The sequence below is a fragment of the Macrosteles quadrilineatus genome, unplaced genomic scaffold (genome assembly GCF_028750875.1).
Source record: "Macrosteles quadrilineatus isolate MER2022 unplaced genomic scaffold, UCM_ALF_1.0 Scaffold_3__2_contigs__length_128488019, whole genome shotgun sequence".
Taxonomy (NCBI): domain Eukaryota; kingdom Metazoa; phylum Arthropoda; class Insecta; order Hemiptera; family Cicadellidae; genus Macrosteles; species Macrosteles quadrilineatus.
In genome coordinates, this window is record NW_026542596.1 from 1,624,137 (window position 1) to 1,696,225 (window position 72,089).

At 33.1% G+C, this 72,089-nt stretch overlaps 5 protein-coding genes across 6 annotated transcripts; 1 reads left to right on the plus strand and 4 right to left on the minus strand.

Annotated features, from left to right (window-relative positions):
- Nucleotides 1–8,208: 8,208 nt before the first annotated feature.
- Nucleotides 8,209–15,058, minus strand: LOC128988739 (inactive pancreatic lipase-related protein 1-like). Its single transcript, XM_054410337.1, has 7 exons — nt 14,888–15,058; nt 13,756–13,867; nt 12,122–12,258; nt 11,049–11,288; nt 10,153–10,320; nt 9,248–9,413; nt 8,209–8,421 (listed from the first exon to the last, which is right to left on the minus strand). Exons 1-7 carry the CDS (start codon nt 14,931–14,933, stop codon nt 8,262–8,264), a joined length of 1,029 nt encoding a protein of 342 aa, XP_054266312.1. The 5' UTR covers nt 14,934–15,058; the 3' UTR covers nt 8,209–8,261.
- A 2,821-nt stretch (nt 15,059–17,879) lies between these two features.
- LOC128988738 (phospholipase A1-like) lies at nt 17,880–23,869 on the minus strand. The gene is made up of 7 exons (XM_054410336.1): nt 23,646–23,869; nt 22,453–22,600; nt 21,367–21,500; nt 20,565–20,831; nt 19,441–19,608; nt 18,735–18,900; nt 17,880–18,093 (listed from the first exon to the last, which is right to left on the minus strand). The coding sequence occupies exons 1-7, from the start codon at nt 23,689–23,691 to the stop codon at nt 17,928–17,930; spliced, it is 1,095 nt and encodes a 364-aa protein (XP_054266311.1). The 5' UTR covers nt 23,692–23,869; the 3' UTR covers nt 17,880–17,927.
- Nucleotides 23,870–36,485: 12,616 nt separating this feature from the next.
- On the minus strand, nt 36,486–39,074 carry LOC128988746 (uncharacterized). The gene is made up of 2 exons (XM_054410351.1): nt 38,612–39,074; nt 36,486–36,628 (listed from the first exon to the last, which is right to left on the minus strand). The coding sequence occupies exon 1, from the start codon at nt 39,057–39,059 to the stop codon at nt 38,640–38,642; it is 420 nt and encodes a 139-aa protein (XP_054266326.1). The 5' UTR covers nt 39,060–39,074; the 3' UTR covers nt 36,486–36,628; nt 38,612–38,639.
- An 8,604-nt stretch (nt 39,075–47,678) lies between these two features.
- Nucleotides 47,679–52,455, plus strand: LOC128988745 (uncharacterized). 2 transcript variants are annotated; one of them, XM_054410349.1, is made up of 4 exons: nt 47,679–47,839; nt 49,540–49,605; nt 50,143–50,244; nt 52,257–52,455. In XM_054410349.1, exons 1-4 carry the CDS (start codon nt 47,746–47,748, stop codon nt 52,427–52,429), a joined length of 435 nt encoding a protein of 144 aa, XP_054266324.1. In that variant the 5' UTR covers nt 47,679–47,745; the 3' UTR covers nt 52,430–52,455. The 2 variants fall into 2 exon arrangements, with proteins under 2 accessions (XP_054266324.1, XP_054266325.1); XM_054410350.1 differs by having other exon boundaries at nt 47,679–47,833; nt 52,257–52,446.
- Nucleotides 52,456–60,944: 8,489 nt separating this feature from the next.
- Nucleotides 60,945–67,457, minus strand: LOC128988742 (uncharacterized). Its single transcript, XM_054410341.1, has 5 exons — nt 67,350–67,457; nt 66,380–66,451; nt 65,654–65,764; nt 64,217–64,422; nt 60,945–61,099 (listed from the first exon to the last, which is right to left on the minus strand). The coding sequence occupies exons 1-5, from the start codon at nt 67,453–67,455 to the stop codon at nt 61,013–61,015; spliced, it is 582 nt and encodes a 193-aa protein (XP_054266316.1). The 5' UTR covers nt 67,456–67,457; the 3' UTR covers nt 60,945–61,012.
- Nucleotides 67,458–72,089: the final 4,632 nt, after the last annotated feature.

The window sequence follows — 72,089 nt, forward strand, 5'->3', positions numbered from 1 at the left end:
CAAACCTTGTAATCATCACGTTCTACCTGAATTACTACGTTGAATTTTATAGTGTTCAATTCTAGTATTTAAGCATTCTAATGTACTAGAAGTTTGAGGCCCGATTTTGGTTCGTGGGGCTGTTAATATCTCCAGATCTCGTAGTTGAAAAGTATGGTAGGTCCTACTTTGTTTTCAACATTTACAAAAAAATGAAACCCTTTAGTTTCCCTTAAGTAGTAGTCACCAACACTTCTTTCAATTGTTAAATAGTCATTTAAAAGTTAATGTATACGATACTTAAAATAAACAATCTCCATTAACGTATTGTATTTGCACGAAACCCCTTTTCAGTCAAATAAAATCATGAGTAACTATATAAACTAAACATTTTCTTAGAACTTGTTAAATTTATTACCACCCAATTCCTTTTTACACTAAAATTAATCCATACACTATCTTGAATGACTTGATTACATCAGTTTATTGGTGATTGATTTAATCATGATTGTAAAAAATACAAAATCAAAATTATTGCTTACATATTTTTAAATAAAAACTACAAAACATGCATAGTTCATTCCTACATCAAAATTTTCAAAATAATATAATTCACAGACCATATAATCGGGGAGAGAAAAGTAGATATTTAGAAAAGTTTGACAATGGAGGGCCTAAGGGGAGCCAATTAAGGGAGTTCGAAACGATGAATGAAACAAGTTTGCATGGACGGAAATCAACCCGTCTGTAAACTTTCTCTCCATTCCTCCAATAGCAGCTCTTCTCTTCTCATTGTTCTTTAAACATAGTGCGAAGTTTTATAGTAAACAAGAAGTTAAAGCACAAATATAAAGCACAATACTTTAGAATGATTGTATGCACAGCAAAAAATATAAATTACCACTACCAATTTGAAATGGAAAAGTCAAAAGTAGTCAAATTCAAATAAATGCTTGTAAATATTTAAATAAGTAAATACTAGCTACAAGAAAATACGGTCCGCTATTTATTCCCGTATATCGCAACGGAAATATAACACGGGATAGATTAATGCTGTTATTTAGATCTGCGTTATAAAATAGTTACTTATTATTCATTCTAGAGTAAAACACCAGCTTGGTAAAATAAAAATAACAAATTATAGTAAACTAAAAGAATCACAAACCACTTCCCATCCGCTTTATTCGCCTTTGATTTTCACAGGTCGTAAATACATATCGTGATGTTGGCGGAGTATCTTAAAGCCTTTTTGTGATGCAAGGATTCCACGCATTTAGGTGAGTTAAAGATTTGAGTGAAGTACATTACTAGGGCCGAAAGTAGTATGTTCCGGCGTGCGCTCAACGGAAAAACTAAATTTCACGTGCGAGGCGAAGTGATAGTTATTTTTACGTGAGGACGGGAATAATGGAGTAAGAGACGGAAAATCACTTTCGGTACGAGTTTTGAACCAAACTATTCACCACGACACAAACATACATATAAACAGAATAACAGACTTAAGTAATATTTAAACTATTTTACTGTACTTCTCCGTTAGCATTTTTTTAATTATAAAAAGAAAATTGTCTATAGAAAACCTACATAACAACTTAAAAATTAGAAGTTCAAGCCTTTATGCCTTTTTTATTGTTGGTGACAACCACTCCTTCATTCATAATTTTTTTTATGTTTTGAAACATTTACATCTTTTAGTTTTATATTATACTTTATCATTGAAAATACTAAAACATACTGAAAAAAGCAATAAGATAAAACTAATATCAATATAACCTTAAACTTACTAGAGTAACATAATTCACTCACAAAATGATATAGTAATATATAATTTACTGCTCACGCTATTTTTAGTTAAGTAATAAATACTGATTTCTGTAAGATACATTTATCTTACCGAAATCAAGAATTCTGACCTTATTTACAGTTGTTTCCCTAATTTCCACGCAGTTTATAAGCTATTCAAATGTATTCTGCTTTATGGTCGTAACACTTGGAAATTCATTTACACAAAGACTGAAGATGAAGATGGGACAGTGATAAGGTAGAGTATTCATGAGCTAGTATCAAGATAAAGCACGCAACGCCGGTGATGAGGCCGCCGCATGGAACTTTGATAGCACTTTCGAGTTTCTTATTTTGTGTTTGATATTTCATTTAATTCAACCATTCACGAGTGGTACTACAGCAGACATCCCAATGAGGATTGTAGTTGTACATTGTGAAAATCTAGGCGTAAAACAGAAGGTAGTGGATGTGTTTCTGGATAGCTAAAATGTACACTTCATCTGGGTGGGTTGGAAGTGAATTGAACTCCAAACTAAATACCCCCACCGCAGCAAACCTGCAGACTAAGCAAATTTCCATTCGCCTGATTGGATTTATAATAAAATATCTCCTGAAAAATATCACATGTATTCCCTATTTAAAAAGTATTCGTTTTATAAGTACTTAGGTTGCTGCAACAGGGAGATATTCAGCATATAAGCTTACTTCAAAATGATGGGTCACAACATCACCTTCATATTTAAAATAATTTATCACATTTCAAAATGGCGGATCCAAGATGGCGGCAGAATAAAATACATCCGCCATAACCAAGTGAAAATAGGTCGACAATGAATGGTGGTGTAACTTATCTTTATCTAGCACTATTTTGAGATTATGGCCTTAGTTTGTAAATGCACAATGTTAAAATTGGTTTATAATAGCATTATAAAAAGTTCTCATAACTTTAAATTGGATAAAGATTTGTAAAAACGAATTGTGGCATTTTAATCAGCGTACAATTTTAGTTTGAAATTAGTTACAACTCTACCTTTACTTTTGAAAAAAAAACTTTTTATCCAATATGGTGGATCTAAGATGGAGGCCAAAGATTTTTACCTGGTCAAAATGAAGTAATTACTACTCTACAATGATCTGACGTGGTCCGGAGTTGATATCTTAAGAAATGTATAAAAAAGTATATAGTAGGGGGATAGCTCATTTAAATCTCACCCCGGGTCCAGGTCTTACCATGAGTAACCTACTACGGAATAGCTTATTCCTTATATGGGAAATTCGCTAAAATTAATAAAATGCATGTCTCATTTTTTCATCCAAGGACGCCTAAGATTATAACCCGAACAGTTTTAGACAATACTTGTGGCTAGGTCAAATGGGTCGTGGCATTTTCAGTTAATTTGAACCACTATATACTTCAGTTTCGTTTTTATGTAACGATTATTGTACTGATTTTGTACACGAAATGCATAGACGTTAAGACAAAAATTCAATTGAAGATTAAATACTGCAAGTTCAGTAATGTACAATATAAGAAAACGCTGATCGGAAAGCAATTTCTCCGATGTTATCGAGGATTAGCCCCTATGGACAGCGTAAGCCGGAGTATGATGGGTATAACAATCAACAATATCAGCTGATCCTGCCAACATTTCCGTCTTCCTCCCTCTCCGTTGCAGGCTGGATATCATGTAATTTACAGGAACCTTGAAGGAATCCTTGAAGACAATTATCACGGTTATTATTTATTCAAGTAACGCCTGAATAATATATTTTCGGCACTATAATAATTAATAGGAGTATTCTATCGATGGTTTAACGTAGACAGTAAAATACCCCCGCTGCAGCAAACCTGCCAACTAAGTGAATTCCCATTTGTCTGGATTGATTTTAAATTAATATATTAAATTAACATTTATTTTATAACATGGGAATTTGTAATGAAAATTTTCTTTTTAATTTTCTCCGTAACAAACGACCGTACAAAAATACTTTGATATAGGCACTAAATGTCTTTTTAAGGTCTTTAAAAGGTCTGGAGAAAAATTGATAAATTTTGTGTTTTAAGTGTAAAAATGAGAAAAATCCATTTTTACCCCATAAAATCTCCCGTTAAACCCCGTTCCCATGGTCCGATCATGCTGGTTCGTGGACTCATTCAAGTTTATCCTGCCTTACACCTTTAAACAAAATCTTATAAAAATCGGACAATAAATACTCAAGTTATCGTATTTACGGACGGGCTTACCATGAGACCTACGGTAATAGCTACATCCCTATAGGGAAATTCGCTAAAAGTCAATGAACATTTAATTACCTGAGGGTTTTATAGTATTATCAAAACGTACATTCTTAATTTCTCACTAATGCAGCTTTAGTGCTTCAAAAAAACTGTAAAGTTGTGTTTGACCAATGAACTTAAACATTGTACCTACTAGGTTTTATTTTAGTTTTCGTTTTAGTATTTGATAATCAAAGCTAAACCATCGATTGATTACCCTCACATATAGTTATAACTCGTGTGGAAACAGCTTAAAACATTTTTAGTTAAGTTTTTAATCAAGTAAATGTAGAGGTTGTTTCTTTGTTCTCCATTAATTTATCGTTAAATAACCAACTTAAACACCATTTTTGCTAAGTAAAACTAATTATTTGTAAGCAATTACTTGTTCACTAGTGGGCTACATCAAGAACAGATCCGAGCACACTGATCAATTTTTCCTGAAGTAAAAATTCTTTTTCTAACATAAGTAAACACCATGCAGGTTTTTACGATTGATAATTAAAGAATAAAAAGTCTCCTTGAAGTGTCCAAAGCCAATAGTCATCCCAACTCTCTAGGGTTTCCACTATACAAAGAAGTATACCTCTAACCGTTGTTGCATCGCATATGAAGACACATAGAAGGTGTCTGAGTCTGAAGATTGTTTAATGCCACGACGTCACGGCATGTGGCGTGGCCTGTCTTGCTCCAACTTGTGAAATTAGGAATGCAAATACCTCGGAAGTCTTTGAATTATGAAACTATTAGTTGATCGTGCCATCAGATAACATCAGATTTGCATTGTTTGCTGTTACAAATCACTTTAAGTTTACTTGTTTAACGCTTTTGTCTGATTGTATCTTAGGGCACAGTTTTTTTATTTAGGTCTAGGGTGAGAAACGTAAAAAGAGAAAAAAATCAACAATATTTAAGAATTATTTAAAAGACTGATTTATGAAGTAATCACGTGTTTATGTAGAGGATCATAACTCATAACTAAGGAAAGGTTTTAAGAAGGGGTTGTAAAAAGAACATTATATTGCAATCCATCCACATAACAAAAAAGTATGATATTTACTGTAAAACATGTTGATCCAACACCTTAATCTTGGATGTAATACGATAGTCTATTTGTCACCATTGACCAGAAACGATGTTTTGTTTGTTCGAAGAATTGGTCAAATTGAGCAACAGGAGGATGTATTGAACTCTGAACACAAAAATATTTAAAAGGTTAAAAAAATGCTCATACGTAGTAGGTAGAAAGGTGCATTTCAAACGTAAATACAATGTTACATACATGAACAAAAATTATGGTAGGCTTAAATGTTGTTAGCGAATTTCCCTATAGGGAAGTAGCTATTACCGTAGGTGGCACGGTAAGACCTAGACCCGGGACCGATTTACTTTTTCATTTTGATGTCCCCAGAGGCCAAAAACACCATTCGTTCAAATTTTTATATATGTATATATATATATATTATACTTATATATATATATATATATATATATATATATATATATATACGTCCGTGAACGCGATAACTTGAGTAATTTTTGTCCGATTTTGATGAAATTTGGTTTAAAGGTGTAAAGCGGGATAAACTTGAATGAGTTCGCGAACCAGCACGATCGGACCATGGGAACGGGGCTTTATGGGGGTTTTATGGGGTAAAAATTGGTTTTTCTCACTTTTGACCCTCAAAACACAAAATTTACCGATTTCTCTTTAGACCTTTTTAAAGAGCTTAAAAAAACAAATAATTTAGTATATAAAAGTATTTTTGTTCAATTATTAGTAACGGAGAAAATTAAAAAAATTGTAAATTTAAAATTCCCATGTTATTCTTATGGAGAATATTGTCAAATGTTGTAGTTTGCTTGTTTATGGATATATTTTGATCAAACTTGGCAAATTTATTTATTTCGTACTAAGCTATCAATATTTTACTCAAAAACACACTTTATTAGTTTCCTTGTAGCAGCAAACCTAGGTACTCGTTAAACCTAATGTTATAAAATATTTAACTGAAAATCAATTCAGACAAATGGAAATTCGCTTAGTCGGCAGGTTTGCTGCGGCGGGGGTATTTTGATTTCATTATAATATTTTTTAAGCAGCAACAAGAATATAAAGAATATAGATGTCCCTAAACACAAGCGTTTACAGCTGATCACTTTTTGCAATCGAAAAAAAAACTGGTTACTTATAAAGAAGAACTAGTTTTTCTTGATGAGGTATGCGATCTGTAGTATGTTTTGTTTAGCTCTCCCGCTCCCGCTCCGCCACCCGCCCGAGTCCCGTTTCCCGCCTCAGTTCACAATTAGCGGTTTGATTAGACCTAGCTTAGCATTCTTTACTATTTTGTTATTGGAAAATTTTTTTAAGAAGTTTTGAATTTTTTGTGGCAAATTACATTAGGCCTAACTGTATTAACAATGTGTCTGGTAGGAAATGAAAAAAAGGATCGAAAGGACTTTGTTTCTGCTGGGAACAGTGCGGTAAACAAACACACTGCTGTGTTCTCAAATATTAATGAATTTTTAATGTTCAGCCATAAATAATTAATAGGCCTGAAAGCTAGGTTAGGCTTGACGGACCCCTGGCCGAACAGAACATCAGAATTCCAAAACAATATTTGCCATCAACCAGGAAGGTTCTTCTTTTTCAGTGGCCAGTTTATTTCGTTTACAATAAGTGATCAGTCAGGCTGTAGAAGCGTGTGTCCCTTAACTTTGGTTTATAATCCCATTGACAGTGGTTATCTATTTGTTAGTTATTCGTTTTCAACAAAATAGTTTCACGTTAAATAAAGCTAGAATATCCTGTCTTTTACACTTTACAAATAAATGTAAAAAAACGTATGAAAATAAATATTAGTTTTGATGTATAAACTGCAGAAACAATGTGTGTCTTGGTTAAAATTACAGATTTTTTGTCCTAAGACTTTAGGAACGGGCCTGGGATTGTTTTTCACATTACTTCAGGCTAGACCTAGGGGTTGCGGCAATATCACTTAAATATAATCCGTTGGTGATTTGGTGGGATTTGAACCAGGGACCACAGGGACCAAAGTCCCTCGCTCTAACCACTAGACCAGCTTGCCCCCCCCCAAATTACAATTACAATTACAGATTAGGTCTACTATATTTTTAACTAAAGTACCTAATGAACTATATATCCAACAACAAATTTCTTAAAATGCTAGGCCTACTTAAAAAATACCAATACACATACAGCACGGGAAACAATGGAATGTTTATAGTATTAAATCAATTTCACTGTATTGGTGTTCAAATAATTTGAATGAAGTAAAATACACGTTTCAACAGTAAGCGTTTGATATCCTACGTCTCTTTGACAATTGAACAGTAAACAAAGTTGAATTGCCCGGAGCATTGTGTGCCCAACACCGAGAACCTAACCGACCAAACTATTGTTGTTTCATCGACGTTTAGCATCGATTACACGCTTGCATTTGTAGGTGTGAAACAAATGAGTTGTTTAAACCGCTTGGAACAACCGACGGGCTAGTTCTGCCGAAATAGTTTGTTAATACAAACGCAGATTGTATTTAGTCTATTTACTCTTTTGATCGGTACAGTCATTTTCATAGGTAAAATTGTGATAGGATCACTTTTTTGAGAATTATTTGTACAACCATATTTCAGTATGCTTAGCGCAAAAGTAATGAATTTAATTATTCACAATTTACCAGCGTCATCGTAATTAATTTGCTTTAGGGACTGCCATTAGTGCCATTATATCGTTTTATGGCAAAAAATATTAACGTATGAACTCAAAAGTCTCTATCAGATGCATTACAATAAACTTTAGGAGAATGAAACAATTTTGAATAGTACTATAATAACATTTGAAAGTTTTCATTAGGTATGTTATATAGTGTGTGATTTTCTTTTTAGGAAATTGATTTAGTTAGATTTATATGTGATGTAAAACATCGTAGGCTCTTCTTCATATTATCATAGTAATATGACGTGTTTGAATACTATTTTAATTTGTCAAATCATTAAAAATAATTAACAGCTAGAGCTGAGCTTAATACAGTTTTATATATCATGCATAAAGTATAAAGGCAAATGTATGATAAATTATACCTCCTAAAATCTGCTTAAGTTTGTAGTGACAAAAATAAACATTTTCTAGACTAATATATTCTTGTAATACCACTTTATTTTTATTCGGCAAATGCAATATTCTCCTACAGTGTTCACATCACAACCAGTCTCTCAGAAGTGTCTTGAAGTTGTATGCGATTGAGCATTCAGCGCCTACGATGTTTTTGAACCTGTCAAAGCTGGCTTCTTCTGTGTATACATCTGCGTGGAGAAGAAATGGCGATTTGGAATTCGTGAACGCCATGAACGAACCCCTCCTTTTAAATCACAATATAATCTTTTTAATCTTTTTCAGAAAATCCCTTAATATAGGCCTACACACTAAACAAAATATGAAAAAAATATTGATAACACGCCATTTTCATAATTTTCACCTCATTTTCAGTTACGTAAAACTACTAAAATAATATTATTAGGACTACATACCTTTTTGTGGGATAACAATTAGACCTGTTATCAGAAAATTTGTAAAAATTATTCAAAGTTTCAACCCTATCAGCTGTTACAGAACTTGTTTGGCATGTACTTACTTTTATTTGAATGATATTGGTAGGCCCTAAATGAAATGACCTTATAAGTTAACATTTGTCCCTCCCCTCTCCTGAATCATAAGCTTCAAACTATCATCAAATTCTTAAAGATTGGTCAAGTAGAATCGGCGAAAAAGTAACGTTACAAAGAAAGCAATTATCGTGTTAGGTACGAGTACATAGATTGTAGTGTATCAATCAGGTTCACTGTTTTCATCGTACAAAAAAATAGTGCAAACATTTACGCAAAATAACTGTTGATAAATTATCACATCACACATTATTATAGGTTAGTAGGTAGGCCTATACTGAACATCCTTTCCCACTCATCGTATAGCTATATTCCATGTTAATACATTCAAAGAGAACACAGAATATTAAAGGGATATTTTGTATTTTATTTAATTCTATGATAAACTATAAGGGGGAAAAGTTCGGCTTGTGTTATAACGGTTTTGTAAGGAAAAATTACAAGAATATTTGACATCAGCACACTCTATCAGTGGCTTAACATTCATTATTTGACCAATTGTAAATGAAATACTGCACTCACACTCGTATGTCAGCATTTTCACCAAGTACCACCAAGTCCTCTGGTCTAGGTGTAGTGCATCCCCCTTCCTTATATTCGTCCCAGCCAGAGCAAGGGAACGCCACCAGAGGAGTTGATAAACTCTCCGCATAGAACTCTACGGCTCTGAGGTGGGAACAGCCCGTATCTGCCAAAGAAATACAAGTGATGTACAGGAACAACCTAGTCTCAGTCTAGCTTTGAGGATGTCACTTCACAGTAAGGGTGACACGTCTAACAACAATAAATAAGTGACGATAATGTTGACGCCGAAAAACACCACCATGAAATCTCAGCAACACTGAATCTTTGAAAGTGAAGTTTATAAATAATTGAAAGTAATAGGGTTGAGCCGGAAACCTTCTTCGTTATAATTACAAGCGTCTACAGCCTGACTGATCACTTATTGCAAAGGAAAAACTGGCCATTGAACAAGATGAACCTGTTGATGACTGCTGACTGTCGTCTGCTACATCATAGCATAAACAGAGAAACACACACATTACCAGACATTTTCATTAACACAATTTTTCATTACCAGACACATCATTAATAATTTACCACAAGAAATTCAGAACTTCTTTTAAAAAACATTGTACCAAGAACAAAAAGGTAAAGAAGGCTAAGCTAATCGAACAGCTAACAGCTAAGATCTAAGTGAAGAGTGAAGTGGGAGAGCGAAACAAAACAGACGACATATCGCATACGTCATCAAGGAAACTAGTTCTTGTTTTTCAATGGCCAGTTTCTTTGCGTTTGCAATAAGTTAAGTTAAGTCAATCGTGAAAATCTGTTAAGTAGAACCAAGTAGAACAGCTGAAAATGAATGTTTCGGAGAAAACACGTATTTTATTAAGTAAATGGATAGTTAGATTTCATGGTATTACCACATGCACACCCAGGTTGGAACACATTGTTGTTAAAGTAGACATCAGCATCTCCAGAGGGATTTCTCTGTCCCTTCAGTCCACAGTTGGAGTGATACACGTCTATGAAGCCAGCGTTGCCTCTCCTAGAGTGGTCGTTGTTGAACATCGGGTTGGCGACGTCAAACTCTGAAATTCAACTAACTACTTAGTACTGTGGCAATTTTTGAGCCTTAAAAATAATAAAACGTTCTAAAAAATTATTAAAAGTAAAACATTTCAATTTAATGTTTTGAATTTCGCAACAAAGACTAGGTAGAGTACTACAGTAATCACAATCTGGTTTTCAATACTTTTTTAAACTCTCAAAACTAGTACATCAGGTAGGCACAGTATGCTAATGACTCACCAATTTGCAAAAAATGTAGTTCATTTCAAATTAGCAAAAGATCGATCCTTTGTAGCTTTACTTGTAATTGAATATAAACAAATGATAAAAAATCAAAAATCTTAAATAAATACAGGTTGCTGGTAAACGTAATTAAATAAACTGTCAGCCGTCAACTGCATTCATTGCAAACAGCTGTTGCAACAATGACTTCGGTAATGCACTTGCTCTATACGTAACGCTCCACCTCTCTTTGTTTCAATAAATTACTGGCAAAGTACAGTAATAGTATTGTGTTCTGATAGGGACAAACAAATTGTTTTTCTTGTCAGAGTAAATCAAATTAGTTGCTTTGTATTAATTTTATCATAAATTTGTTTTCAAAATAGCCGAAGTTAGAATGGTTATTGTTTTATAGGTGGTAATAACTGTTCAAGTCACTACCATATTTTAAATATTACAGACAAAGCTCCACGCGGTGAGCATTCTGGGTTTCTGTGATATAACTGCAATAGTGGGCTTCACTTACTAGTAAGTCTGGGCAAGTGAGGTATATCCTGGGACGCCCAGGCTGCCACGTGGGCTCCCATGCTGTGTCCCAGGAGATGGACAGAAGGGAACTGACGAGTCCTGACGACAGCGTTGAAGAAGTCCGAAACACACTTGCCCACCGTCCGGACATTCCGGACTGCCTGGGTGTAGCAGCCTTGGCGTCCGAGAGAGCTCCAGTCCGCGGAAACTATGTTGTACTCGCCGACTGAAAATAGAGCTGAAAACACATTTAAATCAACTTTAAACTATGTCTTCTGTAATAGACGACATTGGAAGCCTTAAGATTTCACCAAAGTGAGTATTACTTTTTTAAATAGATTAGGTATAGCAATACTTTAATTTACGAATTGTAAAGCAAATTTAAATTGTAAGATGTTCCAAGCTTCGCAGGTAAAACTTATTTCTTATGACAAATAATATTAAACTTTATTTTGATTGTAGATATTGGAAAGTGATCCAATATCTACAAAGTTTAGTGGTATTTGGAGTAGTGGAAGTGGCGTGGAGTGTTGTGATAGTGGAAGTGATTGGTAGATAGTGGTATTTTTTGTGGTGTTGTAGATCTTGTACAATTATGTGTACACAAATTCAATATAAACTCGATATGTTGTAAAATTAAGAACACAGTTTGGAAACGATACTGTAGGTGATCTCACATCATATTACCCCATGGCAATGTGACATAGGCCTAACTTTGATATACTTGTTTAGCTAGGTTTGAACCCACCAGGCCTTCAAGACTTAAGTCCCGCACTATAACTTTAATTACAAGATCAGCTGCACTCCCATAAATTGACTGATCTATTATATTATCTATTATTTCATATGTGCGTGTAGTCTTTGTTTTTGTGTATTTTTTCCGTATTAAACAACGACGCAGTCTATTCCCTCACCAGAGGGTCAACGACGAAGGCCAATGAATAATGAATAATATACTAACTTAACTGATTATATTCAATTAACGAATTTTTATATTTTTGTTATAAATTAATAGAATTAAAATAAATAGGTTACATTCATGTCAATTATTCACTTGACACATAGGCCTACCAGGTCGAAGAACAGCATTTATAGCTGAGTCCTTGTCTACGGAGAACCCATGCACGATGAACTTAAGGGCTCCGTCCACCCATGGAGCCTTGTCTAGAGTGTTCAGGGTCAACTGCGTTGGAGTGTCTCTAGTCAAACTGAAATATAGCATCTCATAACATCAGTCTATAATGTGCTGGCACCAGTTACGGATTCTGAGTTTCAAATATAGTTGAATTGACTTGTAGACCAATCTTAGATGTGGTTTGTCTTTACAAGTCGATCTCTGATTCTATTAAATGCCCCTGCAATAGATAAAACGCAAACTAAGCCAATTTAAATTTTTATTGTTGGATTTTTACACAAATATCCATCCCCATTTAAATAACATTAGATTTAACGAGTACTTAGGTCTGCTTCTACGGGGAAGGTAAAAACGTGTCTTTTAAACAAATGTTAACAATATAGACATTAAATGAATAAATAAACCAAACTTGATATACAGGGTGATTGGTACTGGGATGATGCATATAAGAGGTCCCAAGTCAAATTTGCTTCCCAAAGAATTATTTTAAGTTTTTTAAAAATAATCATGTTTTTAAACTTAATACAGCGATTTTTCAATTACCTGTACATGGGTTTGAGTATAATGTCACTTATCAGACATCTATAAGACCGAATTAATATTTTCCAGCACACCGTGATCTTAGCTCAGACTGTTTGTGACCCATGATAGACACGAGAATAGCATGCAGTAAGAAACACAACACTTGGCTCGCTACGTGAATTAGTCTCGTAATGTACAACTAAATTAAGTTGTTGTTTAATAGAGCTAAACTGTTGAACAGTGTTTTTAGACTTTTGAGGATGGGCAAAATGTGTCAAATTAATTTTCATTGGTGTCGTACTAAGATTACCCACGGTCCAAAACTCATAGTATTTTACTATAGTAATTGTTGATTTAGGAATCTAAATATATAAAAGGCAAAGCCCTCACTGACTGACTGACTGACTCACTCACTCACTCATCACTAATTCTCCAACTTCCCATTTACCTAGGAGGCTGAAATTCGGTACATCGATTCTTTGGGCATTAAATAGGAAAACTAAGTAGTTTTTATTCTGATCGGGCTTTCGGGCTCCGCCCCAGTGGCTCTGGAATTTCCCATGTTAACCTTATGATTTTTCATATTTAAAAGGAATTTCTTAACAGCTGTTTCAATTAAACAAGTTGGTTCTGTTCTATGATGTTCAATAGCATTAAAGTTACAAGGATTACCAACAGGGTGCAGCACTATTATTTCTTTTTGTAATTTATGACAACAGCTAATTTGCAACCAAAAGGTGAGTGAGCGTAGCGAACGAACTTCAACCTGGAGGTGAGTTAGCGTAGCGAACGAACTTCAACCTGGAGGTGAGTTAGCGTAGCGAACGAGCTAACATGAAGGCAAGTGAGCGCAGCGGACGAGCTCCAACCTAAAGGTGAGTGAGCGTAGCGAACGAACTACATCCAGGACGTGATTGAGCCATACGAATACTTATCGGGGCAAAACCCGCGGGTACAGCTAGTATTTATATATAACTAACACTATAGTCTTAAAACTTAAAGTAAAAACGTTACAAATGAATGATTTAATGAGGATTATTAGTCTTACTTGGTGTACAGCCAGAAAGTGACGTCATTTCCTGCGCAAGTAGTGTCATCTGCTACGTCACACGTCCTGCTTATGATCTGAATCAGACGACTCAACTGGCCAATAGAGGCCCCTAATCAGAATAGACATAATAATCTTTTTATACTAGAGTATTGAAATATTTTAATCATGTTAAATGTTAATATATATATATATATATAAAATTGCTTTGCATTAGTTGATTTTAAGTTTCAAGTTCATCTTAAGAGTGATTTAGATTTAGGTGCTTGAAGAACTCTATAGAATATAAAGCATTAAGGAAGTAATGTTATTACGGCCTCGCTTTTGGATGGGGTTTGATTAAAACAGCATGCTTGCTTCACACTTAAGCACGTGTTGAGATTAGAATATAGAATATAGAATTAAGCACGTGTGCTGGTCAATTTACTCACCTCCATAAAGCTTTCAAAATGTTTATAAGAAAACATGTTTATTTAATCTACAAAGCTATTAAACATTTATATCCATTTCATTTTTAAACAGTAATGACACGGTGTTTGGTTGTAAGATACACAATAAAATAGAATTCATAAGATAATGGCTTAAATATTTCCATTGATAATTTTTTTATTATGGATGTATTTAATTTATTTTTTAACGGTATGCCTTAAGATAATTATGAATATACACCATTTAAGTAAGGGTTGGTAATCATATAATCATAGTACTAATAGTATATTTCATAACAAGAGTAGAAAGTGAGTCATTACACATTTGAGATCATGCTCCATTAATTTCGCACTTCAAATATTCAAGAATATGTATAAACCCACTTTCACTTGTGTTGGAACGTTACCTTTTGCTACACAACAAAGAATAATTATTTTCTCCATTACAAAACTCAAAGAACTTTTTAGTTTATGCCTTCAGTTAATATTTCCTCTAGTTGTTGAAAATTGAAACAGTTGATAAAACAATAACAAATATCTGAAGTTGTTGACAGTAAAAAATGTTCGGTTGTTAACAATGTTACTTTCTGTAGTAAACAATGGACAGCTTTTAAAAATATGATGTTTCGCAGGCTGTAAACACTAACGAAAACAGCTCAACACATAGTAGTGTGTGAAAAAATATTTGAATATATATTACTCACCAAACAGATTCAAGAAGAAAATTATTAAATACAATGACTTAACCATTTTGATAATACAACTAAAAGACAGTCAAAAGCTATGAGGGACGATAGTACAAACAGGACATGAAATATGGAAATTCACCCCAAGCAACTGTCCCTAACGATATAGTTATCTATAGGAAATCTAAAGGAAACATATTTGGAAAAATATGTCAACACCCACGAATTTATAATAAATTGTCATGGTTATCTTTAAGGTGTAATGTTTTTGACGAGCATACCTAATTTAATTTATGCTTAGCCATGCTATGGTGTAATAGTTCAGTGTGCTCTGGCGTATCACCTCGTATGTTAGTTCCTATACAATTTACAATTTAATGTTTACAAAAAAATAGCGTGTAAAATGAATTTTGGAAATTTAAAACACTTGTATACTATGTATGTAGCTTCTTTTGAAGGAGTGGGTTTTATTAAACTAGTCGGTATGTAGACTAAAACTTTGAATTCAAGAGGAAACAGGCTTCCTATCAACTATGCAATCGTTTCCCTAATAAAAAAAGGCGCATAAAGTAAAAGATTGGCCTCTACTAGCTTTACCAATCGAGAAAAACTCGACTCCATATCTCAGATGAGATACAGGCTCTGCCCCAAAAAGTCCGACATGCATAGCTCCAATAGTCGCAGCTCCGAAACTCATTTTCGGAACTGTGCCTTACGAAGTGCCTGGATGTATACATTCTTTCATAGTAGTTCCTCAGTGATGAGCTCTTTTAGAAATAATGACTTTTGGAGCAATGCTGCACCAAGAAAATAAAATAAAACAGTAAAATTTTGAAGCAGTGCACACACTTGTGATTTTTACACCAAGTTTATGCTTATGCGTCTCCAAAGGATAGGCATTTAAAAATTCAAAAGAAATGTTTATATTTTCACGATATCTTTCATTCTCCATTATATATACTACTATAAAAGGAGGTGGCATTCGTATGGCTGTCTGGCTGTCAGGACTAAAATACTTTGGACAATACAGCTTACATTCAACACAATAATGATCCTATCCATTCATTTCTAACGGATTACTCCCTTTACACTAATAATACATACATTAGTAGCCAACAGTATTGGCAGAAGAAGAACAAAAACTTGAATGGCTAACAGTAAAATGAGTTAGTAAACATAACAAGATAAATAACTAGAACAAATTGGAATATATACATCTTTAAACAAACTTTTAAGTAAAGCAATGTGGTAACACGAATTATATGCAGTGTGCAAAATAATGCAATTTTAAAGTAACAAACAGGATAACAATAGACCTATGATGTAATTGACTATACATTTACTCAGTAAAAAAGTCTTCAATCATGACAGAACAACAACATATCTGATAAAATACAAATGATCTCATTAAAATTTGTATATTACTTTCTAAAAGAAGTGAACAAAATTGAAAAGAAAAAGTACAATTATAAGCATAGAATATGATAGCTCTTAAAATGTTAGTGTTAAAGTGTAGAAAATAATATATTATGATAAAAAAATCTATAAAATAAGTTAGAGCCCATGAAATAACTAACTTTAAGAGCACTTCTTAAAATAATAAGTCGACCTCAGTCCACCACGCCTCCCTCCCTGATGGAGGCTGTAGCTAGAAGGCAGGAACATTCGCCGGGTTGCCAAGCACGAAGACTCGACAGCAAGACAATATGGCCATTGACCAGCTTGAAGAGTAGACCTATCCCCATTATCTTCCGCCTTCCGTTCCAAATGTGGAGGTGAAAGCCCAAACTTCACTTCCTTGAATCCCTTCAAGCTGCGCCCGTGGACGTCTAAATTTCTGTGGTAAGGGCCAAAAGCCAAAAGTACTGTTTCTGACAGTTTAATTTTTTTTTGCAATTTCTATATCATGATAAGAAAACTCACAACGTAGGTATACATTTTGCGTTGACATATCAAAGGCCACGCCGGCGAGCTTTCTAAATATGCTATAATAAGAGTAGTTTTAATGATTGATTTTAGAGCAAAACTTAGGAAAACTTATGATGTATACACGTTTTGGATTAAATTTACAAACTTGAAAGGGTTTACGTGTGTTTGGTTTAGGCCTCCGAAATAACAGAGTTATAAATACATAGATTTTTCAAAACATGGATTAATATACTTTTTATAGGTTTAAAGCCGGGTTTTCCTAGGCGCGGAATCGGTGAGCGGAGAGAGGAACGCGGAGAGCGGACTCCACTTGTCTTAGGCAATTTAATGTTACTGTTTTCCTAGAAGCAGAGCGGAATGCCATGTTAATTTCAATTCCGCTCTCCGCGTTTCTCTCTCCGCTCTCCGCTTCCGTGCCTAGGAAAACCCGGCTTAAGAGATGATTTGTACACAATTTGCTTTGCTACGCAGTTTTGTAATCAGAATGACTTCCATTAATTCTGAAGGTTTCTACTTAATAGATTGATACTACTTATATTTTTTCTATATACTTTGAATACTGGAACTACTATGAGTCTATACTTAGCATACTATTATAAAATGTTAAGTTTTTTGACCTGTGATTCATACGCTACGTGATAGGTATCATAGCATAGGTCATGTCTGTGTGCTCTGTTGATGACAACATATGTAATTGCAACTCGCACTTACGTTATGCCCTTTTACGTTTCTAGACATTTAGTGGTTAGGTTTAGATATACACCTGCTTAAATTCAACTAAAGGTAATGCTACAACACAAAGCCGTAAGTAGTTAACTTTGGTTTCTAAAATCTAAGGTAAATGTGTAAATATGGTAAGTGTTTGTAAAATTGTTTATATTATTTTTAGTTTATGTGTCAATGCAATAAGCAACTTGTGTCTTAATGAACAATAATGAGAACGACTTTTTCTCTTCTCTGCGGCCTCTCGCTGTTGCAAAGCACAGGTTCAGCAGCTAGTCGTTTATAAAATGTTTAACAAGTCACACATTAGTGAGTAAGGCGAGTGAAGTTACACAAAATTTATTACAAAGACTTTATTATGATCAACAATTACAACACAATGTTTGAGTTGGAGCTGTGTTAGATTTTATTTTCCACTCAAGTAGGCAACAATTTTATCCTCTATAACATCTGAACATTCTTCTCTGCCTATACTGTCAAATTCATTGAAGGTGCCATCATTGATATACTCCTGCTTGTCGAACAAGTACGGCGATTGTTCCTTTCCGAAAGTAATGAAGGAAACATATTTCCTAAAAAAAATATTTAAAAAATTAATATAAAAAAATTAGAACACTTTACCGTTAGTATTGAAATTCCTTAATGTACAGCGGCTTGTGTGACAGTTGAATAGTCTTCAGTTCAATCTTTGACATTCCATCGCCATGTTAGTTGTAGCCAGGTTTTTAATAAAATTTGTCTTAGTTGATGTGAGCCCCCTACAGATTGCGCTGATCTAAATTACTGATTTCTGCCAATTACACGATGGTTTTTACCAAGTCAAACTGATGGAATGACTTATTATGTGCTATAGCAACTGTTGGGACCCAGCAACTATGTCAGTACTAAAGAATAAGATACAAAATAGAGTTTTAGACACTAGCGCAATCTGTGTCTGGCTCACACAACTACATTCTTTTTTAGTAAAAAAATGGCGACAGCTGATCCATATATATGGGATGTCTTGGTTCAATCTTCTAATGTTTGTAACTTTTCAATGCTTGAAAACTGGGCTTGCTGTCGTTGGTGATGATTGCAATTTAAATAAATTACCCTAGTTCGTATTTTCGTATAGAGTCAGATGATGGTAGTATCTTAATCAAATATTGAATCTTGCAACTATCTTTAGGGTATATGTTTCATGTGTGTATCTAACAGTAAATGTAAAACTCACTCGTTTTGGTCCACCTTGTCACCCAGAAGTCTCAGGTCTTGTTCTGCATGTTTGTCACATTTGCCGTCTATCAGTTTACTCCAGGCACTACAGTAGATCCCCCACATTTCAGAGTTGATACTCTCCGCGAAGTACAACACACTCTTCATATGAGAACACGCCAGATCTATCCGTAACAAGTGGAAATGGATTATGACAAACTTAAATGGTTTAAATAATTCAACCGGCAGTTTTGAAAATGAGATTAGAGGATAACAGATGATAATTTTAATAACTATGCGTCATCTTAAAAAAAAACCTTTCTCATGGTAGTTTTTGTACTAACCGCCTCTTTTGGAGATTGTCGCTATATTTTAGTTATGTCTTAAGAATTTCACAAATTACCATATTGTAGCTAGAAATGTATTCTCAGATTTAATAGATTTTTAAACTTTGAGTCATGTGTTAGAAACTCCTAATTCCCGCATGCACTTTAAGTGATGGTGGCAAAAATTGCTTTTTTGATTTAGCAAAGGCATTAGTATTAGAATTTTTCAAGATAGTAATTAGTTTAAACGCTCTTTGTAATAATGTATCCACCCAAATACATACACGTGGCTTTAAAGAAGACTTCGTTTGACAGAATATAGAATCGATAAACTTAGAGTAAGGAATTTGCTAATTACTTAGTACAATAAATAAACTTGTTAGTAAACACAGAACTTACCACACCCACAGCCTGGCTGGAACTGGCCGTTGTTGAGATATACATCAACATCCGCCTCAGCCGCGCTCTGACCAAGTATACCAATGTTGCTGTGGTATGTATCCCTGAAGTCAGCTACTCCTTTATTTTCATCACCGGAGAAGAAGAGTGGCAGAGCAGGATCAAATCCTAAGCACATTTTCCAAACTTGATGAAGAAAGTTATCTTTATCATTTTTTATCGATTGAATAACTAAAATGCACTATTTTAGTATTGGCTATGGTATCACTAGCTGGATTCAATCTTATCTCATTGACCGACTCTGAGTCATTAAACTGGGAAATGAAACATCGGAACCCCTCATAAAACACAAACATGGAGGAGGAGGGGGGGGGGGGTCCTCAAGGTTTCCGATATTTTTTTAACTTTTGCTTGGGCTGACTGCTTCTGTTATTTGGGCTGACTTTCCTAGCTGCGTACAAAACTGTATGACACACAAGTAAACCAATAAATATACACAGAATAACAAAAAAAAACAAAAAAAACATAGAATAGGGGAATAAAAAAAAAAATATTGCAATGCTAGCTGAGCCAACAATGAAAATTATTCTATGAATGCATGTAACAAAAATACAAATGGCAAAATTTAAATCTGAAATCAGAAGTTTTCGAAGTAAGCCTACCTAATCACAAAATAAGAACGACTTTTGAAAATATGTGTTTATTTTGGGAATTGTCCCTTTTGGTGAATCTATTTACTTAAAAATAACAGTTATTCATTATAGACATTGGCGTTGATTTCTATTTAATATGGATTTCCTTAGTAGCTTTGTTGTAAGGGTGAGGTGCTGGCATATCTTTTCACTATTTAAGTAGCTTATGTGGACTTAACTTTTTCTAGAAAATAAGACAATCCACTGATAAAATAACATATCCATAAATGATCCTGAAGGGCGAAGGCAGAAAACCGTCTGCAAGGCCCAAAGCAAGATGTTCCGGAGGATAATGAGAAAGTAGGAGCCGAATGAGGAGGTGGATGTGGACTGGAGGGGCTTGATGACCAAGCCAACTACCGACCGAATACTAATATTTACTTTAGTATGTAAGTTTGGGGTCTTTATAACAAAATAAGTTTTAATACATACTTGTAAGTCTGGCAAACTGGACGCCATGTTTTCTTTGCATCTGGGAGGACGTTCTTCCAGCGACATGTCCTCCCAGGCTGTGTCCTAGTATGTGAACTATGTTTTCAAAGTTCTCCAATCCATGGCAATCTATAACCTTCTTAAGGAAGCCTGAAAGACAAGCGGCTACAGGGTTGATGCTGTAGACACCCTGTAGGTAACATCCATCCTTTACAAAATATCCCCAGTCGATGCCGATGATGTTGTACTCTCCGTAGTCCAAGTAGGCTGAAATATCATGTATATTTGTAAGTTACATCATTATTTTATTATTGAAGAGAAAATTAAATCATTGCCACGTGAGGCACTAATGGCATCATATGCGGACTAAAATGGAATAGCAAAGGGACAAAAAGGAGAATCACTCGAACTGGTTTTTTTAATAGGGTCTCAACTGATTAAATGTGGAATTACAAGTAGGATTACCTAGGACCACAAGCAGCTTCAGGTAGGATTATAAGTAAGTATAATAGGTAGCTTTAAATAGAATCATGAGTAAATTTAAGTGGGATCACAAGTTGGTAATTAAGATTTTAAATTCTGCAACAATATTAAAAGCTACATTGTGGCTCTGTAAATTTGTACACAATCTAAAAATAGTTTTTCATTTATCACCGACCCAACCTATAATGGGTAAAAAAAATTGTAATAACATTAAAAAAATAATGTTTTAAGGTATGCAATGAACTAGTGAATCTTTTTAATTTTACTTCTATTGTATTAAGCTTGTTTTTCGTAAACTGTTGATTTACACCATTCATACCGTTTATCAAGGACGTCATCATTAGGCTATTTCTGTCATTTGTGTATCCATGTACAATGATCTTCAGTTGTTTTTTTATGAACCCTGCACCTCCCAAGTCATTTTCGTCTATCTGTCTTCCATCTCTATTATCTCTGAAATTTAAATTATCATGTTGATGAATTTCCTTTTGAGACTTCGAAACTTAGCCTTAAGATCCTTGATTGTTAGTCAGCGTAAATAGTTAGTTACCTTACGGATTAATATTAGATAAAAGACAAAGCTACCACAAGCGATTTGACACACCTTCGATATTCTGAACTTTTGCTATTCGCCAAAAAACAGAAAAAGGTTTTTGTAAAATAGAATATTTTAGTGTTTTGTGATTTGTTATTATTTGCTTGTTGTATCATGACTTGACTGCTATACAGTGCATATTTTTTGACTACTACTCTCTGCAGTGCATTCTAACTTACATTCCAACGGTTGGGCGTTTGTGTATTGTTAGTTGTAATGTGTTAGTTTAGTTTTTTTCACCTGAGGACGGGATCAGATTCCAGATCCCAAAACGTTGTGTATTGTTTTTTACATTCGTGATGAAAAATGTCCGCAATAAACCTTTGAACAACATTAACTCGCCATCACCAACAATGAACTTCAAACAAAGAAGAATATTTTCAGTTTTTAATGCCGTCATAAATGTCAATCAAACTGATTTCAGAGCAGGGAACACATTTTGCATACCTGCACTTCAATTGAAAATGGGATTAAGAAACAGTAAAAAAACCACAAGTGATTTCATTGACCTGAAGCTTACGTTACAATACTAAATCTAGAGAAAATGCTTCTTGCCCTGTTACTATATCTAGATTTTATATTTCAACGCTATTCTATTAATCTATCATATCTACCCTAATCCTTACTTTATAGAAATCTAAGAAGTTATATCGTAGGTGGTGAAAAAAGACCGAGAGGAACTTTTATGCGGAGGATGGAGTTAGTAGGTGGCAGATGGTGAGGAGCGACGAATTGTGGATTTGTTAGGAGGACATCATGACACACTGACTTGGCAAAAGCCACAACGGCAGGGAAGTTGTAGTTCCTTACCTTGTGTAAAGCCAGTATGTGACCTGAGAAGGACAAACCTGATCTTGAGCTACTGGGCAGTCGTTGGTGAGTTTATTCAAAGCCTCTCTTATGTTAGCATCAATTGTTAAATCAATTTTGAACAAACCACCAAAATTTAGATTAACAGCTGTAAAAAGAGTTTTAATTGAGTACTAATGGCAACATTAATACTTATAAAACTATAGTTCGGCCGCTTAGAAAACGACCTGCGCGCTAATGCTAAACCAATGCTGGAGGAGGTCGCTTTCTAAGCGGCCGAACTATAGTAATATAACCTTAAAGCAGAAAAAAGTATATGCATCTATAACCGATGATTAATATTAAGGTAATGCATCTAAATTCTATTAAATTTTATTGGTTCTTTCTTTGTTATTGAGTTAGTATGGAGTATTTTATTTTGGTGTAACTATATAAACAACTGTGATACTAAAGGAGGAAGGTTTTCTCTTCTAGTTCTAGTTTAAGAACTTATAATTGTAGAAGGACAATTTTATTGAGTATTAAAAGTTCAACCATACAGTTAGTGGTAGTAGGTAAATTTAATTTGGAACTTTCTTCATGGAATATATTGGAAGACTTTGATAGCCACGAAATCTAGAAAATCTGAAGCCCGGTTTAAAAATTCCTATTACCAAGTGCAATGTTTCTGTACGAGAATAAATTTAAATTACAAACCAGGTATGCCCACAAATTAGAAAACATCATAAATCTAAAATACTATAACATCACGTATAGATTGTTGGTATGAAAACAAAATACTTAAACCTGCTGAATACAATATGTTGTCCCAAGAAAATTTACATGGAAACATGTTTTATGCTTTGGAAAAATAAACATACTTGCATTACATTTGGTAACAGTCTCGTAACCAAATGCTAATAGTTTCGTAGTGACAGTGAGTGTCCCACCTTTTCAATCACTCAAATAAGGCCTTACAAAAAGATTAGATCAGCATACTTGGCAAGAACTCGTTTCTTTTATAATATAATGACAACCTCATCGCTTGAAAACATCCTCTAAATTTTTATGTATAAGTTTATTCCTAAGTAAGGTATTAACTGTTATGTTAGCTTACAAAATACCAGCTAATAAATAAAAATAAAAAGATTATATCCTTAAAAGTCATAAGTAAGAATACAGCCAAGAATATTAATAGTTGGTGTCAATTTTACCTGATGAGCACCCTAATATGGCCAGTAACGCGTAAACTGTTCTCATGGTTTGGTAGTTAAGGTTTAGTAGGAAGATTCAACATTTTATACTATCTATAATAGATTATGAAACACATGCTTGTTTATACATGTGTCTACTTGTCAACAGTTACTATGCATGACATTAAACAGAGTAAACTGCTGAAAATTGTTTACTTTTCACTTATTATGAACAGTTTGGCAGCTTATTGTATTTAAATAGCACACTGTTATTGGAAGGTAACTTTAATCTGATATAATTCATCCTTTTATTTCCTTACTCATAATACAGCATAGCTGAAAGCAATTGAATGAAACTGAAAAGTTAAATAATGCACAACCTTGAGGCAGCCAATTATATAATCTATAGGCTTCGTTAGAACTGAATAAAAGAAACTTAAACATTGTGCAAATGTTTAAATGGTCATATTGTTTGTTGCAATATGTTATGAAATAGTTAGTGTGTCATTATTTGTTCAGAATATAAAAAACAAACCTATTATAGATGATTTTACTATCATTAATTCAGTTAATTGAATCAGAATTTATAGTTTTAAAATGCCATAAGAGGTATAAACACGCTATACGGCATAATTATGAGCAAGCATTATTACAATATCACATATACTTTGTACAAATATACAACTCTATACGTACCAACAAATGTAACTGAGCCTAGATGTAATAATTTTATGTTGGTAAGTACGGTAAAGTAAAAGTTAATTTTTTTCAATTTATTAGCAACTATTTTATGATCTTTAACTAATTTCAATGTCTTTTGAACTCCAATATGGAAATTAGATTTTTAGAAGTTCATATCCAACTAATAAACAATGTCAATATCATATTTGTAACTGAATAAATTTCATATTATTACTAAAAAGAATGGTATGAAAATGAAAGGAGATATAGCAGGAAAAGTATTTTGGTCCTACACATTATGTAGGTCTTACCAGTGAGAAGTCCGAAGCTCCTGGAGGAAGAAATGTTAAAATGTTACAAATGAAGGAGTTTTACCTTATTTTAACTACAGTATTCACAATGTGTTCAACTAAGGTAATTAATACTTATAGTACAACAATAAGTATGAATAGGTTTATTAAATAAGCATTTTATTTTTAGATATTATTAATAATTGGTTTTTATTATTTTCTATCAGATAAAACATTTAGCTTTATAAATTTAATCGTCAAGAGCAAAGCCGCAACTGGGTGTGTTACTCAATTATATACTTTTCATTTTCCATCCATTAATAATTATGTAAAGTTTTTAAGATACACATTATCGTATCGTTTACCGTAATTATTAAGATAATATATAATATTCAATATTATCACTTACGTTGAATACATTTCCATAAAAAGGTGGTTTTGACCAAAATATTTATTGCCAGAATAATATATAAATAAGGTACATAAAGACAAAGTTATCATGCAGGTACGGAATAACAGCTATTTAAACGTCGATTTCATTGTTACTTTCTTGTAAGGAAACGTGTTCTTTTAAGTTAGAATAAAAAAATATATTTTAGTATTCTTTATTTGTCAGGTACTATAAATAAATAATAAAATAACCACAAATAAGAAACACCAAACATAAATATTTTAAGGCAAACAGTTCAAACTTATACACAGCTTTAGTTTCCTTAGTGTATTTATTGTATGTACGATAAGAAGTAGTAAACCGTGTTTTCGACACAGCTAGTTTAAGAATGTGTAACTGTTAGTTGGAGGTTTTGGGTAGCGGTTGCTCCATTTGCCGCAATCACAGCGTCTAACGAAGGAAGGCGGAACAAACGAACAACGTGACTTAAGTTATAAGTGTAGTTGCGTGCTGCAGTAACTCCACAAGGACTGAAGTAAGGAACATGACGATGACTGTAGCTCTACAGCTGCTACTGGTGCATGGAGAAAAGTCACTTCATAGGCTCCACCCTAAAACCGCAGGCACATGAACTCGCACGACGTTCACAATCCCATAGCCTTATTCGGCAGCCAAATTTGACAGCTAGGAAAACCCAGTATGCCCAGAAATGCCAGTATCATATTTTTAGATAGTTGTAGTTACGGGTTGAGGTAGGTTTTAAAGCTACTAATGTAGGATTCAAAGCTAAATTCTGTAACTCTTATAAATTCTAAAATATTCCAACTAGGAGGTTGGCAAAAGATGGGCCCGAATTTTTAGGAACGTTGTCGAGCACTCAAATTGTTAAATTTCGGCAACACTTTAGATGTAATTGAATAACGCAGATTTTCCACTCTTAGGAAAAGATTGATTGATTAAAGACATCAAAAGTGTGAATAAAAACTGAAGCTGAAGACAAAAAACTATTATCTTTTTGGTCTGTAAAAAAGATGCCAAAAATAGAAAATTCGTTCTGCAGTTAATTAACTTTGATGACATTGTACCTCATAAAGTAATGCCTTATCACTGACAATATAATACTCTAATATTTAAGTTGGCTATTGGAAACGAAATTTCACCAAAATCGGACAAAAACTACTCATGTTATCGCGTTCACGGGCTTATACATGTATATATATATGTATATAAATCTATAGATAAGTCAGATAGATTTTATAGATAGTCTGATAGATAAATCTTATATATATATTACATATAAGAATAGTATCTTATACATATATAAACATTTGAACAAAAGGTGTTTTTGGCCTCTGGGCACTTCTAAATAAAAAAGTAAATCGGGCCCAGGCCTAGGTGTTACCGTGCCACCTACGGTAATAGCTATTTCGTTATAGGGAAATTCGCTAAAACAGTAAATTCTACGGCGACAGTTGATTCGGAAAACGATAATGGTTTGCATTTTTCTGTAAGTCAAGCAAAATATTAATTCTGTAAATCCCGGTTATTTCTAGTGTTTTATTAGCCATAAGTAAAAGAGTCCACAAACCAACACCAACCATCAACTCAACATCCACACAGGTAAGGCGAATCCAACTTTCGCACGTACCTTACATAATGCTCTTTACAAAACCATTGCCGCTCTCATGTAATAATTGGCATTTCCTCTTTAAGTTATTAGTTGACAAAAATATCAAAATATTGTAGAGAACTTGTTAAACACGTACCGGTAAATGGTGTATTTTTAGTGTTCCTGTAGACTGAATACGGCAATCGAATAGTCACGCCATTGGCACAGTTAGTATCATAATTATTGCAGGTGTTCCAGTACAAGCATATTGACTACAAAAACATGTCGTAGTGATCATGTGTAACATGATATACCTATTGAACAAAAAACGTATTCGTAAATAATACGCTTATAATTAGCTAAACGAAAATTAACATTAGTTTTTAGTACAATCATTGACTATATCATAGTCAATTGTACAATGTTTAAAAAGGGATGCTAATAATCGTGACAACTATAACATGAAAAACACAAGCCCTCGAATTGAGAGTGGGAGTGTATCGTAAACATACAAAATTATTTATGTTTGTATTATCTTCAGAAAACTCTTTCAAAATTTTGGTTATCTGAATTAAAATTGTTAAGATGAAATGTAGTTTATCAACACAGTGAAATGAGCAACCAATGCAAGTTTTCTTTGCATCATAATAAAACATTTCATATAATATAGCACTAAAAACATGATACTCAATTTAATCCTAAATAAAGTAAACATATTGAAGAATAGTAAACATAAAATGTATCCCTGAGACACTCCCTGTGCATTTACCTAAAATATAACTCTTTATTATTATCCTGTAGTGATAGAAGAACTTCTACTTCATGTGGATAAGTATATTCAATAACAATCGCAAATAAAATCGGAGTTAACTCTGTAACATAACATTAAAACAAAATTCATAACAGTTTTCCAGCCAAGCTTATCATCCTTATTAAAGCTGATCCTGTTTTTTAATGATTTCTACCAAATGTTTTCCCCTCATAGCCGCATTAGGTTGTCCATGTTTAACTTTGTCATTGATAATGTACCCTTCATGTTACTACCATAGATTATTAAAACCTTACTTTTATGTATGATGGTCTACGGTCTATATAATCATAGTTTTCTTAATATTCTTTTCACTAAAACCATTAATAACGTCTGAAAAGTCAAGTGACTTTCGCCAATTCTTAACTAAACCTAAAAAATCTAGAAATAATATTATTTTTTACTTTGATTTTGTAATAACTATATGTAGGCTATTTGAATTTTAAATCTATGATCCGCTGGAAAATACTCTTCAATAACAAAAATTAAACATAAATAGGGGGCCCGGGCCTTTTGACCAGAGTTGCACCAGCCCTTGTGGGGGTCATGCCTCAAGGGCATATAAGTCGTAAGTCCTGGCTCTAATCAGTAGACCGATCGCACCCCCACAAATAAAGGGAATGTCATATATATATATATATATATATAATTAGTTTGAATACTTAGTGTAAACATTGTATACTTTATTTAACCTAAACACGCCAATAAAATATATTACTGGATTAATATTATTGAGACAACATATTTGCCTTGCCAACCGGAGGTGACACTTAAATTTTAAATGATAGCAAATATTGGGATGATTCGCATGTTTTCGACGGCGGTATAATCCAAAGCATGATTTATAGCTCTGGTGATGATTGGTAATTAAATGCGATTAGATTCTGTGTTATCGAGTTCAAAATGTTAATAGAATTGTTGCACAAGAGCCCGATAGGAGCTGTTAAACCTTGGAACAAATGGTTAAAGTTCTTGACATTGTTTTATAGCTTGGAAACAAAGTCGACATCTTTTAAACTTTAAACTGTTTACTTAAATTCAACAACTATACAAGTTCATGGTAATGTGGACACAATCCGATTACATTGTTTACATTTTTCTTTAGCCTATTTTAATTTTAAGAATTTCTGTCAAAGTATTTAATCAGTTTTCCTAAACGAATATTAATACAAAATGTGGACGTTAACAAAAGTATTACAATGACAAGTAACAAGATGTATCCATGTAATGAAAATTAAATGATTCTATCTATAAAACTAAATTTATAGATAAAAAAATGCTTTATAACAAATATGACATTAACGTTAATTTATTCAAATTGGTTTTAAAAGCACTGACTGATATAAATAATATGGAAATGATTGTAGTTTTTGTCAAATAAAATGTATATACAAAAAAATATTTTTTTTATAGGATTAAAATATTTTAAATTTCTCTTTAAATCTCTTAATAAATGGTAGGCCTAATTTATTTTAAAAACACTAAAATCCTGAAAATAAAAACTAATTTACTAAGATTTTTCATTATAATATAACATTACAGTTATAAAAAGAAACAAAAAAACAATTGAATGTTGTTGGAAAATATTTTTTTAAGTAAGAAATAATAGATAATTTTAAATCAGATCCACTATATTTAAAACCAACCACAGATTGTTAATTTGTATGTCTAAAAGTAAAAATTAAAATTATTTACAACAATAACATAGAAAATAAATACTATACAATTACATTGACACACGAGACTGTTTCACTCTTCGTATTCACTGAATTCTTCTCATCACAAATAAAATGAATGCTTCTCAGTTTTCAACTCATTGACCACTGCACTCACACTACCCTGAAAACATAACGTTTAAATTGGTAAAATTTTGGTTTGCATAACTTTTATTTTGATTAAAAAAAAAACACAAACAAACAATATCTTAAGATATACAATGTCAAAAACAAGTCCTGGGACGGCATCGTTATTTTAACTTTTTTCAGCTGATGCAACGAAGCTTATGTTATGTACGAGCATGTGTAAATAAATGTTAATGTTAGTACCAATACCAAAAATCTACGTTTTGAATAAAATATGATAGACATTACAAGAACAATCCTAACAGGTTTTAGAATGTCATCAAGCGAGGTTTTTTAGAAGAGGGCCACCCCTATTTAAACTGTGGAAAAACCACAGTTTAGGTTAGGTTAATTTAACTTTCCTCGCAGTTTTTGTTTGTTTACTGAACAGAAATAATCACAATATTAAAAAAAATCGCCTATCCTAAACTGTGGTCTCTCCACAACTTAAATATTAGCGGCCCTCTTCTGAAAAAACCCATAAAGCAGTAAGTAAAATTAAATCTCTTAATAAACACAGTACGCAAGCCAATCTCAAAAAGGCATAATTTTAGCCAAAACAGCTGAAAGTAATTTCGAGGAGAAGTCCGTAATTTCAAACCTCTGCTACTTTAGCTAGGATGAACCTTTTGAGATCGAAGCTGTGGCACTGTGTTTTCCCAATAATGCCCTTTTATTCAGTGTACCACTCGACCTACTATACTCTAACCTTGTTATTTAATTTAATTTAAATGTAATTAAACATGTGTTCTAAAAACAAAATGTGACCTAATTTTAAAATTTAATTAAATATTTTACTCAGCTTTGTTCTTTTTAGGGTTTCTTCCGACTTATTGTGGACCTTCCACCGTATCAAGGACATATTTCTTTTAAAAAAGTAGATTTTTAAGTATAAAACCTATTTGCAAAAGTTAATTCTATTATCTAAGATTGTTGAAAAATTCATATGTTTGACCTTTTTAAGAATATTTTCCATTTTCATAATTATATTTTTTTGGAATATATTTTACATAAAAGAATACCATTTTAGCCTCTAGTCACCAAGGGGGTATGAATTTTAGTCTTAATTAATTTATATAATAATTATATCGGATTAAATAATCTTTTCGTCATACTGCAGCATATAGCCTACATCCATATTAAATACAAAATGGTTGCGGGTCTATAGTAGCATTTTACACTCTAGGGAGTAAAAATCAGCTGTTTTAAAATTCAGTTGTAAATTTTGATAGTAAACAATGTAACGAAAGTATGTATCGGTTGCTTAGTAACATATAGTTGCATTATTGTAAATAGTTTGACATATCGATACTGTATACTTACATAAACAGTACTTACACAATCGTAGTTTCTGATGAAACGATTGAATTACTTACCGACTAGCAGCTTGAAAGGTTATTGTTTTAAAAGGTTATCTTTAATGAAAATTATTTTTGTTTTGTACTATTAGTTAGTTCAAATTATGGTGCAAAGTAACGAAAAATATAGTGCATCACACGGGCAAAACGTGTCTTTTCAACACACTTCGAGGCTTCGCCTCAATCGTAAAACTTGGGCTCGGGTTGAAAGGAGTCAAACTACGCCAAAGTGATGGATTTACAATTTTTTTTTGCATTCAGGTGATGATGGGAAACTCTGCAAAATACGTTTGCCTTTAGTTAAATTTGACAAGTTTTTATTCTAAGCAGAATAAAAACACATATTTTGTAAAACCAATAACAGTTAAACAATGACAATAGTATTCAATTCGTGTTTTGTTAAATACACTCAATTTTATATTTGGCATCCTTCTTCTTAAGTGTTTTAACACAGTCAAGCTGAAAACTGTCTACGAAGTTAACTATTCACGGCATGATTTTTGGCTGATAGTTGATTGAAAGTTTTAAGAAAATATCATACACAAGTTCAAGGGAAAACAAATGTAACTAATCGAGCAAATACATTTATTGATGGAATAAATAAAAGAGATTTGAAATGTTAGCCACTCAACTTTTAAATAAAATTTAGGTGATCAACACAAACGACTCTAGCTTTGAGTAATTCTTAAAAATTTTAAAGGGTTTTATTTTTTTAAATCAAATAAGTAAAGAAACAAACGATTTTACTTTCATTTGAGATTATTACAATATTAACTAAGGCGTTGTTGATAACCAACAAAAATTCCTACAAATTTAATGCAGTCAATGAGACATAGGAATGTTAAAGTTAACCAGCGTAACTTAGAAAACTCACTAGTGTCTGTGTTTTGTGCTGAAAAGGGAATAATATCTTGCGAACAATAACACGGCCTCTACGAGATAAAGCTTAAAATAAATGGATTTAGTAACAAACAATTACAGTAAAAAAAACTCTTGGTTTAATTGTGTAAATTTGAGGTGTAAATAACATTTTTCAAAATATACTTACACATTCATTCCCACCAACTCGTTTTAAAAGCGCTTTCCAACTCAAACCCCCAGTCACTCCAACAGTTGTTCATTCCTTTTTGGAGCATGGAGAAGGCAAAACTTGTGGAATCCCCCAGTTGTGGCAGGTACCTCCTGTTAAGCAGGACCGTTTGAACCTAAGAATACTTTTTATAACTTCACTTAAACTCGGAGCGTAACGTCTTTCTCCGGGTTCTAGTTGGACAGAAGAATGTGCATTCCCTGTGGAAGGTAACGTCAATAGAGCATTGGATGAAAGATAATCTACATTTTCAGGAGATTCGTAAACAGCTTCTTTACTGGTAGATATCGGAGAACAGTTTATGAAATGACAGGAAACTATTACCAAGAACACAAGTCCAGCTAGGACCAAGGCACCCCGACACAGCGCCATAACTAGGGGAAGCTCACACTGCGCGATTCAACAGACGAATGACGGCAGAAAGGTTTCACTTACGATCTATGGACCTGATCATGGCACTAGAGTAAAACTAGCGGGTGATATAGATAAGGTTATTTCAGGGTTTCCTCGTTATTTTATCTAAGACCAGTCTTTGGACGCCTCGTGCTTATTTTTTGGCGCCAAACATCACGCGACTCAAGCGACACCACGGCGTGATCTGGTATCTAAGGAATTCAAAAAAGGTGAAGCTGAAGTTCTGGTTTATCACTTGTTTTGGAACTGTGGAAAACTACCAAAGCTGTGTTGGCTTTAATGTTACTGACGTCTCTCTAAAATAAATCAGCATTTACAATATTAAATCATACTTTCATCCAGAAACAAAAAAACATTTGAAATTCAACTTTAGATGGTTTTTTTTTACGTAAATGATTTACGTCGATCGTCAATTTTTTGTCAATCAAAGAATTTTACATTTGAAAACCATTTTATCCATTATATTTGTATTATAATATATTATTTTATTAAATTTATCCAAATACATCTTTTTACTGGCAGCCATCCTTTGAAATAGAGAATGAAGGGAATTTTTATTACATTTCCCACCACTAGTTGTAAAACTTCGTCATCCATCAAGACAGTGAGTTTTAATTTAACAAATATAGTAAGAATAGTGGAAATAACAAACACACTCCTATACATTTATACAACCTTATGAGAATCCTTTGTGTGGGGGAGATATTAAAAAAAAAATTAACAATTAATTATGGCAAGTGTTTATAAGTGCCACAAAAATGTGTTTGTAAAAAAAATATATAACACATAATATTATGTTTATTGAACAGTATTAATGGAGAATGCAAACTGATATCAATTTAAAATACAATAACTATTTTTGATGCTTTTGCAAGAGCGTGTACACGAATTTGTTATCATTAGGAACTTGTGCAATATTTTGACTTGAAGAGTTATTCTATTTCTTTTTTTACATAAGAGGTAGTATTCAAAACCTAATTTTGACGAGAAACAATTCACGAGATTAGTTTTGTAACAAAATCCTTGATTTGAAGTAAAAGCCTTTATATTAAATTGGTGACAATTTTTTGGAATTTTCTGTAAATGTTTAACTATATTTTGTTTATCTTTTATATTTTTATCTTTTTTATATACTTTTTAAAAATTTAACATTTTCTAATAGTAATTAGGCTTACGATCAAGTTGATATTGTTTTCTTAATGTGTTTTAAATTTTTCCATTGGCATGTAGGCTATCGTAATGTGGATTTATCAAGGTAGTTTCATACAATCATACATTGAATGTTGTTATGTTTAAATTTCTTACAGTAATAAAACCAGTTGCACACCTATGTAATGTTAAATCAAATCAACCTCATATTATATTTTTGTTTATATGTAAATGTTTAATTTTTAAAGATCCCTAAATGAATACTTACTTACCTTAGTACAGTAACGTGATTGACGAAAATTATCTCTCCTTGAAATAACCATTAAATAATTTTATCATATTTTGCATAGTTTGTGAAGTATATTATAAAGGGGTTTCCCTATCGTGGGATTTTTGTTGGTATTGTTATTATATTGTATGAACTGGTGAGAGCGAGGTGGTCCTGTGGAAGAGCTTGGGGCATCGGAGCTGAAGGTTCCGGGTACAAATCCCGCCAATCACTTATTGATTTTATCTACGTTATAATGCCACGACCTTCTAGATCTAGCCTGAAATAATGTGTAAATCAGTTCCCGGCTAGTACCTAGCGTAGGATTTAAAGGCGAGGCAATAAAAAGAACTCGCTTGTATAAACTTTATTTTAAGAAACATGCATTACCGATATTCAATTAGTTGCTTGGTCGTAGTTAATAATTACAAACTGTTATTTTCTATGTTTATTCAGAACAAAGATATATTATTTAAATTCTAGTTCAGAAATATTTATAATCAGCAATTAATAGTAGAGTAAATAAACTTGTAAACAATGCAAATTTTGTTCACAAATATTTTTACCAATCAGATGGTTCAAATTAGGTCGTATAGCTTGTTTGATTTTGGATGCATATTTTAATATAGAAATTATTGAACTGATCTTAAAAAATCCAGCTCTTTGAATAAATCTAAATTGTTAAACCGCCCTAGTTTCGCCTCGAGAACAATGTCAGCAACAAAAGATAATGTTTGAGGATTTTACAGTCCAACTCGATGGTAAAAGGAGTCGTGGATCTTAAAATGTTATTGACCACCAGATGTTGATTCATCTAAATGAGACTATGAACTCACCATTGCAAATGCAGAGTTGTATGATCTTATATTATCCAAATAGTTTTTTGAAAGTTTTTTGTTTATTTACATTCGATTTAGCACAGTTGCTAAGATTTTCCATGTACTAAGAATGTTGATAAGGGGCAAATCTTACCTCCTTGTGACAGCATAAGGATAATTTATTTACCTACGACCGTTTTTTAAAATAGCCATTTCAGTTCAGTTCTTAGAATTGAAAAGTTTCACTTAACAGCTGTTTTCTTTCATATCAGCATAGTTTCATTTCATATCAGCATAGTTTTTCTCATATCAACACAGGTAACGGACCAATGAGGTTCAAGTATTGAGAGAAAAGAATTAAAATTGTAATGCTTCGAACGTCAACTAATCAGCTGATCAGCTGATCAGTTGACCAATTTAATTGTTGATCTGACTTGTTCCTGTTGACTCGCGTGTTCTTAACCAAAGTTTGTGGAAGTTAAAGGAAGGTAGATTAAACTGATTTAATAATGTCAGTTAGTGAAAGTAAAGTTGACGAGATAGAAATGAGAGAACAAACTGTTTAGAATATTCTATAATATTCAATGCTGAGATCTAACTGTAAATTAACTCTTTCACTGTAATCATTCAGTTGTCCAAACAAAATGCAAAATTTTCCTAATTGTACCTGATGCAGTATTTATGGTAAGAATGCTGCTAGCAAACACGTAATTACAGGAAATCAGCTGATTATACAATAAGTCGTTGCATCACTTTCCTTTCATTAGCACTGACAATTAACGAAAACATAACCTCTCTAAGAAGTAATGAGTAGTGATTTTTAGTAATTAAAAACCAGATTGTGTGTAATAAAAAAACTGTCGTAGGTAAAGTAGTGTACGCAACTCGCGTTAATAGTCTTTATTGTGTCCCGGTTACTCTATTTTACTCGAAATTTATAGATTTGCAGTAGTGAATAATCAAATTTAACCATCCCAATTCAAAGGAGTCAGTGTTTTTTGTAGGGACCAGATCACATTTACCATCACTGTTCTTTACTTTTTTTAGTTCAATGATTATCTACATATTTTGTTTTAGTGTGCTTATTTCTTACGCCCTGTACGTTAGTGACTTTTTACCTTTTATTTATTTTAATTTTAATTTATATAAACTGGTGATTATGAGAAGGTTTTATAACGTTGTAATGAGTCAACATTGCCACTATAAACATCAAGCCACACACATCTTCACCAGAACCGAAAACGTGGCACAGTTTCTCCAGAAACTTTCCTGTGTACTCGAAGTAAATAGTTAGGGCAGAGTTCACTGATACATTGTAATTCCACGTATCTAGTGTACTCGCCATCTCGAGAAAGTAAAGTTTGATACTGCTGAATATCAAACACTGATCTTAAGTGAGATTCATCACCTAGAATTGAATGTTTGTACGTTCCCCACTAATTAACATTTTATTGTACAACTTACAACGTGGCTTTCCCTATGATCGTTCTGGTGGCCCTAGATAATAAGTTATATTGATCGGAACAACCAGTTTCCGTCCCCTTCTATGGGTATTATTTCACGTTCCATACTCAAACATAAACTCCATTACCACTTTCCTTCAGATCACTTTGCAGGGAAACTAACACATTATTCGGTTATTTAGTTGTAAAAAAGATTGTTGTATAAAAGGTTAACAAACACACCTTTCCTAAAAAAATAAAATCGTAACCAATTTTGAATGGGAAATTTCTCGTTTGTAAAAAAACTGACTTGTTAAAGTTTTAGTTCTGTTTTCCTCTTTGGCAATGTTTAGGCATGGGTTTATCCATAAACACTCAATTGTAGCTTGGTATATTTATCAACGGTACACATTTGTTGCATAAAGGCAACTGTGAACATGTCCAATAAGTTAAAATAAAGTTAATTTAGTATAGATGCCCTTTCTTAATTTCGTTACAGAAAAAACTAAATTAATCGAAACTTTCACACAGTCAGCCAAAGGTTAAACGTTATGCTATAACTCAAAGTTTTTCACCAATTTAGATTTTCAGATGTTGGCTACGCAATATTGTGAAAATAGTATTTGTGTTTTGTAGAGAAAATCTAATAGTTTAAAAACTGCCTCAACACTAGACCAATAACAAAAGGAGTAAACATTAATGTATACTGTATAAAATTATGTTTTATTACAGCTAATATATACAAATAAATTAATAATGACACTTAATGACGATAAGACACGTAATACTCGGGACGGTGTATCTTCCAAACTTGTGAAAATGGTTGATCCTTGACAGCTTTATGTCTGAAACACAGAGTACAGATAGGTAAAAACATTGTTAATATTTTACATCCTGCATTTTATACAAGTATCTCTTATATTTTTTTTATTACAAAAATTAATTGATTCCAACGATTGTGACTATTTAGAGTAAGGAAAAATTAGTTGACATATTGGACGTACTGTATAATAGTTGTTTCGAAATTGTGATTTCACATCCACATATGATTGCAGAATACGCATAATAAAATTGGCTAACAAACGGATTCTATCCATCTTGAGTTTTATCCCTCCTCAATTTAATTTTGCTCATATCTCCAATATCACCATGTACCTATGTATATGTTTGCTTTTGTTAATCAATTTTATGATTTAGAATTTATCTTCAAGCTATCAAACCAATTCATAAAATAGACAAAAGGTCTAGTTAGAGGACGACACAATGTTGTACAAAAACATTTTTTATCAGAACTTAATACCTTAAAGTTTTTACGCACTTAATCTGTGTATTATTTCTTACATATTTCACATGAAATAGGAATAGTTCTTTAGGCATATATTTTATATGACCACAGTTTAAATAATGATAGTAAACAAACAATACACCGATTAAAATAAAATAATACTCTGATATAAAATAAAATGGTGGAGTATAGTTTAGTCTTACTATAGAAATTAACGGTCTTGAGTCAGTTATATATAGGCAGTTATATATTCTTTTGGATTTTCCCTTTTATTTGTGCAAGAATCTTAAGCTGTATACGCAGTTTTATAATGACAGTTATGCGCAAAAATGAAGTTCATTAACCATAATTTACAAATTTGAATAGGCCTACAATGATTATTATTTATGTTTATAAAATAAATTAGGGTTTAACATAACAACAAAAATTAGGCTAATTATAATAAGCTGGTGTCCAGCAAAATTCATTCCGTACAACTAAATCTTTGCGAGGAGAGTCCATTAAAACAGGGCGAATAATGTTTTTAAACATAAGCAATTACAACTTAAACATAAGCAGCTAATTCCTTGATTATTAGTGTAAAAGTAATCATCTAATTAAATAATGATATATTTTCTCATTTTAATTTCATGTTAGTAAAGTTACGTTATCGAACCATGACAGGCTTATTTGTATTGAACAATTTTTTGAGTAAGCGAATTTCCCATATAGGGAATAAACTATTACCGTAGTACTCATGGTAAGACCTGGACCCAGGACCGATTTACTTTTTCGCTTTCAGGTCCCTAGAGGCTAAAAACACCATCCATTCAAATTCATATATATATATATTTACATATTTATATATTTTTTAATATAGGCCTATATATATTGTATATGTATATAGATTATATTCAAATATGATCTGATTTTGATGAAATTTGGTATAAACGTGTAAACCTACATTTATTTAAACTAGTGTTTGCGAACTAGCATGATCGGACTCTGGTAAGATGGGTTTATGGGGGGTTAATATGGGGTAAAAATAGGGGTTTCCCATTTTTTACCCTAAAAACACAAAATTTCACAATTTCTTTCCTGACCATTTTGTAGAGCTTAAAAAATAAATAATTTAGTACATTGAAGCGTTCGCCTAATGGTTACGGAGAAAATTTAAAAAAAAACTTGTCAATTTACAATTTTTATGTCATTCTTATAGAGAATAAGTCAACTGTTGAAGTTTGCTTGTTTATGAAGATATTTTGATTAAATATAAAAAATACATTAATTTCTTACTAAACTATTAACATTTCACAAAAAAGACAATATTCTACCCTCCCTGTTGCAGCAAACCTAAGTACTCGTTTAACTAATTCTATTTAATTTAAATAGGGAATAAATGTGATATTTTAGGGAGACATTTTAGTGTAAATCCAATCTGGTAAATGAAAATTCGCTTAGTCTGCAGGTTTGCTGTGGCGGGGTTATTTTTAGTATATATTGGGTCAATATACGACAAAACTCATATGGAGGCTTAAACTTATAGACTTATCAATCAACTTACCTATAACAAGGAAGAGGGAAGATCAGTATCACGATCTTCTGCATGGCGGAGGTATAGGCAGCGGTGTACCCCAGCCACCACAAGCAGAGGTAGCCTGCTGGAATGACCTCTTGAACCTGGAGATCCTGGAGACGATGTTTCTCCAGGGTCGGTAAAAGTCGTCCTCTTTATCTGGGAAAAGCTGCAAATTCTGTGCCGGGTGTTCGCTCTGTAGTCGAACACTCTTCTCTTCCGGAAGCTCCACCTTCGTCTCCTTCCTAATCACATCATCTAAGATCCTCGGCACGGTGGACAGGTGGGTGATGATCTCCCACGGGGAGCGTTCCTCCTTGATCGGCTGGGAGTGAACCTGCGCCAGGAGCACGATGACTAGAGCGATTCTCACGTACATGTTGTAGCAGAATACTGCTCCAGAGTGTCCACAGCTGGTTTTATCTCCTCCTCGCATCAGCTTGGCTCGTTGCGTCGGCGTGGCCAGCTGGACTTTGAACAGCTGACGATTACTACCAGATCATTGGCTCAGTTTTGGCGCATTGCGGCGCGCGGTTTGAGCCAGAGTGCGAGGTCACGCTTTGAACAAGTGTATCACTCTCTTGACTCATGGTACAGTCGTGGTTGCCAACTATAGAACAGATCGTAAAAACTTATCTAGGAATGTTTGGCTAGAGGTTCTCGTTGAATTTAAATTTTATTTTCAGTCACTTGATAATCCCAGTTTAAAATAGATTCCGTACTATTTTAATTTTAGCAAATTCTCCTATAGGGAAGAAGTCGTAGGTGGCACGGAAAGACCTGGACCCTGGACCGATTTACTTTTTTATTTTGATGTCCCAAGAGGTTAAAAACTCAAATTCGCCCAAATTGTTAACAAATATTTATATTAATTTGAACGGATGGTGTTTTATGCCATCTGGGGATATCAATAGGTGACACACAACCATTTTTAAGCAATAACACATAACAATAACATGTTTTAACAAATTCTACAACCCTATAACACACTGTTCACGATCTTGTTAGTCTGTGAACCCAATCTTCATGCAAAACTTCACAAAAATCGGGCCAAAATTACTTGAATTATTATGTTAACGGGAAAACACACAGTTTTATTTATTTACTAGCAGCTATACCCCCTTTCAACGGGGTCAGTATGAAAAAGAGACGATGTTGGTTCTTTGTAAATGGTTTCAAACCTATAATTTAACTTTTAAACGAAAATGAAGTGTACATTTTTGTTAACTCAGACTGTGAAAACTTAAGTTAGGCTCCTAGGATACAAAATCAATGATAGATTTTAAGGTATAATCAAATAACACGTTGAATGGTTTGTACTCTAAACGAAAAGCTATTATATCACAATAGTTCCAAACCGGTCAACAGTGTATTTTTTTAACTTATTTTTGTGAAATAATTATAATCAGGCAAATGGAAATATCTGCTTGGTCTGTAGGTTTGCTGTGGCAGGGGTATCTTATTACTATTTACATAAAAGTTTATCTAAAAAAATAATTCTCATAAAACTAAGGATAAGAGTCTGACTTGTTCTCTGTAAAATATAATTACAGCATCTCACAAATATCAGAACCAGACTCAGTATGGATATTAAATATAAACAAATGACCTAACTTAAAGAATCCTATACTAATGACATTAACACATGGTTTGTCAGTCCCATTTATAAGTAATGTTAAATTATATTTACATTCGGGAGAGTGACATAATTTTTATATGTTGATGATCCATACAATTTCTATTCTAATATTCGTGCAGTATTAAATATGTTTGAACGAGCTGTGTGGAATTGTGAATTCAAAATTCATATGACAGTTCGTTCTGCTTGTGTACATTTTTTAAACTTTGTAGGTGTGTTTTTTGTTACCATAGATACCATCACTCAATATTTACTTTTACATCTCTCACCTCCGATTTTTGAAAGCCCACGGGGCAGAGCCCTAGGTCAATATCGAAGCGGGAATAATTCTATATGTAACCTCGGAGCTGTAGCTTAATTTGTGTGCAATTTGAGCCCAGTCGGTTCAGTAGTTTTTTAGATTAGCTCATACAAACACACAGACAGACAGACACCACCTCTTCTTTATAATATTGATAGATATATTTCTACCCAAAAATATTGGAAAGCCCAATTTTCATGGCATCCATCCTGTAGAGCTTGAAAAACATGTGTGTTTGCATTGTTGTATGATTAAAGGTTACGATTAAAGTTACGGTTACACTTAAGCTCTAAATAGGTATGCAATTAGAAACGTTTCCTAGAAATTCCATCAGGGCTTTGGCCCCAGTAGTACATATCGGAAACCCATAGACACTGTGTCTCTTCAACACAAATTCCGGAAACATAAAAAATGATCTCTCTCGTCATAACAAGCAGAACGTATTGAAACAGTGTATTCGTTCAACGGAAAACATGAAAAGATATGGTCAGTTGTGCGTTCCTGACAAACAGACAAATACAAATACACAAACATACAAACAAACAAACCGACGGAGTAAAAATAAAAATTTAACTCGTTTTGGTAATCCTAATGTAGAAAACAAAACATAACCAAACACATCATTCCAAAGACTGTATTGGCAAACTCTTCTCTCAATATAATAGACAATGGTGTTAAATATTTTGGTATTTTAACTAGTACTAGTAATAACTAGTTACGAGAACATTTTGAAGATGACAATACTTTTATTGTGTAATGACCATTTACTGCAGTGCAAGTCAGATATTTTCACCAAACGCAGAAGCACGAACTTTGATACCTATCTTGTTTATGACTCTGCATTTTTACTATTTCAAATATTTCAGATAAAATGGATGTTACAAATATGATGAATGGGTATTTACTTGAAGCTCAAAGATAAATTATCAAGCGGACTTTAACACTAAGACATTTACAAATCGACATTTTCTGAGAATTTAAGATATTGATTTTAACAAAATACATCTTTTATATTTACAAGTTTTACCAGTAAATTTCAGCTTGTATAAAGGAAAAGTAAGGCGTACAGGAAAGTTATAACTGTATCCATGGCACAATCGTTTATAGACTTTCTTTTTAAATTATAGAATGGAGTAAGGTTTACTTCTTAGATTGCTAGGAAAATAAAACCAGTGTGAGTAATGCCAAAATATAATTTTTTTTATGTTATCACTAGCTGATACGAATTTTGACCCTAAGGTGATGACTTTAGTACCTAACTTATCTGATGTTTGTTAATTTTATTGCTAAACACATTTTAATTATATGTTATACGTTTACTATATTGACCTGAGAGATTCAGTTTTGATTCCTTTGAATTTCGTAATATGATTGGATCTGCCCGTCTGGTTGATTTTGTTACATGTTCGGTTATAGTTATTTCGTAGTTGCGTAAGATTTTGAATCATACACGTTTTTCAAATAGTTATCAATCTATTTTATACATCATGTAATCATAAATTATCAATGTATAAATTATGTGGAAAATTTCATATCCAGAAATGCCTATATATTTGTAATTAAAGTATTGTAATCAGTTCACACGGTATGTGTCACCAAACAACGTGATGATATTGAAATTTGTAAATCATGTACTTTCAGTATTAAAATAACTGTTTTATTCCACTTCTTGCCAACAATTAATTTTTCTTTGTACACTGACCACTAGTTCATACCAGTTTACTATCTTAGCACTTAGTTTTAATACAACCATTACACTGAATTTAAAATGAATCTAGAAATAAATATTTTAACAAAATCTTAAATATAGCATTTCTGTAATTTCGATAATGTAAACTTACTATCACTAAAAACTTCAATGAAAGAAGAGTAACAACTAATGCATTAATAAACCCCAAACTATTGCATGTTACTGTCTTGTTCATATACCATACATAAAACATACTCCCTTGTGTTATTCTATGCCGGAACCTGCTGGTAATGTCATATCTTTAAAACTTTCACTATATTATGTAATTACGAGGATTATTTTATCTTCCTATCCTAGTTGTAACTTTTTTACCATCTAGAATCAATTAAGTACGTATATGGCAGTGGCATTGAAAATGTTTCACGATTTTCCAAGAAAATCTGTTCAAACCCCCAATTTTTACCGTGTTTATGTTAACTCGTCATACTCTTGCCAGATATCAGGCAGACACTCCAAAAGTGTTAACACTAAGGCAAGAGTGTTTCATGTGTCTCTTATTCAACATTGAATCTCTTCTTTGATTTCTGGAGCCAGATCCTGTTAAAGTATCTTTCAGCCCGAAATAAAACTAAACTAAACTAAACTACAAACCATTAAAAGGGTAATATTAAAGTAATCCCGTGCAGAACAACATTTTGAGAAGTAACAACGTTATTTCCAAAAGGTTTAAAACAATCCCGTTTTAAACATTTATACATTTGTTATTCACATGTTATGTTCAATGATTTAAGATAAAACCTTCAAATGGTACAATCTGGTAATACAAAGCTTTTTGAAGCTGTCCGGGTATCTGAAGGCATGTCAGCCACAGGGTTTGGAAATCTCTAAGACTATCTGAGTGACATTCCATTTGCTCGTCATGTTCGAGCCATTGGACTTCTGTCTTTGTTGATATTTCCTCGATTCTTTTGTGTATTTTCTGAACTTACCGATATAAAATTGCAACCCCTTCAATCATGATTATCTTACCGTTTCTTTTGTATTTTTATACTAAATTTCCCGACCCTACACTTTATGGTGTAGGCTACATTAATTTTTTAGGAACCATTTTTATAACGTGTTATAAAGGATGGATAGAAATCCTTCGTTGAATGGTTTTAGAGGTGAAGAGAGGTGTTTTATCAATTTGGTGCAGCCATCGTTCTATTTTAATTATTAAGGCCACGCCTGTTATCGTCAAATGACCTTGTTTCTGCAATAGTGTTTAGATTATGTTTCACAAATAAAAACTTATTTTTCAACTAAGTTGACCCATATGAATCAAACAGGTTTATAAATAAGTATTTTGTTTATAAAATGCAAATTATGATTACAAAATTAAAATTAGCTTACGGTAACACATGCTATCGTATATTTCGTACTAGGCAAAAAATGAGGTTTTGCTGGCTCGAGATAGTTTTTTTAAGTTCGAAACTAAGTCGAGAACTTAAAACATTCCAGTGCTGTATAACCCTTTCGGCCCGTGGTACGAACACAATATTTCATCACACTATACACAATTGAGATACATACACTTAGTCAACACAACAGCAACTTTAAAAAGGCACAAGGCTACGTGAAGAAATGTTTAGAGAATTTAGTAATAATAATAATAAATGGCTGCTAAGCAGCGGTGACGATAACACAAGTATATTGCAATGTATACGGATACAGCCTGTGTTTTGAATATACATTGAATGTTTTAAGTAAATAAGCGAACAGCTGATTTTCGGTCCTAGGAATTTAAAAACAAGATCGGTCCCCAAATGAAGATGACAGCTGGCATTGACAGCAATACCTAGCTTTCAGCCACCAATTAACGTTTGTATTGAAGCCTAAACGCTACGTTTTGCTGTCCGGGGCTGATATGCCAGCTCTCTTCGTAATTTGGGGGCCAAGCAGGTTTTTACACCCCTAGGGCCAAAAATCAGCTGTTCGCCTGTTTACTTAAATTGTATATTTCGTACCTAGGGCCGAAAACCATTTCGGTACGAACGCTATTTATCACCACACTATTTTACCCTATTGCCACTATTCACCACAATAACAATGCACACTGATAGTCAAGAGAACTACAACTTTAAGGTTTTGTGAAGAAATAATTTGATGAATCAGCAAAAATAATAATAAGTAGTTGCAAGGCAGCGGTGACAATAAAACTATTTTATTGCAATGCAATGGATACTGATTGTGTATTTAATATGCATTCGTGTTTTAAGAAAGTAAGCGGGCAGCTGATTTTAGGCCCTAGGGATGTAAATACCTGCTCGGTCCCTAAATAAATGACGATGACAGCTGACATCGCCAATACGTAACTTTCAGCCAACAATTTTGACGTCTGCAAAACGGGTAAAAACATCATAGTGTGGTGAAAACACATATTAAATACACAATCAGTGCATTGCAATAGACTTGTTTGATTGAGCTTTCATGCAACCATTTTTATATTCAATATTTCTGCTGATCCCTTCACGTGACCTTTCCGTTTGAGTTGTGATGACTATTAGTGTGTATTATTGTATATGTTTTATCAATTTTGTATAACGAGGTGATAAATAGTGTTCGTACCACGGACCGAGAGGGTTTTGTAACTGAAATATACCATTAAACTGTACACAAATATGTGGTATTACAAATCAGTTCTAATTTATGCTATATACTTGAACTTATAGGTAAAATAAATAAATAACCAGACATCGTTTTATACATATTAATTGTATAACTAATTTAATTGATTTCATTATTTATTAATAAGTTTCGACAATGCTGATTCGCCCAAGTTTTAAAGCGCAATATTCTTAAACAACCCAAAAAATACTTTCCGGCTATATTATACTCAAGCTCAAATTACACAACTTTTGGACATTGACTCTTCTCTTACATGAATCAGATTAGTGATAAAGTTTACATAATGAATATACTAAAATCTTCGTACGACGTTACTTAACTTTTTGATTATCATTTTCGATCTTATAGACAAAACTATTGGATTGAACATTATTTTCAAAAGAGTATCGTCGCAAGTATTTTAGTCGTCAAAAAGTATTTTAGTGTTTTTAACAGTTAGCAAACCACGATTTCATACTTTGGTATTTGGTATCGTGGATGTTTACACTAGAACATATAGAAAATATCGTAACAGTTTCATTCTTTTGTGAATTTCTTTAGAGTCGAAGCTGAAACTGAGCTGATTTTGAAGTTTTAGTTTTAATTTGATTTCATTTACCCTTACATATTTGGTCTGTGTTAATTAGTTGGCCAGATGATATAAATAGGACTGCAATAGTATATTTCATCACTAGGGCGTAAAGTATGTGCTTTCGACCCAAGCTCAATGGAAAATTATTCGACGGGTTGAAAAAACTCTTTTTGACCTAGTGACGAATTATAATAACCAATCAAAATGAATTCCAAATTGCTTTCAATTTTGCAAATGCAAAAAAACAGGAGCTTAGTAAATGATTCAATAATGATTGAGTTCCTGTAATATATATATATATATGTCTCACATGAAGCAACAATAACCTATAACCGATTAAAACATTCGATACATACTATCGATACATCGGATAGCTTACAATCAAAGTTTAAAACAGCAAATCTTTACTTCCTAGGGACTAAATAGTTATTTGTGTAACAAGTGCGCAAAGAGATTTTGTGCTTGTTATACATTATATTTTTCCTACAGTTACTATACAACATTAATAATAGGTAATTGTATGTTTATACAGGTTAACTTTAACTATGAAGTTTCACAGATTTTGCAATGAATGCAATTAGATAATTTCCTTCTGCTCTCGCGCCTAAAACATATATTATTTTGTAAATGCTGTATCCGTTGATTTAAATAAATAGGTAAAACAATCCCTAAAAAAATTGTTTCACAAGTTAGCAAATGGAAATCAAAATTACATTTCACAAATATAAATAAAAATCAAAACCTGGCTATAGTTTTTGGTTTGTGATGATTTAGATATCACGCAACAACAGGTTTATAAGTTAATCCGTTGTATGTCTATCAATGGTCAAATTAAATGACAAATAAACACTGCACCAGCATATCAGTGTTGTCAACTTGTTTTAAAGCATACCCGTGCCTTAATACGTATCTAATAAAAGCACACAATTTTGTGCTGTTACATCCCTTTCTCAGTCATCTTAGTTAACCGTTTATTGCGATTGTGGTATCGTTCTATAGCTTATGATCTAGCGGATGCACGAATCTTAAATGTAAGATCATTGCTCTAGGACTTTGCCTCTAGCTTTGGATTTTTTTCAGAGTTTAAAAGACAGAGTAATGCTGACCAATTTTTGTTATAATGGTATGGATTTGGATTTTAATGTGAACAGCTGATTTTACAGTTGAATGTTTAAATACAGTCAGATTGTAAACGAATGACAAAACAGTTTGCATCATTGGTTTTGTCTCAGAATCTAACCCTATTTAAATGCACAATAATTTTTGCAAAACTCAATTCTTGAGTTTTATTTATGAAAATATTTTGACAAAATGTAAATGTTAAACAACTATTACTTAAGTAATGCATAAACGGAACGTGTGAAAAATAAAACAGCTGTCTGTTTAACTCCGTCGCAACTTAACACCACCAGGCGCCTCTCAGCCAATAATTGGTCATATTGTCTTTTCTATTAAGCCAATTGGTAGTCACGTGGGCCAGGAGTCGTTCTTCTGAAGCTTCCTCAGAAGATTTGGTTTGTTGAAGAGTCAAAGATGATTGCAATTATTTCAGAAAAAATTACAATTCTACGCTTAATTGCTTTATATCATATACTTAATTATAGTATATACATATTTCATGTGAACAAATTATGAGTAGGACTACATGTTTGTATTGTCGGTAAATGTCTAATTTGCCCTTAGCCTGTACGTTATCGTCAGTATTAGCTTAGATTTGATAATTTTAATTTGAAAGGGTAGCTATAAGTTTCGTGTTCCACTTTTCTATTTCGATTCTATTCATCTCCACCAATACTTGTAGTCTTTCACATGCTACGTTAATACTATGAACTAAATGCATTACTTAAACTAACCATCACGAAAGTTTTATCAGTTCTTTACCCAGTAGGAAATGAATTTGACAGTTTTCAAAGTTAATGAAACATGAAGTACAAAAAATCTAAGTGCTATCATAAAAGTATATTGCATCTTGACTTATCGCTATCTGTAATTTTTTTAATGATTGTTTTTGATCTTCAAAATTCTAAATGCGATGAATATATTTACATTCATAAACTTCACGAACACAATTGCGACTGAGAACCATTTCCTGTAAAACTGCAGCCTCGGCATCCGATTGTGACGATTGGGAAATGCGAGGTTATCTGGTTAGTCACGGATGGCAGAGAACTATTCGCTTGAAGGACTCGTTCGCGAGATTAGTTCTGTTGATGACCTCTCAGTAGGAACAGTGCGGAGTTGTTGACACATCAAGATGGTTCAAGTGGGATTATTGTTGGTGATGGTAGTTTCTGTGGTGGCTTACAGGGAAATCGAGTTTAAAAACTGCAAAACTGCTACCGGTACCGGTAAGTCCAATAGTTACAGATAAATACTGGCAAGTGAAAAAAGCAAGTCTCATGACATTTGCGAAACTTCGAAATATTATTAGGCAATGATTCAGTTTAACAAAACTATCAGTATTAATATAACTCATGTGATTCTAAGAGTATGAAAAACTTAAGCCAAAGTCTATCACGATTTTACGTAAAGCTCAAAGTCTAAGACATAATTTCTGGATTAAACTAAGGATATAAAAAGGTATAAAAAATATCACTTAGAAATAAGAAATATAATAAATAACATGCATAACTTGAAAACAATTGATCGATTAAGTGATCACTTGTATAGATATTTTTTATCGGAGTTATATTTTATTGTAGAGGGTATGACGAATATATACGATTTGCTGACTCCCTACAAAAGATAAGTGCCAATTTTACTCCCTTCCAACTTTACTTTTCAAGGCTCATCCAAACTATTAACTCTAATATGTTACTTATACTAATATTATAAATGTGAATGTTTGTGTGTTTGCTTGTATGGGGTTCAATCACGCATTACCGAATTCGATTGGGCTGACATTTGGCATGATGGAAGCTCATATCCCCGATTATCATAAAGGTTTATTCTTATTTTAAAAATCTTTTGGGGCTCCGCCCCAGTATCTCTGTGGTTTCCCATGTTATCCTTATGAGATTCATATTTAAATGAATTAAGAATTTTGTCAGCTGTTTCAACTAAACAAGTTGATTATGCCATAAACCAACACAAGTAGACTTGTCATCCCATTGTACATTTTGACGCACGTCTTTCGTGTCTAGTTCATGTACGGTGACACCGGCTCGCGCTAGTGTCGACAAAATTTTGTTTCTATTATTTTAGGGTTAATTTCTTGATTTGTGCTTTACTGTTTGGTTATATAACTAGGAGACAAATTATAGTTTATGATTAGATCGTATTATTTGGTTAAACGAGGTTTTAAATGACTGTAATAACGGGAAACAAATTGTAAACAAAACACGACCTCTACAGAAACCTTACAGAACTAACAATAAAATTGTCTTCAGCTGTTCCATAAGGATGAGAAATCTACTTTGGGGGAGTATGTTTTATCTATGGTCATACTAGCTGGCCCGACAGACGTCGTCCCGTCCTAATGTGGTTTTATGTCAATGATCGTTCATTTCCTAGATGAGCTCGTTCGGATGGCTCAATCACGTCCTGGTTGAAGTTCGTTTTTGCTACGCTCACTCACCTTTTGGTTGCAAATTAGCTGGTGTCATAAATAAAAAAAAATAATAGTACTGCACCCTGTTGGTAAACCTATTAACTTTTTAATGCTAGTGAACATCACAGAATCAAATTGTTTCGTTGAACCAGCTGTTAAGATTTTTTAATTCCATTTAAATATGAGTACTCATAAGGTTAACATGGGAAACTCCAGCACCACTGGGGCGGAGCCCTTTTGACGGATCTGCACCAAACTTCACGCAAACCATCCTTGAATAATGCTTAATAATGCCTGAAAGTTTCATTACAATCTGTCGAGCAGTTTCGGAGTCCATAAAGGACAAACAAACAAACAAACATACATTGGATTTTATATATATATAGACAGGGTATATAAAGGGTACATATATATACTAGGGTTTATATATATATTCTGTAATACCTTTTTAAAATATGATTTTAAAATGCTATGATTGCCGACATATTCTTTTCACAGGATCACTCACATGTAAGGTGAAAAATGTGAAGATAAACGGTTGCATGGAGCCTTCTACATGGGTTGGTGAGTTAATATTTTTATTTACAAAAATAGAATATTCTAAACTTTCTGTCACATATATTTGATATCTTAAATGTATATATATTCACGGGGTGTCCCGTAGGCAACCTGCCAAACTCCGGAAAATCGTCCTACGGTTCAAAATAAAGAGAACCTCAAGTACAACAATTTTTTCCAAAATGCTTTGTTATCAGATATCAGCCATTTTGTTTTTTTCACATAAACATTTTAATATTTGAATGTTTTTAAGAAAACATTATGAAACTTGGTAATTATGTTTAACTACTACACGCTAATGTTAGAAAAAAATATCTTAATCGAATACAAAATTTCAAAGTGGCGGTCATTTTAATTTTTCAAATTGAAATTGCTAAAACATTGCTAATTTTATGAACAATATTTTTAGAACACTTTTATTTAACATTTAAAACTTCCTATCGAATGACACAAAGTTCAAAATGGTCGAACAAAAATAGTATTATTTTCGAGTTTGGATTAAATAGTCTTAGTACTTATTTATTATAGATAAACTTATTTCAGACAAGGATGGCTTTGTTATCGAATATGTATCTGGAAACGTGAAGAACCCATGCGGAATCGACACTACTTCTACACTCAACTTCAGCATAACATTTGAACCAGGTAAAATCTTTAGATAAAAATCTTCAAGTGGATTTTTGTGGAGAAGGGGTGAGAGAGAAATTTCAATAAAAAAGATAGTGAACAAGTTTTCTCCACCTTAAAGAGGGGTCCTGGGCCTTATTAACGCATAGTTAGGTAGACATATAGCCTAGTGATAACACAGAATGTCTGAGTAAGGCTAGCAATTCTATGCACAATAGACATTGAAGATCACTGTTAGATACAATATTTTATCATGAATCTCCAAGACCTGGTGTCAAGTACTCTGGTTACTATACTAGACCGGTTCAACAATCAGGTTCCACTTGTACTTGGACCATCAATTCATGATGCTAGGCCCTATCCAATAAAAAGCTTACGATACGCAACCAGAAGAATGTAAGAAATCTCAATAGTGAAAAAAGGTATAATACCACCACCACAGCATACCTGCTGACTAAGTGAATTTCCATTTGAATGATTTAATTTAAATTATATCTTTTCCAATAACATTAGGTTTAACAAATAACTAGGTTTGCTGCTACAAGGAAACTAATAAAGTGTGTTTATATGTAAAGTATTAATAGCTTAGTAAAAAATAAATAAATTTGCCAAGTTTGATCAAAATATTTCCATAAACAAGCAAAATATAACATTTTACAATATTCTCCATGAGAATAACATAGGAATTTAACAATTATTTACAATTTTTTTTCTCCGTTACCAATAACCGTACAAAAACACTTTGATATGCTAAATTATTTGCTTTTAAGCTCTTTAAAAAGTTCCAGAGAGAAATTGGGAACTTTTGTGTTTTGAGGGCCAGAAATGAGAAAAACCAATGTTTACCCCATAAAACCCCCGTTCCCATGGTCAAATCCCATGGTTTGCGAACTCATTCAAGTTCATCCCGCCTTAGATTAAATTTCATCAAAATCGGTTGATTACTTAAGTTATCGCGCTCACGGACGTATATATATATATCAATTTGAACGAATGGTGTTTTTGGCCTTTGGGGACATCAAGATGAAAACGTTAATCGGTCCCGGGCCTAGGTCTTAGCGTGCCACCTACGGGAATAGCTACTTCCCTGTAGGGAAATCCGATAAAAATATTGTGTTAATATTCAGAAGGTCGGTTTAGAGACTATTTCGAAAATAACTTCTAGTTCATATTTTGTAGTATTTATAGTACAGGGTGAGGCAGTGAGAACACCCCAATATTCTTTTGTTGTCACACTATAAGTAAAGCAACAATGAAAGAACAGCTGTGCTTATGACATCAATTAAACTATGCCATTTTAGTAAATATTATGCCTGAGGCTATTAACACTGAGATTTTGATGTGGAAACCTATTTTTAAAATGGTGTTTCTTGTGCAAAAACCCAGAGATTGTTTGGACCACATTCCATCCTTGGTCAACATGACACTGTTCCAGATTGGAAAACAATGATGAACTGGGTAAAATTATTTAGGATAAATGCTTAAACCTTAAAAATAATCGGTGGGTGTCACAAAACTCTTAGAACAAATGTTGGGTGTGCAAATGTTGAAAGAGTGTGAGTCGAAGTGACTCAGTAAGTCCAAAGAGATTTGCCTGGAAGCTTTTGTTGTTGAAAGCTTTACGTTGGCTCTTTATTTATATTTTTAGTTTTTTTTTTTTTTTTTTTTTTTGGGGGGGGGGGTTATTCTAATAAGCTACTTTTCAAAGCCACCCCACAGATTTGCTTGAGCCGAAGCTAAGAATTGCACAAAAACTAAAGTGATTCCTGAAGAAATGCTGGAGGAGTATTTGATGGGGTTTTAAAGTGACTAAAAAGGAATTTCAAGTAGGAAAAAACGTCACATGCAGGACTTTGTTTTTAAGAAATGGAAAAATGACTTTGTTAAATTAAAATGACACAAGATAAGCTGTGTTTTGATGTGCTATTTATATTCTCAGGGTGAATATTATTGAGTTTGTACTGCTTATACATTTGGGTGCTTTCATTGCCCCACCCTGTACTTACTATAACTATTTTTACCCCTGAAAGGCTACAACATCGACACAGTCCGGTCCCAGTTCACCGTGCCCGACATGCAAGACTGTTGGCGTATCCAGGACGATGCCAAGTGTCCTGTTGACATCGGTCCGGAATCCGGATGCTCTCACACCAAATGTCCCCTACAGTCCGGACGGCAACAGCGGTACGAGACCTCATTGTAGTCCGGTGGCTTAGGGCTTTAATTTACGAATACCGTTACCTGGTGGATAAAAGCACCAAATTTGGCATGAAGGTACCTTAGGGTATACTAATAAATTTTAGCCTAGGAGCCCTTTTGAAATTTTAAATATTTCCACACACGGCACCAAAATTCAAAATGGCCGACAAATACGACAAAAACTACCTTTAAAACAATCCATTCTCCTGTTAACTCTAAAATATAACCTAAATCCAACCAAGACTCTACAATACAAACCGGAGACATACTAAATTATATGAAAGAAATATTATGTGTGTCTGTGTGTGAGTGGGTGGGGGTATGTGTGTGAGTATTTATGTAACGAAACCTATACTGGACATTGCGCAAAAATGGGCAAACCAATTTACTGCAAATTTGGTGTGGACTTTGTTAGTATCATATGTCAACATTTAGATGTGTTTCCTTTTATATATCTATTTTTATAATTTTATTTTGTTTATTTTTACAATTTTTATCTATTTTTTTTTTTAGATCTACAGGGTTAGGCAAAAGTATGGAACTCCCCAGTTAACTTTTTAACGCGTTGCAGTAGGAAAACCAAACTCGGCATATATTTACAAAATAAAAATTGCACTTTTTATCAAAGTTACAACTTTGCCTCAACCCCAAAAATGGGGTATTTTGGGGGCCCCTCAAATTTTCAAACTTAAAAACCTATCATGTGACCGCTCATTTTAAAGGGTTTATCAAGATAAATTGAATGGTGAAAACCAAAGGTCGATATCGCACCCCTAATCAAAATGGCAGCCATTTTAATTTAAGATGAGCAAGCAAAAGATAAAGTCTGGACACCTCCAGTTAACTTTATAACGTGTGGCAGGGGAAAAACCAAACTCGGCACATGTTTATAAAATTTAAAAAAAATCACTTTTTCATTACAGTTAGAACTTGTACCTGGCTCCCAAAATGGGGTATTTGGGGGCAGTCCCAAATTTTCAAATGTAAACACCTATCATGTGACCCCTCATTTTAAATGGTTTCTCAAGACAAATTAAATGGCGCAAACTAGAAGTCAATATCACCCCCCTAATACTACTTACTTACTTTCCGTGCCCGGAAATCAGACTTCGCATTTCCAAAAATTAGCTACCGATATGGCTTTGTCATTCGCATGTAAAAGATCAACAAATGTGCAAGACTGGTCTAGACGTGGGTAGATCAGCAGATGGCCAGGATCCTGGACAGCACCACACGCGCACAAGATGTTTTCTTTGTCTGGTAAGAGACCCCATTTTTGCATGTTTGTCACCTCGACCCTAATTCGATTTAGGGTCTTCCACACCGTGTAATGAAGGCCTCCACCAGGAGCCAGTTCCTCCCTGGCTGGTATGGGAGGGTTAGTCAACGTGGCCTCCCACCTTGCCACCCGATTGATTGAGAGTGATCCATCCAGGACTCGTGTCCGTGATAAAAAGCTCTTTCTGGACCGAAGCCGTCACTCTGTAGGTTGGTGGCCGTGTAATGGGTGACGAGGGTCTGTCTCTTGCTTAGTCCTTTCTGCGTCGGCAGCGACATCACGGCGATTTGATGGAGGGGGCGATCCCTATGATAGGATAGTTTGTGTACTGGGGTTGGTTTCAAAGACCCAGTTACAATCCGAACCATGTCATTGACTGCTATGTCAACCTTTTTTGCATGTGACGATGCATTCCATACTGGTGCAGCGTACTCCGCAGCCGACACACTGAGCGCTAAAGCTGAGGTTCTGAGGACATCAGGGTTAGCATCCCAGCATCTGCTGGTGAGCTTCCTGATGATATTATTCCTCGCTGAGACTTTACCTCTTGTCGCAGTACAGTGTGGGGTCCAGTATGACACCAAGATATTCCCCCCTAATCAAAATGGCAGTCATTTTGAAATATACCTTATTAACTTTGTAACAGGTTACAGCTGAAACACTAAACTCTACATACCTTTATAAAAAAATATAATTCACCTTTTGGCCAGTATTAAAATATTACATTTTTAAAGTTAACTGGGATTATCAAGACTTAATCTTTTGCTCTTGCTTATCTTAAATAATTAAAATGGCTGCCATTTCGATTTGGAGTGGGATATTGACCTCTGGTTTGCACCATTCAACTTCTCTTGATAAACCCTTTAAAATGAGTGGTCACATGATAGGTGTTTAATTTTGAAAATTTGGGGCTGCCCCCAAAATACCCCATTCTGGGGGCTGGGACAAAGTTGTAACTTTCAAGAAAAAGTGCAATTTTTTATTTTGTAAATATATGCCGAGTTTGGTTTTCCTACTGCAACGCGTTTAAAAGATAACTGGGGAGTTCCATACTTTTGCCTAACCCTGTAGATCTAAAAAATAAAATAGATAAAATTGTAAAAATAAACAAAATAAAATTATAAAAATAGATAAATAAAAGGAAACACATCTAAATGTTGACATATGATACTAACAAAGTCCACACCAAATTTGCAGTAAATTGGTTTGCCCATTTTTGCGCAATGTCCAGTATAGGTTTCGTTACATAAATACTCACACACATACCCCCACCCACTCACACACAGACACACATAAGATTTCTTTCATATAATTTAGTATGTCTCCGGTTTGTATTGTAGAGTCTTGGTTGGATTTAAGTTATATTTTGGAGTTAACAGGAGAATGGATTGTTTTAAAGGTAGTTTTTGTCGTATTTGTCCGCCATTTTGGATTTTGGTGCCGTGTGTGGAAATATTTAAAATTTCAAAAGGGCTCCTAGGCTAAAATTTATTAGTATACCTTAAGGTACCTTCATACCAAATTTGATGCTTTTATCCGCCATGTAACGGTAATTACACTAAGCCACCGGACTATTGTTCGTCAATCCAGAAGTTGCCAAGAGGCCCATCAACGACAGGGTGAGTTATAGAGGTTGGCATTATTTAGCGTAACAGAAGTGCCACACCCTTCATAGATAGAATTGATGTCTTGGCAATAGAGTTCTGAAAATACCTCGTGATTTTGTAACGTTTAAATAAGGGAATGAATTAAATTAGTATGCTAATCGTGTACTCATACCACGAAATACACGTTCCTTGGTGAGAGATTAATGAGCATATTGTATAATTTTTGTAACGTATTCTGAACTGTCAAAACAAGCGAATGACATAGCAGGGATGTTTATGTCTTATTGACATACACCAGCTGAAATTTGCTGGACGTATTTTTTGTATATTATTGTACTTATTTATTTATCTGGAATTTATTGTTAAGTGATGGTATTACCAATCTAAAGGTGAGCTACGTACGATATCCTGCGAATATTTGTACGGAATCCTCATGTTCCCTCATTAAATAGCATTTGCAGTCCACATGACATCATCGCATATTGTTACATTATTATATAACAACTACTGTACAATTAGTATCATTGTTTCTTTTTTTGCTGTTGTTATATTTTAACTGAAGGCAATATTCTTAGGAAATGTTCTTGCACAATAGAATGCAGTAATATCTCATGTTTTATGTTCTGTAAATTTGAAAAATATTACACCATATATCGATATTCTTAAATTGCTGCTTATCTATGAATTATTATAACTAAAATGTAAGGCAAACCCTGTTCAATTCACTATGAAAATCAATATGTGCGAAATATGAATTAAGCCAAAATAAGCTTTGGACTTGTAGATAGGATGAGAAGAATGAATTAATATGTAAAATATATGATTGTTTATAACGTGTATTAAATAAGTCTTGTCGCTGATATTTTCCAGAAGATTTATCAGCTGAGGTGGAAACTCTGGAACAACAAGGACAAGAAACACAGCTGCTGTTTCAACATCCCAATACAGTACTAACATTGAGTGGACCATTGTAAATCCGCTGTTTCTCAAACATGTTATTATGGATATACAAATTAAATATATTTAAAATAAATACTTGTAAAATTATATGTTTACGTTTATTTCGATATCTGCAAAAATCAAACATATTGTACAAACTTGGCGAAGCTCTTTCCACACTCCTCCTCGGAGTATGACACATTTGTTATCTTCCACACTCTCAATTATAAAATATAATACAGTATATATAATCAACGGTACTCCACATGAAAAATAAACATTCTAAATCAACATTCCAAATTTACATTTAAACTTTAGGGACATTTCCAATAGTACTTTTTTGTGTTCAAAGAGCCAAAACAATACCTTCTGTAACATTAAACGAAACCTTTTTAAGACAGGGCCGTTACATCGGTTGACAACAACCCCGTATAAGAACATAATAATTGTTTGTACCTAGGCACAGTTCATCTTTGTTTAGTTTGTCTTCTTTTTTGTTGCACAGCAGTGTAGTTTTTATTTAAAGCATCACAAACGCCTTTGAAGGAAAGCGGTCCAAACCCCTACAATTCCCATGGACAATCCAGGGCTCGAACTTACTCTTTTTTGCTTTGAAGTCCAAGAGGCTAGCCACTAGGCTGGCAAATAACCCAAAATTAAATAATTTAATCCAACTTGTCATCAAACTTTTAAAGTAATCATTGCAAAATGCTTTATCTGATTTGTTCAAGTAGTTTTTGGCACCAGACATAAAACACGCCAAAGCCAACTTCAAATTTCAAACTTGCAATATCTTAAATCAATTGTAAAACATCTTTTACCTACGACCGTTTTTTAAAGTAGCCATTTCAGTCCAGTTTTTAGAATTGAAAAGTTTCACTTTACAGCTGTTTACTTTCATATCCGCATAGTTTCATTTCATATCCGCATAGTTTTCTCATATCCACACAGGTAACGGACCAATGAGGTTCAAGTATTGAGAGAAAAGAATTAAAATTGTAATGCTTCGAACGTCAACTAATCAGCTGATCAGCTGATCAGTTGACCAATTTAATTGTTGATCCGACTTGTTCATGTTGATACTCGCGTACTCTTAATTAAGTTGGTGGAAGTCCAAAAATAAATTAAATATTTGCCGAGTTGTACCTGATACAATATTATTTATGGTAAGAATGCTGCTATCAATGTAATATTTAACGAAGTTTAACAAACACGTAATTACAGGAAATCAGCTGATTATACAACAAGTCGTTGCATCACTTTCAGTGGCAATGACAATACACGAAAACATAACCTCTCTAAAAAGTTATCATTACTGTTGTTAGTAATTAAATCCAGATTAATAGTAATTAAAAAACGGTCGTAGGTAAAGTAGTGTACGCAACTCGCGTTAATAGTCTTTACGACACTCGTAGAAGTTTTTAAGGCACTCGCCAAGGCTCGTGCCTTAAATTTTCTACTCGTGTCGTAAAGACTCACTTAACGCAATCGTTGCGTAAACTACTATAAGACAACTGCATTATATTTTTTCGACACACGCTCAAAATGTTGCCTAACCATTCATTAGAGTGCAACGACCCTAACCAATTCAAGTCAGCTGATAATGATATCTCTAGCTACTGTGAAGCTACATGTCTGCTTCCTACTACGTCAGCGAGTGGATATAACATTTTTTGGGTCAAGTGACAATCGTTTAAACTATTACAAATTTACTAGTATTTATGTGTAATAGACTGTACAGTAAATTGTCACTTTAATTTAAACCAGACATAATAGATATAATAAGTATATTGATGTCATAAACAATTAAATTATTTTAAATAAATATTATCACTTTATAAATTGTGTCGACTGCAGTTTTAGTACCTATAATATGGTGACAATATGCTACAATTCTCGCAGAATGTTACATCTTTTTTGTTGGGTGACAGTAACTATTATAAACAGTTATCAGTTTGTAAAAAATCCTAATCATCTCGTAAGCAACTTGATACATATTAACAACAAAATCATTCTCTATTTCTCCAACACTATGGGGTTGCGAATTTTATCAAACCTTTATACAAGAATCAATTAACACATGATACAATATACTGTACTTAACACACGTTTTATGATGATTAGTTTGATGGTTAGAGAGTTCCTAAATTGGTTGCTTGATTCTTATAATAATAAAAAAAACGATAAAAGCAGATATTTGATTTTCAGTCTCATATGCTCATACGCACAGTATAAAAAATGCATTAATTGCATCAACAGCAAACGTCTGTTTGGTTTGTTGTTTGTTCGTGTTTTGTCATATTTTTTGTATTATTGTCCCTAATGAAGTGTACAAATTGTATTTAATAACATATTGTGGTGATGGAGTTTAATTAATTAAAATTAGAGTATTCTAAACATATCAACGTTTATTCATCAACTATTCATGATTATAGCAAACATGAAGGCTACATGAGATTTTCATCCACATTTCAATCAACATATTAATACTTCAAAAGTTTTGAATGTAACAGTACAAATGTATAAAATACATTGCACCTGCAATATTACTAGACAAATATTTGGCCTAATGCAATTAGCACCATTATCATCTGTTATGTACGTTTGGTAATCGGACATCGGATATTGGAGGCCGTGGTCGGAAATTAACCAATAATGTTCCTCTACCGTTCGTCTTGCTAGATCTTGTTAGCATTGTGTCTATTCTTGACTTCTGTTGCAGTGCTCACTACTCTTCTAAATATTTCACAACTATTAAATGGATACGAAAATCATCGTACTCTTACCAAACCAACTTTTAACAGGGATTAATTCAAAACTACTTTCAATCATGAAATAATAGAGCACATTTAAATATTATACCCTCTATAGTCTAGAGATTTTCGTTTCAAAGCGTATCCAAACCAATAAACTCCATTTAAACATATTATAAAAAAACACACACACACTCACAAACCAAGTTGTTATATAATAATGCAGGTAAAAGTATGATTAATCAGCATAATACGTGTTACTGTAATAATTTTACGGACAATAATTTAAAATACGTCTATTAACACTTGAAACATATATTTACTATTTACTGTTTTAAACAAGACGGTAAATATATAGAAACGATGGTAATGGTGATCGATTTCGATTGGGCACTCCTATCATCATCAGACCCAATAGGCGAGTGACGAAATTAAGTAAGGTAATTAATATTCTCATCGTATGATGTGCAAGTAAGTAACAAGAACTAATAATAGGCAATGTTATCGGTTTCCAAAATAAATAAACATTGATTGGTACCTTAGTTCTAACGTTGAAAATAAACATTATTGTTAATCTTAACACATTTAACAACTTTAAAAGTGTAGTTTTATTATGTATTTTTGTGCAACTCTCTCGTTTGATACAATTCTTTGGATGTTGAAGATATGCAGTGCTATTAAATGAGGTACACTAGTCATTGGCATTGGTTACTCATTGCAAGGTAGAAGTGGAAACATTGGTTGTAAGCCTATAGTACTGTTAAAATAAAATGTTCAAACATTTCTGAAATCTATCGAAAGAAGGCAACCAAATATGTCAAGACAATGTTTGCACAAGAGACTACACCAATAAACAGTGTAGTGAGGAATGTTTAAACTAGAAACAATTGGAAGGACTGATTGATTTGATCTGTCAAGATATTTAGGGTTAACAAGGAACATCACTCTTTCTTTATATTGAGTTCGTAGGGCCAAGATGATGAATGATGTCACTTACTTATGCTAGCGGATTTTGCTCTCTTGAACATAGTTTGTTTACTTATTAAAGTTTAATAAATATTGCTATTAATTGGCTAAAATATTGTGTACTCTTGGTTTTGAAGATTCTTGAAAACAGTTGTTTAACAATCCGTAAGATTTTATAGTGTCACACTCTTGTATCACCAGGATTTCCTTATTGAATTATAAAAGAAATACTCTTGAATAATCATTAGGTAAAACTCAACAAGCTAAATATAACTTGTCATCGTAAATGTTATACTTGTCAACCAGACTTGATAAGAAGGCGATCAGGGACAAACGGTCCAGAGAAATATTGTAAAGAATCTAAATTGTTTTAAAATAAGATATACTCGTTTTGTAAAACGAATATTTGTTCCATATTTGAATATCATAAACAACTATATGAAACTCCTAATTTCATTGCCATGATATCATCCAAATTTATCATAATTTTTACTATTAATATATGTATTAAACTTGAGAAAATCATTTTCCCGACTTATTTGAATTCAGTTTGTAGGGTTTTATTGTTTTTTAGTAATAAAGTAGCAAAGACCAGATAGCAAATACACATTAATTGCCTTTGAACATTACACTAATAACATAAACCATGCAAAACATTTAAAATTAGAGTTATAAAAAGTGTTATTTCTCAACACTTTATAATGCTTAAATATTTTGTTTATATTCCTATCGTAAAAAATACTTACCAAGGGTTATGCAATTGAAATATAATTTAAGCATTATATTTCAATTGCTTGTGTTCTTCCTCTTTTAACCTAAAATTAATTTTGATCTACAATATAATTTTATTTTAGTATTTAGTTACGTTCTAAGTAAATAGTTACAATATTTTACAGTAAATATGTATGTTTGACTTATAACATTGAAACCTTCAATAATGTCATCGTAGTGATAAGAAACAACACAATCAACAAATAAAATTCGTACACATTTTTATTGTAGTTAAATTTGATTATCAAGTGCTCAGAAATTCTTTCGCGCTCTCAGAAGTAACGGAGCTTAAATACGAAGCAACAGTTTTCCTTTTTGTTTGACTTGTTCCACAGCTTCCACTGAACGTTGTACGCTTTCTGAAACACAAACAAACTCGATTAAAACCGAAATTGAATTGTACTCAAACCAGACTGGGTAGAAACTCACGTTAAACATGTGAAAGTATTTTGAAATAGCTTACATATTGACTTGTGCATTAGAAACTGTTTGATTGCAATACATTTCAACCTATAGCGCAGCAACTATCCATATAGTAATAGGCAAGAATGTTTCTTTAAAACCTTTTTCCTCAGCTCGTGTGCATCGCAGGGAAAATCTACGCACACTGTTGGAAATATATTTTCGTGTAAATGTACAGTATCCCTTCATAAATTAAAATAGGCTAAAAATAAGCACAAAAATGAATTTAAAATTGAAAAAATTAACATGGACCTTGTGGGTTGCCATGCTGGTGACGGAATGACAACGAAATATAAACAGAAAATCATAACAAATGGAAGAAATTCGAAACACGTGTTTTATTTACGGCGTGGAGCGAAAAAGAAACGTCTGTACATTACACATTTTTGTAGAGTTTTCGACCACTGGACGAACTTTTGTATATTTTAATAAGTAATTAATAATAATAATGATAGAAAATATTTAGAGTAATCAACCACAAATGGCATTAATTTAAGTATTGCATGAAATGTAATATATTTGTCTTTTTCTAGTATTCATCCAAACACAATTTCAATTGATTAATGATTATTTAAAACTCAAAGTGAGAATAAAAATAAAGTTAACTTTCCAGAATAAAGCTTACCAATAGATTTTTAAATTTTGAGATAGTCAAAATGAACTATCCTGTATCTTTAAGACCGTTGAATTGAATTAAATTAATCTTAATTTAATAAGCTATAAAACATAAAGGTTATAAACATAAAGGGTTATCTATGATTAAGTAGTCATTCTATTAGGAAGTGAAATTTGTAAGGCATATTATCTGGTTTCTACGTTTTTGCGTTATTGAAATACAAATATAACTCATATCAGGTAGCAAAAGTAATCAACTTCATCGGTAATATGCTATCAAATATAATCCGATTAAAAAAAAAATTGTTTTGCTGCTTTGAATTTTGAAAGACTCTCTCAAATAGAAAATTGACATTAAAAATGCGATTAGTTGAACAATACTCAAACCTTGAAAGAAATTTTGAAAATATTTGTTTATTTATACACTTATATGAGCAATGTTTGATTGTATGCTTGCTTGCACAAATATCACGAATACAGCTTCGACGATTTCCTTCAAATGTGGTAAACAATTTATTCCTGACCTAAAAACGTGTTTGACGAAGTTAACTGCCGACAAAAATCAAATTACGTAAAAAAACTAAATTGAAAGTCAGCGTTTTTTAACATTGGCCTTATAGGTTGCTAAGTAACCATGTTGGTTGAACAAAATAACAAGAAAAAAGTAAACAAAAGACTTATTAAGTTGTAACATGTGTTTGTAACAAGCCATACACCCACAATATACTGGGTAAATTACAAAATACAGTACAAAGGGGAAGACATAAGTTGTTACTATTGAGCAAAGATTACACTGAGGATAACTAGATATAGGTGAAAATAGTTCCGATCAAATACGGATTATTTTACTTGGCTCTCTCCTACCAAAACTGAATCCCCAAAGTTATCAGCTGTTTTAATTTAAACAATATGTCAAAACAAAGTTTAAGCAAATATGGGTTGTTACATACGAGTGATCTTTAATCGACTGTAAAATAAATGAATGTATTAAAGGTTGCCAGGTTATTTACATCATAATAAATTGAAATTCCACTGAAACTTAAATGTTAAAAGCCAAAATTAGTTGTAAACATAACGTGAGTTTCCTTTGAATTGATATTACAATAAAAATAAACTACACCAAGCTGTGGCTTGGTCCCCAGGTAGGCTAATATAGTCTGACGCCTATGTTGTCTTTATATAATCAAGACTATTGTATACGAGGGTGGTTTTTTTACTAACTGAGTAACGTTTTTGCGTATAAATCAGTAGTATACTTGAGCGCGGCAACGAGGCTCCTTACCTCACTTACCTACGCTTCGCTGTGTGTTTTAAAATTGCTTCAACCATTGAATCCACCCGGTAGGTGAATCGACGGTTTAAAATTGTCATAAACACAAAGTGAAGCGTACATGTCAGCTACAGAGCTGCATATCGGTGTCGTTCTGTTCACAAATGATACCAGAAAGTGGCAAGGCACCTCGTTGCGGCATACTTTAAAATGCCCCCTCCGCAGCAAACCTGCCGACTACGCGAATTTCCACTTTCCAGAGTATAAATAACATTAGGATTAACGAGTACCTAGGTTTGTTGCTACAAGGAAACTTATAAAGTGTGTTTTTTAGTAAAACATTAATATCTTGGTATACAAAATATTTCCAAGTTTGATCAAAATATATCCATAAACAAGCAAACAACAACATTACAATATTCTCCATAAGAATAACATTGGAATTTTAATTTACCATTTTTATGAATTTTCTCCATTACTAATAACCGCACAAAACACTTTGATATAATAAATTATTTTTTTAAACTCTTTAATAAGTTGTAGAGATAATTTGGGAAATTCTGTGTTGTGAGGGTCAAAAATGAGAAAACCCATTTCTACCCCACAAAACCCCCCGTAAAACCAAGTTCCCATGCTAGTTCGCGAACTTCTTCAAGTTTATCCCACCTTACGACTGTAATCTAAATTTCATCAAAATCGGGCAAAAATTACTCACGTTAAGCATGTTCACGGACGTTTACGGACGTGTACATATATAAATTTTATCGAATGGTGTTTTTGGCCTCTGGGGACATAAAATGAAAAAGTAAATTGGTCCCGGGCTTAGGTCTTACCGTGCCAACCACGGTGATAGCTACTTCGCTATAGGGAAATTCGCTAAAAACCGCCCTTGTAGTTAGAAATCACCTTGTGGGTAAATCTTTCAGGCACCGACATTGCATGAACTCTGTCATCTATGCTATAAAGTAGAACAACGTGAAAATATCGTCAAAATTTATTTTTTGACATTCAATGTGTCAAATAGTTGTTAATACGAACAGTCTTGCCAGACAGCACATGACTTGCATAAAGTTTAAGCCTCAAAGCTCAAAACTCCGGAAGCAATTTCAATGTAAACAAATCGTAATACCTTAGCAATACTGGAGTCCGGGTTGATCTTGATGTAGTCAGTGACCTCCTGGGTGATGTCGACTCCTATAGGACAGGTGTTGCCTCGACAGCCGTTCCTCACATACTCTCGGAACAGGCAGTGGCTCGCACCACCCTCTGGGGTACAGTCTGGTCGAGGAGTGTCTGCTAGGGTGAACTGACTGTACAGCCGGTCTGTCGAGAAACCTGGAACGTCATGTGGATAGATTTTATACACTAGTCAAGTCAATAATAAAAGTTACCAGTTAATGAGTAAAATTTGTTCTTTTAGATCGCATTTTTGTTATTTGAGGGATTATTGTCAAATTTTCCATCACGGATTTGATTAAGCTAAAAAGGTAACCAGCTTTACGATAAGGACAATGCATACTTACACTGCCAATTATCTACTCAGTAGGTTGTAACATAGTTAATTGTGTTATTTAATTCAGATTTCTTAAAGCATTTAGTGATGTTGATGTGACAAAATAACAGAGTTATTTATCTTTAAATTAAACGAAGAAAAGAGTCATCATCACATATCATCTCATACAACCAATCATAATTAGAACTCAACTGGGTTCGTTTAACCCACATATGAGTTCGAGAATGAGTGAGGAATAGAGTGAGATGCCCTGTTTAGCTTTATCACCGAAAACGACCAGCTGTTTCATTAGTGAAGATCATCATTGAGGCTCGTGACCATCAAAAGCCCAACTATCAATTGACCAGCTAGTAAACTGTAGTTAAGATCCATTAATGGGTCTTTGGCGTAATAGTTTTGTTACACATCTTAGGCAGGGTGCACACTGGAGAAATCCGTTTCAGGAAACCGATTTCATGAAACGAGAAACTTTAGTTGCTCGCAACAGATAGATTAGTTTAACACAGGGCAGTGCACACTGCGTTGCATGAAACTGTAATTTCATTTGTTTCTTGCAACTGGTTTAAATGAAATCCAAAAAACAGATTTCGTATAGGCTTCAGTTTCACGTTTCCATTGGTTTTATTGACTTACCTCAGTGTATTGTTATTTTTCCTCAGTACTCAGAGCTAACCTCCGGTTGGTGTCCTTCTTTGTTATTAGTGGGCTAAGTAATTCCACCAAACGTTCAAAAAGAAGCTTTGGCATTCAAAAAAATCAAAAAATTTGACAGAATCACTGCATAATTAACGAGCTACAATATAAGTAGGCTACTGTGTTGACCATCCCTAATCAACGGGTCAACCCAATACTTCCTTCTTTTCGTTTTCTTTAGCCTCCACCAATATAGTCACATCATCGTCATCCGAATTAATATCACGAAACTGATAGAATCCCGTTTCTTCTGTGTGCATTTGTTACAGAAATGGTTTTCTTGAAACCAATTTGATGAAATCAGTTTCCTGAAACGGGTTTCTCCAGTGTGCACCCTGCCGAGGTTAACAGTTAACATACCAGAATGTATCGCGATTGTGAAGTTGAGTTGAGTTTTCTTGTTTACATCGCAGGTAGATTTCCTGAGTCCTCGTCTCCAGTTTTCTGCATTAGTCTCCCCTCTAGGAATATCTAAACATCAATAGAATATGAATATTACTGTGTGATTCTTCATCCTCCGTTTGGTATAAAGAAAATGTTAGGTTGTTGAATGGAATTTCACGGCAATTTTCTTGTTAAAATCATAGACAAAAGTTACAGGACTAAGACAAAAAAAGCAAAAAGAGCACACAGTCGAGTATTTAACACCCAAATCTCCAAATTGTTTCTATTTATGGATTTGTTTAGAGATAGTGTTAAGAAAAATACGTTCTTTACCTATAATCACCTAAATAACAGTCCAATAATTCAATTTTAGTTAATTGAGTAGTTTAAAGCTAAGTGAGAGCAAGTATTTGTCATTAGATACCAAAGTTTAGGGTAGTTATATAAATCATAGACGTTACGTTTTTACTTCCAAACACAAAAAATTTTAACTGTGTAGAATTCTGTTGATTGTGAATATCGAATATTTTCCCATGCAATAAATACTAAAGGTGCTTATGGTTTATAACATAACAAACTATCATTAGTTCGATATTTAAATATTTTAATTTCTATGTATTTAGAATAAGATGTACTGTTACCCCAATCATCAGTGAAACCAGTTATAATCAGTAATCTTATCATCTCAATACTACTACTTACGATTCATGTCATGGGTTCTTTCTTTTTGACATCCCTCGACGAAGACAGTCTTGACCTTGCATTTTGGAATCCCTGCAAAATACGAAAAGGTTCGTAAAAAAGTATTTTCTCTTAAAAGCTATTTAGATTGAAACCATGTAACGTTTTAAAAATTAAAATAAAGATTTTAAGGGAATACATTGCAATAATTTTACTTTACTGGGGTAACACAATATGTGGAGATAACGTAAATGATAATTGCACATTTTATGTTATCTATATCGTACCTTTTCAACTTGAAATACATTATGAGATTGAAGTATGCTAAATATTAAGAGATACGTTTACCATAATTGCCATATTGAAATCTACTTGCACTAAAAAATAAGCATTCCGAAATCAACTTTTCCAGTTTTTATTTCTATGCAACTGCAATCGCTAATACTGTGTAGTTTGCATAACTTGATTTCCATTTGAGTAGGTTTTCAGAAAGATTACTTAAAATATCAAGTACGGTGTACTATTTTAGAGCATTTATAATACTAATGTACAATAATTTATAATAAGAGTAAAGAAAACTCAAATTTATATTCATAGGTATATTGATATTTCCCAATCGAGTGAAACTTTATTTGTAATGTTAGTTTTGACTGAAGTGTTAAAACATGTAGTTCAGTGATAAACTAAACGTAAAATGACCATTAGGTGCATGACACTATTGTGAGTTATTTGCCCAAAAGTTACAACACAACAAAACTAAATCAAATAGTAGGCTACTTTAGAAATATAAATTCTAGATTTTCCATAGTTAGTTATAATTTACACAACGGACTTGTACCTCAATTAAAGTCAATACAGAGACAATATTTTCAAAGAAGGAAGTTTCAAGTGACTACTACAAAGCAAACTCTTATCTCATCTTCAAGGGACTCAAGGTTAACAAGTACTAAGCAGTGCATCTTACCATTGACTATATAACCACGGAACTCACCAGAAGGGCTCTTGCAGGATTTGAAGGCTATCTCAGCTCTGTCGACGCCCCATACTGAGGTGATCGCAACAGATAACACTAACAGCTGTAGCACTCGTCCGTCCATGGCTCTGGTTACTGTACTGACCCTCTCGCTCAATTGTCAACCAATTTTGTCTCCCTCCTAGCCCAGTTCCCCTTCCAGCGGTAGAAAAGTGTGCATTCAAGCACAAAGCATTGTAATCAGCCAGCAAGAAATCGTATGGCAAATTCCAATTAGATAAGCACGATTTCTGATTTGAAACAGCACTTTTTGACCAATAAACGAATCATTTTAGAGTATCCACATTTATTTGTGTACTTCAGGTCTTGTACACTACGAACCGTTAAATCAGGACACGACACAATTGTAAAAGACTATCGGTGCTTTTGAAGTGGACCTTTTAGACAGAAGTCTTGCACTTGGAAAAGTAGCAAAGCGATCATCTTTAATTCTTTACCATGATTAAACCATTACATAAGAATTTGGAAAAACAATTTTGTGACCTTAAACTCCTCAAAATACGACAAATAATTTTACTGAAATTAAAACATTAACTATACCAGTTGGACGTGTACGTCAGTCGGTTGATAGTTATAGGGCTGTTTGTGTTTTACGTTTGTAGCTCCGTTTAGTCGGGACAAACATTGCAAAATGTGCCATTTACAATTGTATACGCTCATTCTTCGATACAGGTTTGAAACATATACAACATGGTGAATGATTTTACAATTTGACACCATAAGGTCTAGGATACATGATTAGACAACGTATGTGTCATGGCCACATACAATATTAACATTTAATATACGTATACATTGAGTTTAGTAAACAAATGTATAAACATGATTAGTATTTCGTTTCATTATAGAAAAAAAATATTAGCCTAAAGTAGTTAAGAACTCGTGTTTTTGCACTATCGTATAATCTTGTGGTAGACGATTGGTTTTGGTAATACGTAAAAGTTCCATCAGTAAGTTGAACAAAAATATTGTTCTTACGTGCAGGTAGTCTCAAGAAATATTTCCAAAGAAAACTTCTTGCATAAAATGCATAATGGTATATTATACCATTCTCTCAGCTAATAAAAATGTATTTATGTAAAAAAAGAACCAACCTTTTATATATATATTACTTCTAAATTGATTATATTACTTGGAATTGAATCGAAATACAGATTAATTAATGGCCGAGCTTTTACGGATGATTAAGTCTGGCAAAACGCTGAATAAGCCGCTGACCCCCTGCGATTATTGCTTCAGCACTTTAGTTGAATTAGTTACCACTGATTGAATCATTCACCAATTTATAATGAAGACTCATCTTTGCTGTTATATGTTAAGTCAAATACACATTCGGATTAATATTCTCGGTAAGTTTAAAAATATGAAGATACTAACAGAGTACCCGACCATCGTACGGGGTTGGCATATAAGTATAAAATGCGTAGTGCAGTTATACTCAAGCTTTGCATTTGCAATAGGGGAGGACACAGTTTGATAAAATTTGCTTCTTTAAATTGACGGTATACTATAGTATTACACATCTACCAACCATAATGTTCTACCACTTCACACTTAAACAATAAAGAAAAATAAATTATTAAAAATTCACAAAAAATTACAAATTATTCATGGCATGAAAAATAACTGTAAACAATCCTACTTTGACAGTTCTCATTGTGTATCACAGTTTTTTGTTGCTGCTTAGTTCAAATTAGCTGTTTACATAAACGCAAAAATAATTATAGTGCTGCACCCTGTTGGTAAATATTATAACTTTTTAATGCTTTCGTATCAATTATCAATCAATTATTTACGATGGGGACGCTACTATGTGCGTATTTTAAGCCAATAATGAGTGAAGGATGAGTGTAGGATGAGTGGCGCGATCTTGTAGTCTTGTTAGTGACTAAGGCCGACATGTTCCTTAGAAACAGCTATGTATGTCATAGAACCAACTGTTTTAGTTGAAACAGCTGACTAAATGCTTTAATTCCCTTTAAATATAACTCATAGTGTTAACATGGGGAACTGCAGAGCCACTGGGGTGGAGCCCGAAAGGATTTTTGAGATAATAATACACCTATATGTTAATCGGGAATGTAAGCTATCATCATGCCAAATTTCAGCCCAATCCGTCCAGTGGTTTATGCGTGATTGAACTTCAAAGAAACAAACAAACATACAAACTTTCACATTTATAATATTAGTAAGATGTGATAAATTTAATAAATGTAATTATATTACGATTTCCAAGACCAATATTGAGTAACTGATATATTATTTTCAGGCTTTACCAAACAGCTGTCTTCTTATATTGTCTATTGCTCATATCCGCTATGGTTATATGATTTGGTAGTTGTTGTGTGTTTTATGCTGTGTAGGCATATACGTAGACTACCAATTTTATCAATGTAAAGGTAAATCTTGAGAAGGAAAGACAATTCTATTATGGAATGATGATCAAATTGCGTGGGTCATTCACATTAGACTGCGTCATTTCTTGAAGTATCTTCTCGGGCAGAACCTGCCATTAGAATCTCTTAACCTGGAGGCAAAATCACTGAAAAACTTTCTTTAACACTCTAATACCATTTGGGTGGTACTTAATGTTCTTCAATAAGATCATTTGTGAAGAAATTTTTATTGGTCCAGGAAAAAGATAGAATGACTTAACGATGTATCACAGAGAAAAATGTGTTTTATATTTTTACAAAATCTCAATAAAGCAACATTAAAACTAAAACAAAATTTCTATAGCCTACTAGACACAGCTATTAAACGCACATACACTTATGCTTGTTTCTCCTGTAAACCTAAAGATCTATAAGGGTAAAATAAAAACAAAACATTTACCTACTCCGGCAAGTAATCCAGGAATGTTTGGGAGACAAATCGTAGTCATGTATCTTGAGGGCGGCGGAGTTTATGTACAATCTCGCTTTTAAAACCCACCTGAGACTACCAAGGGACTAATGTGAACTACTCTTTACAATTGTTCCTGTGTATTCCCCAAACTAACTGTGTGTGTCAAACTGAAGGCACGTTACATTTTCAGAATCATATCAATGTCTTAGATTAAAGATTCATCCTTATGTTTTAGCGAATACCCCATATAGGGAATAATTTAGTATTCATGCGGATTAGTTACGTTCATATAAAACCGAAAACTCTACTTAAATTTTTCGTAAATGTTTCATATGAATCTTGAAGATATGACTTAAGATTGGATTATTTTTAATTTACCTTGGGAAGCCCTAGACTACTGAAAGACAAAGTTTTCGCCTGCCACATTATCAACGAATATAAAAATATCTTGCATACAATTTGATTTCCAATAATTAATTTATAAGCTTTGCGATTCTTTTTTTTTAGATGATTCTATGATGAGTTTCAGATGAGTATCAGATGATTTTATTTGTTACAAGTTGTTTTAAAGATGGAGATCATTTGAAAAATTAAAAAAAATATGTGGTATATCAGTATATGGTTTTTTAAACATATTGTCCATGGTTTTAAATCTTAATCTCTTGAACTACTAAATAGCTACCAAACTATCAGTAGTTTAAATACACAATAATCCTACTAATCACAATATTTTAAAGGGATAACTCATTATAAGTTGATCAAATGGAATAGCCACTAAAGTAAATTTTAATGTCGCTGCAAAGTATACAGGTGTATTTGTCATCCATTATAGGAAATTCCTGAAATCGTTTTCTGAAGGTCTAATAGTATTTGGTAAATACATGTTTTTACGTATGATAGTGTAAAGAAATGTTTTTATAAATTATATTTATATTTTACATTGTAAGAAGGCTATAAATTTCTTGAACTGAAGTCAAATATAATTGTATAAAAAGAAGGATGCAGTAAATATTTTGTGTTAGTAGCCAGAGAATATTTATTTAAGACTTTAAAAGACGCCTTATGATTAGGCTATGTCGAACACCATTGCAATGCGGGTAGTATCCAGTTGGTAACCGGCGTTTTATGCGTATTTTAACTCATACCAGTTGCATTTATTATGACTATTGTTGCATATTATAATATATCAATATACGCATGAAAGTAGCAACTGTTAGGGAAGAACCTAAATGGTTCACATTATTTCATTATCAACCAGTTACTTATTCAAAGATAAACAACAACAGCAACAAACTGAGACAACAAACAAAAAGCATAGAACAAAGAACACAGTTACAGCAAGAACAAATAAATATGGAAATATAAAATATTAGTTTTTTTCTATAAATCATTTTGATTGAAACATGTATTCAGTTTTAAATTAATTTCTTGAATAAACCATGTAATCAATAAACCATTCTGCAAAACGTATCAAGTTCAATGACCTCACTCACTCATTTAATGATTAAGTACTTGGGGGCCGAGCTTTGTAAGGGGAATATCATTAATATACCGTATCATCACTCTTAAAGCAGTATTTTCTAAATTTAATTTATTCAAATACTCTTTTTAATCCATCTTAAATCTCTTATACTAGGTAGTATTGTAGTTTTTATAGATAGCTGCAGTTATGGTTCTTATGAGTGTTATATATTATGTTGTTATTTTTGTAACTAACAAATTTAATAATATAAATATTTAAACTTATATGAAAAAAATATTTTTTAGTACAATATAATATTTAACTTGCCAAAAGACCCTTTTGGAATTTATTTTTGAAGCAAAGTTAAGGTACTTTTTCAAGAGAGTCAG

Excerpts from the sequence above, each read along its gene's own strand:
- LOC128988739 (XM_054410337.1), bottom strand. The coding sequence starts at position 14,933 with ATGGTTAAGTCATTGTATTTAATAATTTTCTTCTTGAATCTGTTTG. Across the intron at positions 11,289-12,121 it reads AAATGCTGTTCTTCGACCTG|CTCTATTTTCAGTCGGCGAG; the intron begins GTAGGCCTATGT and ends ATGTGTTTTCAG. Across the intron at positions 9,414-10,152 it reads CCAACCTGGGTGTGCATGTG|ATACGGGCTGTTCCCACCTC; the intron begins GTAATACCATGA and ends TTTCTTTGGCAG.
- LOC128988738 (XM_054410336.1), bottom strand. The coding sequence starts at position 23,691 with ATGAGAACAGTTTACGCGTTACTGGCCATATTAGGGTGCTCATCAG. Across the intron at positions 22,601-23,645 it reads CATATTAGGGTGCTCATCAG|CTGTTAATCTAAATTTTGGT; the intron begins GTAAAATTGACA and ends CTCTTTTTACAG. Across the intron at positions 20,832-21,366 it reads GATGACGTCCTTGATAAACG|CCTACTTGGACTACGGAGAG; the intron begins GTATGAATGGTG and ends ATGATATTTCAG.
- LOC128988746 (XM_054410351.1), bottom strand. The coding sequence starts at position 39,059 with ATGCGAGGAGGAGATAAAACCAGCTGTGGACACTCTGGAGCAGTATTC.
- LOC128988745 (XM_054410349.1), top strand. The coding sequence starts at position 47,746 with ATGGTTCAAGTGGGATTATTGTTGGTGATGGTAGTTTCTGTGGTGGCT. Across the intron at positions 49,606-50,142 it reads GGAGCCTTCTACATGGGTTG|ACAAGGATGGCTTTGTTATC; the intron begins GTGAGTTAATAT and ends AACTTATTTCAG. Across the intron at positions 50,245-52,256 it reads CAGCATAACATTTGAACCAG|GCTACAACATCGACACAGTC; the intron begins GTAAAATCTTTA and ends TACCCCTGAAAG.
- LOC128988742 (XM_054410341.1), bottom strand. The coding sequence starts at position 67,455 with ATGGACGGACGAGTGCTACAGCTGTTAGTGTTATCTGTTGCGATCACC. Across the intron at positions 65,765-66,379 it reads AAGAACCCATGACATGAATC|ATATTCCTAGAGGGGAGACT; the intron begins GTAAGTAGTAGT and ends ATTGATGTTTAG. Across the intron at positions 61,100-64,216 it reads CGGACTCCAGTATTGCTAAG|AAAGCGTACAACGTTCAGTG; the intron begins GTATTACGATTT and ends TTTGTGTTTCAG.